Source organism: Zea mays, chromosome 1, assembly GCF_902167145.1.
Source record: "Zea mays cultivar B73 chromosome 1, Zm-B73-REFERENCE-NAM-5.0, whole genome shotgun sequence".
NCBI classification, from domain to species: domain Eukaryota; kingdom Viridiplantae; phylum Streptophyta; class Magnoliopsida; order Poales; family Poaceae; genus Zea; species Zea mays.
The window spans coordinates 151,378,012-151,450,100 of record NC_050096.1 but is presented as its reverse complement, the minus strand read 5'-3'; the positions used below and the strand labels follow the sequence as shown (position 1 = coordinate 151,450,100).

Genomic DNA, 72,089 nt, shown 5'->3' with positions numbered 1-72,089 from the left:
CTTCATCTCTACTTTGAGTAGTGTCGTCCAAATCAAAGTTATGGGGCACCAGTGCTAGAAACAACTTTCTTTGGCCATGGCCGCCGCCACGCGGGCGTTGTGCGTCGTCATGGTGCGCTGTCAGGGTGGCAAGATGTCCCATGGACCGTTGATCAGTGGTCTATCAGGCGTGGTTTGGTACCGGTTCGAATGAAATCTGTTTTATTCAGAGCTGTTAATTGTAGATCGAACAGATCCGAGCACCCGCAAGTATAACAACCAAGCCTTTTGCTAAAGAAACCCCAGAAAAGATGAGAACTAACCCGCCATCTTCTGTTTATTTAAAATAATTACAAAAAGGTCCCTAGTATTTGTAGATTGACCCCTAGAAGCTATTTTGCATTAAAATTTATAATAAAATAACTCAAACCTATTTATTTCATATCTTTTACATTTTAATTCCATTTTGATACATTCAAATTGCATTAGCTTCGTAATAAAATTGCCTATACAGTAACCACATTGTTTGTAACATATCACATACTTTTATAATTAGATATTTATTTAACCTATGTTTAGTAGATTAATCTTGCTAATCAAATTTAATCTGTCCATAATTATAAAATGACTAAGATATAATCTATAATCAAATTATAACTTAGATTGAAGTCGAATCAGTTATTTCTCTGGGTTATCTTTCTCACATGATTTATATTACTTAAGATCAACCTAGAACCTAGTTTTTCATAGTTAATTCCGTAGACTTCTAAAAGCTATATCTTTTTAACCATAACTCTGATTTTAGTGATTCTCGAACCTACGATCTCGTAGTGACGTGCAGAATATTAATGTGTGGTTTGTTTCAATCTTTTGCTGTAATGCTATTGTCTCCATTATTTGCTTATCTGTATGTATTGCTATGAGTAGAAGCGAGGTAACGATGAACCTGAAGCCCAACCTTGGGGAAACACCTGGAATCGCTAAATATAAGGCAAGTTGTGCCCTTGATCACATTCTTTGACCTAATAATGTTCTTGTTTCTGATAATCAATGTGACATGCTTAGGTTAACTTGATGGGACCTAATAGGCTACCTAGTTTTGTTTACCCTGCACCTTGTATATAAATAAATTATTAGGTAGTCTTGCTATTGCTCTACCTAGTTTTGAGATTAATACTATATATGGATTATGATCATGCTTTATTATTATCAATGAATTATTTATTGTTCATGATAAGATTACTCTGTAATTGGAACATGGAGCTTAACCTGAGAAAATAGTGCTACCACAAGAGATTACCTTACCCGAAGGGGCAAACGGGGAGGCATCGCTGCAGAGTATAGTGCTAGCTGTAATTATTGCGATGGGGTTACAGACCATGTTAAAAGGCCTATGCTTCCTTCGTCCTGGCACCATAGTGGGTTTTCTCGAACTAGTGGAACTTTGTAAAGGCCTCGTAGAGAGCCCTTGCCTACTTACCTCGGTAGTGTTTAAAGGTCTGTGCAAGCCAAGGCAAATAAGGGATCACAACTTGTGGGTAAAGGGTATAACTATGCAGAGTGTAAAACTAATATATCAGTCATGCTGACGACCATGAGCGGCTCCAGACTCTCGCATTATTAAATGAAGGAATTAAACTTAATCTTGACATGCATTGCATTACATTATGGGGTTTATTCAATATTGTGATCAATTATTTAATTGGGATGATATCTACTTATACTTATTAATTACTAATAAAATTTTGACCAACTAACTAAAAGCAATGCTCAACCTTAACCATTTTCCTTGGTAAGCTTTACACTACACATGAGCCACCACCGTAAGTGAGCTCATCCATATTATTTCCCACACTTGTTGAGTGATGACCATATGGGAGCTCATCCTTGCTATAATCACACCAGGTCAAGAACAAGTACCATCGGAGGAGGACTAATACGACGAGTTCGATGAGATCTAGGCGTCGTCTCTTAGTCAACTATGGTACCATGGAGATAGTTATCGTAGTTTGTGTTATTCTACTATCAGTAATTTTGTAATACATTCTTGTTATATAATAAAGTTGATGACATTCGTCTCTATACACTAGGACATTGTATGTGTGAATCTTTATTTGGCGCACATATGAGATGCATCTGAATTTGACCTTAAATCCGGGTGTGATAGTTTGCTTAAGTGATGTAGTCTCAAAGGTGGATTGAAAGGGAAAGGTGAATTTGGACAAAGAAGAAGGCTTCCACTGCATAATGACATCAATGTACTTTGTTCCAAATTGCCTTGGTTCTCATTGCCTTTTGTTCTTCGTTTGCTATTTTTGGTGAGGCAATGAAGTTAGGCCACTAGTTTCTCTGTTTTGGTGCTTAATGCCATATGGGGAGAAATAAGGCCAAAGCAACTTGATCAACCACCACTTGTGAATTTAAAAAAAATTGTGTTTTGAACTTGTCATTTTGATAAAAACCCTCTTGACAGCAAAGAGGAGTCCCTTGATTGCAAAAACTATTCTCTTATGGGGGAAATCTTTCTTATGGGAAAAGTGGGATTTTTGGTATTTGATCAAAACTAGTCTCTAAAATGGTTTGATTTGCAAAACTAAAGTATTCTGACTTAGAAGTTAGAAAAATGAACTTGTTTGCAAAAAACAAACCAAGTGATGGCAAAATGATCCAAATATGTCAAATCCCATGTATCTTCAATTAGTTTCTTAGTTTGACTTCAATTTGCAAAAGTTGGCGCATATTTGGTTAAGTTAGTAATTTTGAGTTGCTTTAGGTGTGTTGGCATAAATCAAAAAATGGGGAGATTGAAAGGGAAATGTGCCTTTAGGCCATTTCTAATTGTTTTGGTGATTTAGTACTCAACACATCACTTTGGACTAACACTATTGATATGAGCATGAGCACAGGTTTAGTGAAAGCAAATTGAAGACAAGAAGTCCAAATAAGTTGAATTAGAAGGCCAAAAGTGCAACTTAGGGTAAAGCTACAAAAAACATGAATTTTAAGTACTTGAACAAGTTGCACATACATTATATTATGTTTCTTGCACCTTTGTTTTGCTACTATCTCTTTTGTGCAAGAAAAGTGGGTTTTGGACTTAGTAGTGAGCATATTGCAAATCCTTGTGAAAAGGAATGAAAGAGGTATGATCCCAACTCTTAGTAAATTGTTTAAGTTGCTAACTATGTTTGTCTAACTGCTAGGGAACCTATCAAGAAGAGCCAAAACAAGTTAGAGAAGTTTGGGTCAAAAGAGCCAAACTTGGGCAAGTCTGGGACCCACCGGACTGTCTGATGAAGCGCACGGTCGAAGACGCGGTTCTCGTGAATTTTAATTATAAAATTCACCAGATAGTGAACAGTGCACTGTTTGGTGCACCGGACATCAACTCCAACGACTCTCTTCGCAGGCGGGCGCCAGCCGCCAACGACTAGCTGACGTGGCCGCTGTCCGGTGCCACGCCAGAAAATGAAATCGACTAATCAGATCGCCGGGCGATCGCCCAGTGAGCCCGTAGATAGGGAAGTTTTCCAGCTTCCTTGTGGAAAAGGCAACGACTCATAGGTCTCTTGGGCTATAAAAGGAGCCCCTATGCGCCCTCTCCTGGTAATCCGAGCATCACAAGTGCATACTACAACTCCAAGACTTTGCGACCACGTTGTTCAGCGACTAGAGAGATTTAAGCGTAGTTATGAGTTGAACTCTATCGTTTTGTTGTTGCGCTCTTGTCTTTGCTTTTGTGCATGTTGTTGCTCTGTTGTGTACTTGTGTGTGTTGTTACTCCCTCTCTTACTCTGATTTTGGATTGTGATCATCTTGTGTAAGGCGTGTGTCAGTGTTTGGACTCACGGTCCTAACCAATAGTGAAATAGCATTGCGTGCCTCAGACCCAGATGGTGAGGCGAGTTGACACAAGCGATTTATCCTAGTTTGGGCTATGAAGGGCCCTACTTCTAGCAGAGGGGGATGAGACTTATATTACTCGCACCTAAGTGATTGTAGTAGTGATTATAAGCAGAGCGGGAGAGGGGAGTATCCCAAGTCCCAGGAGATGATTGAGGCAAGTGTCAATACCGATTGGAGGAGAAGACTTGTGAAGTATTCGCCTGCCCCTTGTGGAGCCGTGGACTGTCCTATTTATAGGCCCAAGGAGTGCTACCTTATAGACGGGGCCAACTACCTGCTGTGAAGGGGTGACTTTGTACCTTGTAGATAGTATGGTCTTGTACTTTGTCGTTGACTTGTGCTCGCTTGGTTTCCGCTGAGAGCCAACACCGAGGTCGAGGGCTTAATCACGTACCCGAGCCTCCCTGGTATGGGGTTGCCCATAACGCAGTGGTTGACACAGTGTCCATCATGGGAAAAGCTTCTTACGGGAGGCATAAGCTCCATTGTTTATGACGATGCTCGGGTGAGGCGGAGGTCTGTCCGAGGTCGCAACCGAGCCTAGTCTTGAGATTTGATGACATGTGCCACAGTCGACGGAGTGGCTTTCCACAGGATCCGCGGGAGAGCAGGTAGCCGAGGCCGGGTTCGGGCGAGATGGATCTTGCACTCGAGGTCTTGATCGACGTCCTGTCATGTTATGTGTCCCGTCAGGGGCTGTCAGGCGGTGTGCGCATGCGTAATGATGTTGGTGGATCTTTGATAAGACCGTGGTCCTATTGAAAGATTCACCTACAGCCCGACGTGAGATAGGTGCGTGCATTGAATGCGGCTGTCTCCCAACAGCCCTCAGGCAAGCTTTGTCTCAGTCACCTAAGGTGAGCTCGGACGAGGCGGATATGATTGCCCTAGGGTGAGGGAGCCTCGGCCAGGATGGAGATTCTCCCGATCTTATGTCCTGTCTGAGACAGGCCTCGAGCGAGGCGGAGTATTGGGAAGACCCCTGAGGGGGACCACGGGCGAGGCAATGTTTTGGGAAGACCCGTGAGGGGGACCTCGGGCGCAGTGGAGTTTTGGGAAGACCCCTGAGGGGGACCTCGGGCAAGGCGTTGTTTTGGGAAGACCCTTGAAGGGGACCTCGGGCAAGGTGGTGTTTTGGGAAGACCCCAGATGGGGACCTCGGGCGAGGTAGTGTTTTGGGAAGACCTCTGAGGGGGAGCACGGGCGAGGCGGAGTTTTGGTTCCTTGTTATCGGAGGACGTACCTTGATGGAGCCCTTATGATTTTAAGCGCATTTTAGCAGTGTAATCTGGGTACCTCTAATTATCATACCCGATAGTAGCCCCAAGCCTTCCAAAGAAGTGTATTGACACTTGTTTGGAGGTTCTTCTGTTCTTTGTGCGGGTATGCTATCTTTTCCTAAGGAGTGGAAGATTTTGTTTCTGATGGGTGTGCGCGAGCGCACCCGTCGGGTGTTGCCCCTGAGGCCTCGAAGGAGTGGTTGACTCCTTCAGGATCTTAGTTTTTTACCTCTGTAAGCGTGGCAGACTTCGTTTGTCACCTTGCCGCAGCGTGGGTGCGAAGGGAGTCCCCGAGCGTTCTACGTCAGTTTGTCGGAGTTTCCAACAATTTTGCCGCAACATGGGGGTGCAAGGGAAGCCCCAAGACTTCGCTTGGGGCAAGAGGACGATCGATGGGCACCTTGACTTTTGTGATTGTACGCATCTTCATCGCCTCTTCGCGAGGAGGAAGAGGGGGCCCACGCCATACTACCCTCGATGGGTGACGAGCATGACGTCTCCAACGAGCTGCTAACGGGTGATCCAAGTGGAGGACCGAGCTCCATTTGATAGAAGTTGGCTAGTGGTCCAGAGACGTGCCCCAAAAGTACATGCAGGTGATTCACCTGGTCCCGGTCCCGTTCGATGGGGTCCGAGGGCTCGATTGTCTCCCTCGGATGGGATACCGTCACGAATCGGCTAGTGATCCCGAGCTTTGGCTATGTATGGACATACCCATAGTCATCCTTGACTCTATGTTCTGGGGCGGTTGTGATACCCTTCCGAGGGCCAACCTTCAAACCCCTGATCAGTAATGGTCCTGGAGCCCATTTGTTCTGGGGCGTTTTCCCGAGCCTTGCCAAGGGCTCAGCCTTCGAACCCCTGAGCATTAGGTAATGTCCCGAGGTGGTGGCTCTTACTTCTACTCCCCGCGAAGTAGTGGAAAAAAGGAGATAGAGGGAGAGAGCAGGAGAGAGAGAGGCACACCTTTTCAGGCATTATGTGAAGCGGCGCTAGCTGGCTGATGTCAGGAAGAGAGGGGATTTAAAGCAACGGGATGCTTCGGCTCGCAGGCCGACCGTTGCGGCGCGCGTGCGTGTGGAATTTGATGCGTCCCAGCCCACTCTCGGTTTTGTATCGGGGTGGCTCGTTCTAAGCCTAGGTGACTCTATATGCCCTTATAAATTTGCTCGAGATGGGCTCTTTGGTTCTTTACCTTCTGCTTTTGCCTTCCTGCCCTAGCCGACTTCTTCCTTAGCCGCAAAAAAGCTCTCATGCTCTCCTTTTGTCTTCTTCCCCTGCTCCGATGGCCGAGAAAGTAAATGTCCTTCCTCCCCGCGACTCATTGCCGATCTCCTCCGTCACCAACGACGATTTGCAGGCGTTGGTGGATGCTAGGCTGCTTCACCCCGTCTCCATGGGCCGCAGTCAGAGTGTATTGCGCCAGGCGACGAGCAGGAGCCGGCTTCGCATGTGGGCTATGTGGTGAGCTTCACCCCCTTCCATGAGAGGGGGTTCAGAGTGCCGGCGAGCCGCTGCATGCGAGCGCTTCCGCACTACTACGAGGTAGAGCTTCACAACTTCAACCCCAACTCCATCGCTCTAGTGGCCATCTTCACCTCCATTTGCGAGGGGTTCCTGGGGATCAAGCCCCATTGAACTTATGGCTTCACCTATTCCGGGCAGATCCGTTCTCCCTCTCTACTGACGTGAGGAAGGTGCACACGCGGTGCAGGCCAGCGACTGCACACTTCTGTTGTACTTAGATCGGGCGTAGTTGTACATCCGTGCCACCCTCACCTCATCAAACAAAGGGTGGCTGGGCCGGTGGTTCTACCTCCGCAACGATGATGGGTGGCTGGCAGCGTACATGCAGCGCTTTGTTTTTGCAGCGGCAGAACACTGGTGGTGGGGCACTCCATGGGAGCACCAGGCCTAGTTGTAGCCGCTGCTGGATGCCCTGCGGAGGCTTCGGGATCATGGACTTACCACGGCTGGAGTCACCGCCACCTTCCACCGGAGGAGGGTGCTGCCGCTGACCGAGCGTCAGTTTCGCCTAGATGAGATGACGCTCGAGGCTTCTATGGAAAGCTCCCGGACGACCTCGGCTGCTCTCTCCACTGACGAGCTCCTCCGGCGGGTGATGGGGATGGTGGGGAAGGTAGACTACACCGTCGTCGTCCCGATGCGCCCTGACCAAGGCTACATGTCCCTGGTGAGTTTTTGGTTTCTCCTTCTGCTTTTGTTCCTTCCCTTCTCATCTTACCCCTTTCATCCTTTTCGTAGGGGTTGTGGGCTATGGAACCACCTGACCCTCGGTTCCAGAGGACGTGGCTGGCTAGGAGGCGCGTTAGTTGGCCGCCGAGGAGAAGAAGAAGAAAGATGCAGACAAGAAGTGGGCCTGCAAGAAAATGCTGGCCCGAGACGCATTGGAGAAGCGCCGCAGGGCATAGGCAAGGGAGGGGTTGCCACTACAGTTCTCTCCTAGAATGGATGATGACGACAACAATGATGATGAGGGGATGGAGGTCCGACTAGGCTTCAGCCCTGAGGCTAGACTTTGGTTCGAGTAGGCCTCGGCGGGCCCATCTGGTGGCACGAACATACCCTCATAAGGGTTGACAGCGTCCCTGTTCGAGGTGCGGGTGTCAGCCAAGCCGGGCCTTGTCACTATGGTTGCCGAAGTGGCGGTGGAGGTGGAGGAGATCGCCACCAACTCGCCTAAGGTGCCCGATACTGGGCTCATGGAGGAGAGGGCCACCGTCCCGCTCCAGGTGCCTACCACGGGGCGTAAGGGATCAAGGAGCCGGAAGCCGAGGGTGGATGTGGACGTTGTAGCTCGGTCCGGGTAAGCTGCTAAACTATGAGCGTAGTTACTTTGTACTCGAGGTGTCTTTGTGACCTTCGTTTTTTTGTGTTTCAGCACTAAGCGCTGGACCCATGAGCCAACCTTTACCGCTACCAAGGCGATGAAGCGCGGCATTGGGGAATCGGCTAGGGCCACGTCTCGCCCACCACACGTGGCTCGACGCTACCCAGGAGGCCATCCAGCGGGGCGCGGAGGTGGCCCGGGTTGCCCTCGGTGGGCTAGCTAGGTAGGATGCTACCGTCATCGAGGTGGCTGCGGCGCCTCCGGTGCCATTGATCGAGGTCATCCCCATATCTTCCGAGGAGGAGGCGGGGGTGGCAGACGCAACGGTGGCTGTGGCGTCGCCCACCATCTCGGACCTCCTGCTCGCATCCCCGACACCCCTGATGCCACCCTGAGCCCTAAGGCAGTGAACATTGAGGAGGCTGGTCCCTTAAGACGACCCTGGGAATCGGTCGAGGAGCATATCATCCCGCCCCCATCGTCAGGGCGGGTGGTGTGTTCGCGTCGAACCGGACCTCTGGACATGGGGAGGGCCGACCCTGACGTAGGCCACTAAGGGCAACCCCTACTTCGTCCTTGATGATGCCGAGGAGAAGCAGTTGTGGTCAAAATTCTGGACAATGGCTCGGGTAAGGGAATCATTCCTTATAGCTAGAGATCCCTTCCTCCGAGTGGTGTAATGTTGTGGTTCTTCTCCTTTGTAGGCGCTTATGGCAAAGTCCATGCCCAAGTAAATTTTTATTCATCATGAGCGCAATATCTGGGTCGTGCTGCAGCGCCATCAGGCCATGACGTGTCATTCAAACGAACATCTGTCTCTGAAGAGTGCCGAGGCAGTAGACCTAGCGTCGCTGTGCGTGGAATTAAAGGATGAGGTTGTGGCCACGCATGGGAAGGTTGTGCCGCTGCAAGAGGAGGTGCGGCTGCTGAATGAGAGAGTGGTGCCACTGGAGGAGGCAGCACAATCATTGAGGGAGAGGGTAGCCCTGCTAGAGGAAGAGGTGCGGCGGCTGAAGGAAAACCTTTGGGCGATCATCGGCGAGCGAGATGAGTCTCGGCGCCAAGCCACCGAGGCCTTTCTCCACGCCGACTCCCTTTCAAGGGATCTTGGGGCCGAGCGATCTACGGTTCAAGGCCTAAGGCCCCAAATGGGAGGTAAGCGTTGTTGCCTCATTTTTTCTATTTGGGCTTTTCAGGCCATGTCTCAATGTTTCTATCCTCTTCTAGAGCTCGAGAAGGATTTGGACATCTCCATCCAGACCTCTCAGACGCTCTCCTAGGTCGTAGACCAAAAGATGCAGAGCTAAAGGAGCTATCTGACGTGGTGGCGGAGTTCGGTCGAGACCTTGGTGCCATGGACATCCCCTCGGGTGAGTCCTCGCGGAGCCGCATGCGAGCCCTAAGTGGCTATGTGTGGAGTGAACTCCGTGAGGCCGTCCACCTTAGGGTGAAGCGGGCATTGGCCGTAGTCGCCTCCCACTATGAGATCAATCTCGAGTGGGTGTGTCAAGGCTACGTCCTCCCGGACGAGCGCGACCTCACTGAGGCTGAGATGTAGAGGCTCACCGACGCTAGGTTCGGCATTGGTGTGCCACTTCAAGGATGAGGTGGTTCTGCCAGTGCCATCCCCTTCTGTCGGATCTTACTGCGCCTCGATGGCTCTTAAGGCGATTTGCCACCTCCCCCAGCTCGTAGACCCCTCTTTTGCCCTGCGGGGATTGTAAAGAATTTTTGATGTTGTCTGTATAAGTTGCGTTTTGGACTCTTTTGTTCTTTGAATCATGTTCATCCGTCGTGTTATTTTCCCGCTTGTTTTATGCTCGTTGTCCTTTTTCTGTGGAGTCATCATCAGAACACGAGTTACCTCTTAGGAGGATAGTGGTTGAGGAAACCATGTCCCTGAGGCATAGGTGTTCCCGTGGCTCGGATATCCTTCCTAATCGGGATGTCTCTTGCTCCTTAGAGTTTCGTTTTATGACTAGGGCAAGGGCACGAAACTTGGTTTTTAAAGAAAAATCAGAGAGAAAATGACACAGAGGGGGCTTCCCCCTTTCTAGCCCCTGAGGGAGGCTTAGTCTTGGAGACAGGGCCGAGCCTCACTTGAAGGCCAGGTTTTATTATTCATGAAAGATTTGAATACAAATAGGTCTGGAGCTCTCGTGGTAGAAGCGACGTAGCTGTTCAATGTTCCAGGCATTGTCGTAAACCTCTCCTTGCTCGTTGCAGAGTTTGTACGTTCTAGGCTTCAGCACCTTGGCAATGATGAAGGGCCCTTCCAAGGGGGAGTAAGCTTGTGGCGCCCTCGGTTGTCTTGTCATAACTGAAGCACCATGCCACCCTCCTGGAACCCCTGAGGTCAGATGTGTCTCGCATGGTAGCGCTGGAGTGATTGCTGGTACCTGGCCGAGTGGAGGAGTGCTACGTCCCGAGCTTCTTCCAGCTGGTCGAGCGAGTCTTCATGGTTGACCTAGTTGTTAGTCTCGCTAAATGCGCGCAACCTCGGGGAACCATGTTCTGAGTCTATGGGCAAGACAGCCTCGGCTCCATAGACTAGAAAAAATGGCATGAACCCCGTAGCCCGGCTCGGGGTTGTACTCAAACTCCAGATCACCGAGAAGATCTCGGTGGGCCATCTTCTGCCGAACTTATTTAGTTCGTTGAAGATTCTTGGTTTTAGGCCTTCTAGGATCATGCCGTTGGCACGCTCTACTTGCACATTTGTCCTCGGATGAGCTACGACTAACTAATCCACACGGATGTGGTGGTCGACATAGAAACTCAGGAACTTCTTCCCTGTGAACTATGTGACGTTGTCCTTGATGACGGAGTTGGGGACCCAAAGTGATGGATGATTTCTATGAAGAATGCTACCACCTGCTCAGATTTAATGCTGGCGAGGAGTCGAACCTCGACCCACTTGGAGAATTTATCGATGGTGGCCAGTAGGTGCGTAAAGCCCTGGGGCACCTTTTTTAAAGGGCCGAAAAGGTCTAAGACCCATATGGCAAAGGGCCATGTAATCGGGATCGTTTGTAGGGCTTGAGGTGGCATGTGTGTCTGCTTTGCGTAGAACTTGCATCCTCAACGGGATCGCACAATCCTAGTAGTGTTGGCAACCACAGTAGGCCAGTAAAACCCCTGCCTGAAGGCATTTCTGACGAGGGTCTGGGGTGCCGTGTGGTGCCCACAAGCCCCTGAGTGGATTTCGCCTAACAGTTCTCATCCTTGATCGATGGGTATGCACCGCTGTAGAATTTCTGACGGGCTACGTCGGTATAGCTCCTTTTCATCTCCAAGTAGCACGAACGTCTTCGCCCTTCGAGCCAGGTGTCTGGCCTCGGCCTTACCGAGATGGAGTTCTCCCCAAAGGAGAAACTCTAGGTACGATGTCCACCAGTCTGAAGCTAGGGTGGTCTCGCCTTGTTCCCCATCGATCTGCAGGGCTTCGAGTCCGCTGGCTGGGGGCGTGTCGTCGTTGGGGGTTGGTTTGGACGCCTCCTTGGGTACTATCGAGGGTTTGTAGATATCTTTGAGAAGACATTCAGGGGAACCATGGTTCGTCCCGAGGCTATCTTTGCCAGTTCGTCGACAACCTCGTTGTACCGTCGCACAATGTAATTAAGTTCTAAGCCAAAGGACTTGTCCTCTAGGCGCCAAACTTCTTCGCAATACGCTTCCATTCTATAACACCCAAAATCTTAACTTGTGGTTTAAGGAAATCCTTTAGATAATAATAATAATAATGATGATGATGATCAAAATAAGAACCCTTGATAAATAATTGAACTTTAGAATTCACCCTTTCTAAAGTAAATGTTCATAATAAAATAATATTAGCTAAATCATATCCTAATAAAGATTAGACATTGGAAAATGTTTTCTATCAAAACAAAGGAATATGATCTTTGGGATATGCCTTTAAATTGATTACACACCCAAAATAATATTTTATGTAATCAATGTGGTGTGTATTTCATTACCTAAATAAGATAATAATAATAAATAAATAATATTATTACATGCATCAGAAGTATTATTCATATTAGACTTTTGTTTGATGCTTGGAAATCTAAAGTTTAAAACAAGAATTTAAATTTAGTTTGAAATCAGAAATCAAGAGAAAGGAGAATAAACCGAAGATGTGGCAGAACCTCCCAAATTATTGGGCCCACATGCACATGCCCTCGTCTCAAAGACCTTAGACAGATATGCATGTGCACCCGATAACTTAACAGGATCCGTCCGAGTGTTCCAAGGACCCCGGATAAACCACTTATAACCAAGATCGCAAGATTAAGTAAACACAAATCACACACCAACATTTTGCAGCGGAATTTCTTTATTACAAAAAGTTACAAGTTACAACAAATTTGCATTATATTTATCGGAGTGATTACAAAAGTGATTCAAAGAAATAAACTTTGAAATGTTATAAATTATTTATAAGTTTGAAATATATGCTAGCTTAAGTGACCATCCTCAATAAGAAGTATAGAAGAGCTACTTAGACCTAAAAGAAGGTCGTGCCCACCGGCGCTTAGCACCATCCACAACAGCAAAAATCTAGTACCTGCAACAACATGGGTTCAATTGGCCCAATACTATTCATTATTTCTCTTTTTCTTTTTACTGGCAGATTAGGAAAGTTTGAGTGGCACATAAACCCTAGAACACTCAAAACCCTAATAAGGACCCTAGAAACCCTAATTAGTGCTCTATGAGATGAGATCAATTTCCATACACTTTTGGACCAAAGTGCATATATCAAAGTGGTAGAGTAACAAAAACTAAGCAACTTTTACATTTGGAGATTTCCAAGTTTTGTTCCCTAAGCAACTTTTACATTTGGAGATTTCCAAGTTTTGTGGAACAAATTAGAGTAATTTGCAAAAGTCCCAAGAGCACCCATATGGCTTAACTATGAAATTAGTGATATCAGGCCAAGTTTATGCCCTAATATCTCTTGATCTATGGGGATTTTGCTATAGGTCACTACAACAAATTTGTAGAGCTACTATAGTAGTACAAGTTTGATTAAGTGGTTAAGCCATAGAGCTATATAGAAATTGGAGAAAAATGGACTTGAAGTTGGTCTATCAGTCGGGTCAAACACTAAAACTCGACTGTTAGTGAGCTTTGATGAACTTTGGGGTCAAATTTCGTATGATCCAGTGAGTATTCGAGCAAGAACCTTATGACAAAGTTGAAGCTGGTACATAGGGCAACAACTTTGGTATAATCGAGTTGGTAGGTTGTTGTATAGAAATCATAGAATAATGCCCCTGAAGTCGCTCGGTCTGGCACACTGAACAAGATCGCGATGGTACAGTGATTGGAAATATCAGAGATGCGGAGCATCTCGCCGCTGGTGAAACCTACGCCACGATCCACGCCGGCGCTGTGATTCATGCCCAGTGGCGCGAGGATAACTGTGAGAGGTAAAAGATCGGAAGGGAGGAGGATTTGGTCCTGGATGTGAGCTTATCGGCCGCACTCGATTGCCTGGCGACGTGTCCGCGCGGCCGATGTCGACGGGGAACACCGACGATCTCAGTCGCGCCACGCTATAGGCCATTTTACCACGTCGTCGCGAGTCGTGGAGAGTAACTAGTGACTGCCATAAGACCTTGTCCCAGTACATGCCACAGTGAACTCGCTTTAGCAACAATATCATGTCACCGCCGTGATCCAAATCTCGTTCAAATTCGGAGCAACTGCGATCGACTTCTATAAATTAAGCGCCTTCCTTGCTTGGCCCCTATGTCACAAACCCAACGCAACCCTAACCACGTCCTGCCATACACCGTAGCCCGAGGAATTGAGATTTGCCCCAAATCGGTCATCTGCGCTGCCGCGGAGCATCTCTCCGTGGCCAGAGCCCTCTAAGGTAACCATGGTTGGACCTGTGAGTGTTTTGAGTTCTCTTGCATGTCACGATGCTCACAGATCTGCCCTATTGAACTATATCGCATCCGGAACCCTGGAACGCCGTGTCGCCACCGTGGAACACCGCCACAGACACTCCTTCCATTGACTCACCATTTTGTCCCTTCACCCGTCTGCCTAGCCATCGTTCTTGAGTCCTGGTAAGTTAGATCAGGTTAAGCTAGAGGAACATGATTGTTATACCTAGTGGTATATTAATATCTAGCGTTGTTTGAGTGTTGTAATGCATCGTCACTAAATATTTAATCCTCTTTGGTGTAGCAATAATTAGTCGTGTGCTATTCTTGTTTATATTCATTCATGTGCATTATGCATCTCATTAAGTGCGCTAGTTGAGCACGTGATGCGGAAGACGAGCCAAGTCAACCCCAAGATGCTGTAAAGCGTGAGCCACTTCGCAAGGTGTTGCTGATGGACGAACATGAGGATGGGCAGACGGAGCAAGTATCAGAACAAAAGTTGATCACCAAGTGGACGTCATCTAACAAACACTAACCTAGTGTTATTCCAGGAAAGCCCTGGTGCATTTACCCCTTTCCTTGTTGTTTTAAAATCTTATTAAATTCATAATTAATCCATTTTAACTACTTTTTGATCCCTTCCAGTTGCATTGATTTCATAACAATATTGTTTATCATCTCATAACCTTGTATTACTATGAGACCTAAGGTTAAAATCATGCACTTGATTTGTTCTACATTTAACACCTAAACTTTAGGGAATCATAACTTTATAATTGTAACTCCGAATTTAGTGGTTCTCGAACCTAGGATCTAGTTACGATGTGTAGAACATTATTATGCATTATGTTCTTCTGTTTTATGTGATTTTAATTTATGCTATACCATGATTGTTTGTATTGCTACGAGTAGCAGCGAGGTTACGAGTCACTTGAAGACCAAGTTGGTGAAGTACCTGAGAATCTCAAGTCTAAGGCAAGTTGTGCCCTTGATCACTTTTCTTTACCTAATAATGTTCATGTTAATCACTGTGACATGCTCATGTTAATTTGATGGGACCCAATAGGTTTCCCTAGCATTGTTTATCCCACACCTTCCAAATAAAAAAAACTATTGGGTAGATTTGCTTGCTCTACCTGGTTTTGGGAAATTAATGTTATATTATGATCATGTTCCAATTTTGGTATTGTTTTAATTATTGTTCATGATAAGATCATTATGTTAATTGGAACATGGAGCAACCACTCGGGAAAACAGTGCTACCACAAGGGTGGTATGGGGCGCCCTTGGCCAAGTAATTAAGAAAGCTAGGGAAAGATTACCTTATCTGAAAGGGGCAAGCGGGTAGGCGTTGCTGTAGAGTATAGGGTGGTTCTCGGGCCAAATTGTTGTGATGGCATTTCGGACGAGGGATCCCTATGCTTCCTTCTTCCTGAAACCGTAGTGGGTTTTCTCGAACTAGTGGAACTTTAGAAAGGCCTCGTAGTGCTACCCTGCCTCTCTTTATCGGTAGAGGTGTATGGGGTCCGTACAACCCCGTGGCAAATGGGTAACATGACTTGTGGGTAAAGATGTGCAACCTCTATAGAGTGTAAAACTAGTATATCAGTCGTGCTCACGGTCATGAGCAGCTCGGACCCTCACATGATTAATTTATGGAATTAAATTTAATTTGTCATTTTGATTGCATTGTGGGTGTTGTTATTAATGGTGATCTCTTATTTATTTGGGTTGGTATCTACTTATACTTAGTAACTGCTAATAAAATGTTGACCAATTCTAAAAGCAATGCTCAACTTTAACCATCCTATTTGGTAAGCCTTACACTTCACATGAGCCCCACTGTAAGTGAGCTCATGCACATTACTCCCCACAACTTGTTGAGTGATGGATGTATGTGAGCTCACCTTTGCTATACTCACATCCCCCCAGGTCAAGAACAAGTACCACAGGATGAGGCGCATGAAGGATGCTGTGATGAGTTCATGAGTGTTCTAGGTTGTCGTCTCCCAGTCAACTCTGGTTGCTAGATCGTTGTCTTTGTATGATGTAATTATTTATCTATTTTGTACAGAACTCCATTATATATTAATGATGTGACATTTGTTTCTGTACCATGAGTCATCATATGTGTGAGACTTGGTCCTAGCACACATTTGATTCGCGCCCGGGTTTGGCCCCCTAAATCCGGGTGTGACAGAAGTGGTATCATAGGAATGTTGACTGTAGGACATAACCTAGGTAGAACTGGACAACCCTTACCTACTTATCTTTTCCACTTTGATTCTTTCTAAACTTTTCATAATCTCTTCTCATCTATTGCTGCTTTACTCCGATTACTCTTACCTTTTCACTTCTAAAGATAAAAGTGGATTTCACACTTTGAAATCCTGTACCTAAAGTGACCTTTATGAATAGGAGACCTAATCCTAGGAACAAAAACAAACCTATTTTTTGTAGGTATCTATACGCTTGAATGTTTGTTCTTATGATACCTGTTTGATTTGGTTCTTTGATTGAAAGTGATGGGTTGTGGACCATAATTGCATTTGCATGTAGGCATAAAAATGTAATTATACAAGCTATATATCACCCATTAAAATGTATCTAGTATCACATATCTATCTTATCTTAGCAGATTCTATCCTATCCTTGGAGATTCATCTTATAAGCATAGTTATCCCAACATAGACACAAAACAACAGATAAATGCTCTGCCTAAGATCCTTCAGTTTATGACCAGCTACTAGGCTATCCACTCTGCCTACTAAATTATTCCCCTTACAAAAATATCTTACCAAATGTCTCTAACCCAGATAGTTAATACCAGGAGGGGAGGAGGTGTTGATATACATACACAAATTCATCTAAGAAGGGATGTAGCTAATCCGGAACCAGAAATGAATCCTCCTCCGAATCCCCCGCCTGCTAATGACGTGGCTGCTGCTCAAATATGACTACTACAATAAATCGCCAACATGATGAAAGAAATGCAAGCATAGATCCATCAAGAACGACAAGAAATGTGGCAAGAGCGTCAAGAAATGTGTTAATAACGGCAGGAACGACAACAACTACCACCTCCATCACCACCAGCTCCACCTAGAGATAAGCACCGGGAGTTTATGAGTCACAAGCCACCTACATTCTCTAACTCCTCAGACCCACTACAAGCTGACGACTGGTCAAAGTCCATGGAAAAGATGCTCAATATAGCTCAGTGCACCGATAGGGAGAAAGTGCTATATGCATCGGGTCGCCTTACTGGCCCGCTGCCGATTGGTGGGATGCATATTGGCAGCACATGCTGCTACTCACACCATTACCTGGGAAGAATTCTCCACTCACTTCAGGAATTATCATATTCCTGCTGGTATCATGAAAAAAAGGAGTTCCTATCCCTCAAACAGGGAGGCATGTCAGTAAGTGAATACAAAGACAAATTCATCTAGCTACCTCGATATGCTCCTGGAGAAGTTGATGATGATGATAAAAAGCAGGAACTATTTCTAGAGGGATTGATCGGGTCACTTCAATACCAACTGATGTCCCACACATTCTCGTCCTTCCAGAGACTGCTAGACAGGGCTATAGCTCTGGAACACAAGAGAGTTAAGCTAGGAGAAAAGAGAAAGGCTACTAACCAGGGATAGGCTGGAAGTAGTACCCGTCCCCGTTATGCTGCACCTCAAGGCACACCAGCTCATGGCAGTTCCGGGCAACAGACTCAATAGACCCAATCTGCTCCTCCTCAAGCAAATACCCCGGTAGGACCTGTTGCTCCTAATACATCAATGAACAGGTCATGCTTCAAATGTGGACAGGCTGGTCATTATGCTAACTACTGTCCCAGCAGAGCTGCTTGTACCACTCTAGCTCCGATAAGCAAGGTCAGGCCTTAGGAGGTAAGAGTCAAGCCTTATCCGTCAATCGGGGTTAGGTCAACAATGTGGAAGTAGAAACTGAACCTGAAGGACCCGAAAACCCGAAAGAGGTGCCGGTTGAAGGCGAAGAAGCCACTGAAGAAGGCAATGAGCAACAAGATTAAAGTATATATATTTATTAATAGTATTTGTAAGACCTAAATAATACCTTAGGTAGTAGCTAGTTCTTTATCAGCTTAGGAATAGTAATAAGGTCTATTTGAACCTATGTTTTAATAACAAGTTATGCATCATGCTGAGATTCTTGATTATGCATATGTTTTGAGACAAGATTGAGATACATCCCTTTCATTACTAATCTCGAGGACAAGATTATTTTTAAGAGGGTAGAATATGTAACACCCAAAATCTTAACTTGTGATTTAAGGAAATCCTTTAGAGAAAAACAACAACAATAATAATAATAATCAAAATAAAAACCCTTGATAAATAATTGAACTTTAGAATTCACCCTTTCTAAAGTAAATGATCATAATAGAATAATATTAGCTAAATCATATCCTAATAAAGATTAGACATTGGAAAATGTTTTCTATCATAACAAAGGAATATGATCTTTGGGATATGCCATTAAATTGATTACACACCCAAAATAATATTCTATGTAATCAACGTGGTGTGTATTTCATTACCTAAATAAGTTAATAATAATAAATAAATAATAATATTGCAGGTAGTAGAAGTATTATTCATATTAGACTTTTGTTTGATGCTTGGAAATCTGAAGTTTAAAACAAGAATTTAAATTTAGTTTGAAATCAGAAATCAAGAGAAAGGAGAATAGAAAATAAAAAGAAAAAGAAAAGGACGTCTAGACGGACCTGGGACTACACAATTGGCCCATTTGACTTCTCAGCTGCGTGGCCCACCCGAAGCTAGGCGTTGCTAGGTGGGGCCACTCCGTCAGTCGGCCCAGCCGCATGCTGCATTCCGCGCGCGCCCGGCACGGCTGACATCCTGTGCGGCTAGACACTGGGGCCCACGCGTCACCTCGCCCGTGTTCACTGACGCATGGGGCCGAATTGCCAGGGTGCCTTCGTCAGTTTGCGCCGATCGAACCTCACCGGGTTGTTGAGCTAATTCTGGCGCCAACGTACTAGGGGCGCTCAGGATAGGGATTTCGGAGGCAGTATAAACCGAAGACTTGCCCGCCCTAGACCGATCTCACCGGTGCTGTTGAGGTCCCTAAAGACCAACTCCAGCAGACTCCCTCTCCCTATCCCTATTTAGCACGGCCAACAGTTTCTCTCTCCTCTCCGTATCCGTCCCCGTTTCCAGCAGACTCCGTATTTGCACTCCGCATGCAGTCTATGACAGCTGGGGCCCGCGAGCAGCCGCGAGCGCATGCAGTCTTGTGCGGAGAGGAGAGAGAAACCGTGGAAAAGGGGAGTGCAGGTACACGGCGTGTGTTTTGCGGAGACGGATGCGGAGGCTGCTGGAGAGCGAAATAGTGACTTAGAGCGTGTAAAAAAGGGATACGGAGTGGGATAGCCAGTGCTGCTGGAGTTGGTAACAGGGAGAATAGCCCACCGTGGGGGAAACATAGCAGTGCACGATGGATTGAGGCAGGCCGCCATCGCTGTACACCATCTTTGGGGCGTTCGGGGACCGAGGGAAGTACTTCGGTTCTGCGCCTAGGCGTGTGGAGCGTGTGCGCGAAATAGCCAAGCTTCGGCATCGATCAGGGCGTGGGCAATTGCTCAACGCTGCTATACTATCGCTGTCATCCGACGCCCTTGCATTAGCACCCTTACTGAGAGCACCTAGAGGGGGGGGGTGAATAGGTGATCCTGTAAAAACTTAAACTTATAGCCACAAAAACTTGTTAAGTGTTAGTACAATGATTGCCAAGTGGCTAGAAAGGAGTCTCAGCAAAACACAATACCACAAGAGATCAAACACAGAGATGACACAGTGGTTTATCCCATGGTTCGGCCAAGACCAACGCTTGCCTACTCCACGTTGTGGCGTCCCAACGGACGAGGGTTGCAATCAACCCCTCTCAAGCGGTCCAAAGACCAACTTGAATACCATGGTGTTTTGCTTTGCCTTTCAATATCCCGTTTGCGAGGAATCTCCACAACTTGGAGCCTCTCGCCCTTACACTTAAGATTCACAAAGAAATACGGAGTAAGGGAGAAACTAGCAACGCACACAAGACTCAAAATCAGAGCAACAGCACGCACACAAGTCGCAACAAGAGCTCGCAACACAACTCAATGAGTCCACAACTCAACAAGAGCTCTAGATGCTATCACAATGAACCAAATGCGTGGAATCGATGTCTTGGTGCTTAGGAATGTTGTAGGAATGCTTGGTGTGCTCCTCCATGCGCCTAGGGGTCCCTTTTATAGCCCCAAGGCAGCTAGGAGCCGTTGAGAGCAATTCTGGAAGGCTGATCTTGCCTTCTGTCATCGGGCGCACCGGACAGTCCGGTGCACACCGGACACTGTCCGGTGCCCGATTTCTTTCCTTAAACGGCGCAACCGACCGTTGCGGATCTGGGAGCCGTTGGCGCACCGGACATTCCGGTGCCCCCTTCCGACCGTTCGCTCGGCCACGTGTCTCGCACGGAGTCCGCGGCCGACCGTTGGCCCGGCAGACCGTTGGCTCACCGGACAGTCCGGTGCACACCGGACAGTCCGGTGAATTTTAGCCGTACGCCGTCGGCGAATTCCCGAGAGCGACCACTTCGCTCGAGGCAGCCTGGCGCACCGGACACTGTCCGGTGCACCACCGGACACTGTCCGGTGCACCACCGGACAGTCCGGTGCTCCAGACCGAACAGCCTCTTGGCTGTACACAGCCAACTTTTCTTTGACTCGATTTCTCCTGTTTCAAGCACTTAGACACAATACATTAGTCTTCAAAACAATGTACTAAGGCTTAGAAACATACCTTTACTCTTGATTTGCACTTTGTCCATCCAAGGGTATAGATTCACATTTAAGCACCTGTGTTGGCACTCAATCACCAAAATACTTAGAAATGGCCCAAGGGCACATTTCCCTTTCAATCTCCCCCTTTTTGGTGATTTATGCCAACACAACATAAAGCAACTAGAACAAGTGCAATATCACTTCAAATAAAAACTCAAATTTATTTTGATTCAATTTGGCATATATGGATCATCCTTTGCCACCACTTGGTTTGTTTTTCAAATCAACCTCAAAATCCTATCTCTAAGTCAAATCCACTTGTAGAGACATCAAGAGAGGTTTTCCAAAGAAAATTGATTCAAGATTCCAAAAACTCCCCCTATTTCCCATAATCAATACTTCTCCCCACAAGAAGTCAACTTTTGACAAGAGAGACAACAAAAGAGATTTGACAAACCAAAAGCTCTATTCTACTGTTTTCAAAATCTCTCAAGTGGTAGCTGATCCATTTATCACTTTGGCCTTTATTTTCTCCCCCTTTGGCATCAAGCACCAAAACGGGATCAATCTTGGCCCATTAACCCCATTGCCTCACCAAAATCTTCAATTAAGAGCAAATAGGCAATAAGAGTTAAAGGATGAACTTGGAGAAATTACTCTTTTCATCGGAGTGCAGTGGAAGTCTTTCACGGTCCAAGTCCACCTTTCCCTTTCAAACCTTCTTTGAGACTAAAACAATCAAACTCAAACAAATGGTTAGTCTCAAAGGGTCAAGTTGCAACACGTCTCCCCCTAAACATGTGCATCACTTTGCAACGGACTTGTGAGGTCCAGGGAGTGTTTGTACAACTTGAGCACCAATATTAAGCAACAAAATGCATAAGGAATATGATCAAAAGGCATAAACACATGTATGCTACAAATCAATCCAAGTTCCGCGAATCTAAGACATTTAGCTCACTACGCAACCTGCAAAAGGTCTTCTCATCTAGAGGCTTGGTAAAGATATCGGCTAGCTGGTTCTCGGTGCTAACATGAAACACTTCGATATCTCCCTTTTGCTGGTGGTCTCTCAAAAAGTGATGCCGGATGTCTATGTGCTTTGTGCGGCTGTGTTCAACAGGATTTTCCGCCATGCGGATAGCACTCTCATTATCACATAGGAGTGGGACTTTGCTCAGATTGTAGCCAAAGTCCCGGAGGGTTTGCCTCATCCAAAGTAGTTGCGCGCAACACTGTCCTGCGGCAACATACTCGGCCTAAGCGGTGGATAGGGCAACGGAGGTTTGTTTCTTAGAGTTCCATGACACCAGCGACCTTCCTAAAAATTGGCACGTCCCTGATGTACTCTTCCTATCAACCTTACATCCAGCATAGTCGGAATCTGAGTATCCAACCAAGTCAAAGGTAGACCCCTTTGGATACCACAGCCCGAAGCAAGGCGTAGCAACCAAATATCTTAGAATTCGCTTCACCGCCACTAAGTGACACTCCTTAAGATCGGATTGAAATCTAGCACACATGCATACGCTAAGCATAATATCCGGTCTACTAGCACATAAATAAAGTAAAGACCCTATCATTGACCGGTATGCTTTTTGATCAACGGACTTACCTCCTTTGTTGAGGTCAGTGTGTCCGTCGGTCCCCATCGGAGTCTTTGCGGGCTTGGCGTCCTTCATCCCAAACCGCTTTAGCAGATCTTGCGTGTACTTCGTTTGGGAGATGAAGGTGCCGTCCTTGAGTTGCTTCACTTGGAACCCAAGGAAATAGTTCAACTCGCCCATCATCGACATCTCGAATTTCTGCGTCATCACCCTGCTAAACTCTTCACAAGACTTTTGGTTAGTAGAACCAAATATTATGTCATCGACATAAATTTGGCACACAAACAAATCACCATCACATGTCTTAGTAAAGAGAGTTGGATCGGCTTTCCCAACCTTGAAAGCATTAACAATTAGAAAGTCTCTAAGGCATTCATACCATGCTCTTGGGGCTTGCTTAAGTCCATAGAGCGCCTTAGAGAGTTTACACACGTGGTCGGGGTACCGTTCATCCTCGAAGCCAGGGGTTGCTCCACGTACACCTCCTCCTTGATCGGCCCGTTGAGGAAAGCGCTCTTCACATCCATTTGGTACAACCTGAAAGAATGGTGAGCGGCATATGCTAGCAAGATACGAATTGATTCTAGCCTAGCCACAGGAGCAAACGTCTCCTCAAAGTCCAAACCTGCGACTTGGGCATAACCTTTTGCCACAAGTCGAGCCTTGTTCCTTGTCACCACCCCGTGCTCGTCCTGTTTGTTGCGGAACACCCACTTGGTTCCCACAACATTTTGCTTGGGACGAGGCACCAGTGTCCAAACTTCATTGCGCTTGAAGTTGTTGAGTTCCTCCTGCATGGCCAATACCCAATCCGGATCTAGCAAGGCCTCCTCTACCCTGAAAGGCTCAATAGAAGAGACAAAAGAGTAATGCTCACAAAAATTAACTAATCGAGATCGAGTAGTTACTCCCTTGCTAATATCACCCAGAATTTGGTCGACGGGATGATCCCTTTGAATCATCGCTCGAACTTGGGTTGGAGGTGCCGGTTGCGCTTCTTCCTCCATCACGTGATCATCTTGTGCTCCCCCTTGATCACACGCCTCCTTTTGATGAACCTGTTCATCGTCTTGAGTTGGGGGATGCACCGTTGTTGAGGAAGAAGGTTGATCTCGTCCATCTTGTTCCTGTGGCCGCACTTCTCCAATCGCCATGGTTCGTATAGCGGCCGTTGGAACATCTTCTTCATCTACATCATCACAATCAACAACTTGCTCTCTTGGAGAGCCATTAGTCTCATCAAATACAACGTCGCTAGAGACTTCAACCAAACCCGATGATTTGTTGAAGACTCTATACGCCTTTGTATTTGAGTCATAACCTAACAAAAACCCTTCTACAGCTTTGGGAGCAAACTTAGAATTTCTACCATTCTTTACTAGAATGTAGCACTTGCTCCCAAATACACGAAAGTAAGATACATTGGGTTTGTTACTGGTTAGTAGCTCATACGAAGTCCTCTTGAGGAGGCGATGAAGGTAGACCCTGTTGATGGCGTGGCAAGCTGTGTTCACGGCTTCCGACCAGAAACACTCGGGGGTCTTGAATTCTCCAAGCATTGTCCTCGCCATATCGATTAGCGTTCTGTTCTTCCTCTCTACCACACCATTTTGCTGTGGTGTGTAGGGAGCGGAGAACTCGTGCTTGATCCCTTCCTCCTCAAGGAACTCCTCCACTTGAAGGTTCTTGAACTCGGACCCGTTGTCGCTCCTTATCTTCTTCACCTTGAGCTCAAACTCATTTTGAGCTCTCCTGAGGAAGCGCTTGAGGGTCCCTTGGGTTTCAGACTTATCCTGCAAAAAGAACACCCAAGTGAAGCGGGAAAAGTCATCAACAATAACTAGACCATACTTACTTCCTCCTATGCTCAGATAGGCGACGGGTCCGAAGAGGTCCATATGCAGCAGCTCCAGGGGTCTTGAAGTGGTCATCACATTCTTGCTGTGATGCGCTCCTCCCACTTGTTTACCTGCTTGACAAGCTGCACAAGGTCTATCTTTTTCGAATTGCACGTTAGTTAAACCTATCACGTGTTCTCCCTTTAGAAGCTTGTGAAGGTTCTTCATCCCCACATGTGCTAAGCGGCGATGCCACAGCCAGCCCATGCTAGTCTTAGCTATTAAGCATGCATCTAGACCGGCCTCTTCTTTTGCAAAATCAACTAAATAAAGTTTGCCGTCTAATACACCCTTAAAAGCTAGTGAACCATCACTTCTTCTAAAGACAGACACATCTACATTTGTAAATAGACAGTTATATCCCATATGACATAATTGACTAACAGATAGCAAATTATATCCAAGACTCTCCACTAAAAACACATTAGAGATAGAATGCTCATTGGAGATTGCAATTTTACCTAGCCCTTTTACCTTGCCTTGATTCCCATCACCGAATATAATTGAATCTTGGGAATCCTTATTCTTGACGTAGGAGGTGAACATCTTCTTCTCCCCCGTCATATGGTTTGTGCATCCGCTATCAATAATCCAGCTTGAACCCCCGGATGCATAAACCTGCAAGGCAAATTTAGGCTTGGGACTTAGGTACCCAACTCTTGTTGGGTCCTACAAGGTTAGTCACAATTTCCTTAGGGATCCAAATGCAAGTTTTATCACCCTTGCATTTTGCCCCTAACTTCCTAGCAATCACCTTTCTATCCTTTCTACAAATTGCAAAAGAAGTATTCAAAGCATGATATATTGTAGAAGGTTCATTGACTTTTCTAGGAACATTAACAACCTCTCTCCTAGGCATATTATGAACAACATTCCTTCTACCACCATTTCTATCATGCACATATGAAGAACTAGAAGCAAACATAGCATGAGAAAAATCATTGTAAGCATTATAACTCCTATAGGCATTTCTAGTTTGTCTCCTATCATGATACAAAAAGGCATGGTTCTTTTTAGCACTAGTAGCCATAGGGGCCTTCCCTTTCTCCTTAGCGGGAATGGGAGCCTTATGGCTTGTTAAGTTCTTGGCTTCCCTCTTGAAGCCAAGTCCATCCTTAATTGAGGGGTGTCTACCGATCGTGTAGGCATCCCTTGCAAATTTTAGTTTATCAAATTCATTCTTGCTAGTCTTAAGTTGGGCATTAAGACTAGCCAATTCCTCAGTTAATTTGGAAATTGAAACTAAATGATCGCTACAAGCATCAACATCGAAATCTTTACACCTAGTGCAAATCTCAACATGTTCTACACAAGAATTAGATTTACTAGCTACTTCTAGTTTAGCATTTAAGTCATCATTAACATTCTTTAAAGTAGCAATGGTTTCATGACAAGAAGATAGTTCACTAGAAAGCACTTCATTTCTTTTAACTTCTAAAGCATAAGATTTTTGTGCCTCTACAAATTTGTCATGCTCTTCATACAAAAGGTCCTCTTGTTTTTCTAAGAGTCTATCTTTTTCATTCAAGGCATCAATCAATTCATTAATTTTATCTATTTTAGTTCTATCCAATCCTTTGAACAAACTAGAGTAATCTATTTCATCATCACTAGACTCATCATCACTGGAGGAATCATAAGTGACATTGTTTTGATTACATACCTTCTTCTCCCTTGCCATAAGGCATGTGTGACGCTCGTTGGGGAAGAGAGATGACTTGTTGAAGGCAGTGGCGGCGAGTCCTTCATTGTCGGAGTCGGAGGAGGAGCAATCCGAATCCCACTCCTTTCCGATATGTGCCTCGCCCTTGGCCTTCTTGTAATGCTTCTTCTTTTCCCTCTTGCTCCCGTGTTCCTGGTCACTATCATTGTCGGGACAGTTAGCAATAAAATGACCAAGCTTACCGCATTTGAAGCATGATCGCTTTCCCTTGGTCTTAGTCTTGCTTGGCTGTCCCTTGCGACCCTTTAGCGCCGTCTTGAATCTTTTGATGATGAGGGCCATCTCTTCATCATTAAGACCGGCCGCCTCAATTTGCGCCACCTTGCTGGGTAGCGCCTCCTTGCTCCTTGTTGCTTTGAGAGCAATGGGTTTAGGCTCATGGATTGGGCCATTCAACGCGTCGTCCACGTACCTTGCCTCTTTGATCATCATTCGCCCGCTTACAAATTTTCCAAGAATTTCTTCGGGCGACATCTTGATGTACCTAGGATTTTCACGAATATTGTTTACCAAGTGAGGATCAAGAACGGTAAATGACCTTAGCATTAGGCGGACGACGTCGTGATCCGTCCATCTCGTGCTTCTGTAGCTCCTTATTTTGTTGATAAGGATCTTGAGCCGGTTGTATGTTTGTGTCGGCTCCTCGCCCCTTATCATCGCGAATCGTCCGAGCTCGCCTTCCACCAACTCCATCTTGGTGAGTAAGGTGACATCATTCCCCTCATGAGAGATCTTGAGGGTGTCCCAAATCTGCTTGGCATTGTCCAAGCCGCTCACCTTGTGATACTCGTCCCTGCACAAAGAGGCTAGCAACACAGTAGTAGCTTGTGCATTTTTATGGATCTGTTCATTAATAAACGAAGGGCTATCTGAGCTATCAAATTTCATTCCACTTTCCACAATCTCCCAAATGCTTGGATGGAGAGAAAATAGGTGAGTACGCATTTTGTGACTCCAAAATCCGTAGTCCTCTCCATCAAAGTGAGGAGGCTTGCCAAGTGGAATGGGGAGCAAATGAGCATTTGAGCTATGCGGAATGCGCGAATAATCAAAAGAAAAGTTTGAGTTAACCGTCTTTTGTTTATCATAGTCGTTGTCGTCGTTGTCCTTTTGGGAAGAGGAAGATTCGTCGCTGTCGTCGTAGTAGACGATCTCCTTGATGCGCCTTGTCTTCTTCTTCTTCCCTTCCTTTCATCTATGGCCCGAGCCGGTGTCGGTAGGCTTGTCATCTTTGGGCTCGTTGACGAAGGACTCCTTCTCCTTGTCGTTGATCACGATTCCCTTCCCCTTAGGATCCATCTCTTCAGGCGATCAGTCCCTTCTTGAAGAGAACGGCTCTGATACCAATTGAGAGCACCTAGAGGGGGGGGTGAATAGGTGATCCTGTAAAAACTTAAACTTATAGCCACAAAAACTTGTTAAGTGTTAGTACAATGATTGCCAAGTGGCTAGAAAGGAGTCTCAGCAAAACACAATACCACAAGAGATCAAACACAGAGATGACACAGTGGTTTATCCCGTGGTTCGGCCAAGACCAACGCTTGCCTACTCCACGTTGTGGCGTCCCAACGGACGAGGGTTGCAATCAACCCCTCTCAAGCGGTCCAAAGACCAACTTGAATACCACGGTGTTTTGCTTGGCCTTTCAATATCCCGTTTGCGAGGAATCTCCACAACTTGGAGCCTCTCGCCCTTACACTTAAGATTCACAAAGAAATACGGAGTAAGGGAGAAACTAGCAACGCACACAAGACTCAAAATCAGAGCAACAGCACGCACACAAGTCGCAACAAGAGCTCGCAACACAACTCAATGAGTCCACAACTCAACAAGAGCTCTAGATGCTATCACAATGAACCAAATGCGTGGAATCGATGTCTTGGTGCTTAGGAATGTTGTAGGAATGCTTGGTGTGCTCCTCCATGCGCCTAGGGGTCCCTTTTATAGCCCCAAGGCAGCTAGGAGCCGTTGAGAGCAATTCTGGAAGGCTGATCTTGCCTTCTGTCATCGGGCGCACCGGACAGTCCGGTGCACACCGGACACTGTCCGGTGCCCGATTTCTTTCCTTAAACGGCGCAGCCGACCGTTGCGGATCTGGGAGCCGTTGGCGCACCGGACAGTCCGGTGCACACCGGACAGTCCGGTGCCCCCTTTCGACCGTTGGCTCGGCCACGTGTCTCGCACGGATTCCGCGGCCGACCGTTGGCCCGGCAGACCGTTGGCTCACCGGACAGTCCGGTGCACACCGGACAGTCCGGTGAATTTTAGCCGTACGCCGTCGGCGAATTCCCGAGAGCGACCACTTCGCTCGAGGCAGCGTGGCGCACCGGACACTGTCCGGTGCACCACCGGACAGTCCGGTGCTCCAGACCGAACAGCCTCTTGGCTGTACACAGCCAACTTTTCTTTGACTCGTTTTCTCCTGTTTCAAGCACTTAGACACAATACATTAGTCTTCAAAACAATGTACTAAGGCTTAGAAACATACCTTTACTCTTGATTTGCACTTTGTCCATCCAAGGGTATAGATTCACATTTAAGCACCTGTGTTGGCACTCAATCACCAAAATACTTAGAAATGGCCCAAGGGCACATTTCCCTTTCACTTACTGCCACTCCAATCCAAGGTAGGTGACTGCCCCTATTGTTGGTAATACGCTTCGCTGCGTGTAGCGCCTTCTGGAATCATGGTTGGGCATTAGGGTAGTGGGTCTGCGTCGGGCCAACCATGGCGCCGCCGTGCCTACGCTTGCGCCGTCGTCCCATGTTGGGGAGGAAGGTGTTGGGGGCCTTCGGCTTCCGAAGGTCCTCAAAAACAAGATTTAACAGTATTTCTGGAGTATAATGTGTGAACAGGTATCTTCGGACCCGAATCGGTACTACAGTGGGAAAAGCCCAAAGAATACGAAGGTCGACACAGCACCGAAGCTCTGAGCAGGAAAGCTTCGGCGTAATAGCAGAAAAAGAAACCGACTTAAAGATGAAAAGGCTATTCAGGCCTCGGTGGATTACTATAGAATTACTACCAAATGTAAAGGGCATGAATGTAATTTTATATGAGCTGTGTCCCGTGCCTATAAATAGGTGAACAGTACCCCCGTACTGTTCACGCTGATTTGGCATTTGCTTTTGCGTCACGCTGGTACTTTCGCCTTCTTTCGAGCCGAAGGTACATTTGTAATCTGATATTATTTCTACTTTTCTATAATAATAATACAGAAATGAGTTGTTAATAATACATAATGGTCTATGCTATCTTTTGTGTCTCATATGATTCCTTCTCCATTATTATATGTTAAATTTATGAAGGTATGTCCTTCATAACCTTCGTCCGAAAATCATTATGTCCTAAGGGAAATAATGCTTCGAAGGAAGAAGGGCTTTAACGTTTAACATTTCTTGTGTTGCCTTGTTCTTAATTCCGAAGCATTTGAGAACAAGTCTCCAACATTGGCGTCCACCTCCGGTGAACTCACTTCCACTCTTTGAGTTTTGAACACCTTCGGCGATCATAAACCTTCGCTATGGCGCCGAAGAAAGCTTCAGCAACTGGGGCTGCAGCTCTGCAACCGCTGGTCCACAATCAGGAGATTGTCTCCCTTCTGGAGGCCCGAAGCCAGAAAAGGAAGGCTGTTAGCCCGACACCGCCAGAGGATGAGATAGACCAAGAAATCAGAGACATGGAATTGCTTCATCAACAGGTGCAGAGGAAGAAGGAAAAGATGGTCAGGCTAGCTGAACTGCAAAAGCAGATAGACGAAGCCTCTAAAGAGGTTCGTCATCTTACTCAGGATGAGCAACACCGAAGGCCTCAGCACCAAGACCTTCATCAGGAGGGTTTCCTCAACGAAGATGACTGGTATGACAATTTCCATCATGGGAATTTTGTTTTTGATGATGCTTCTCCTCTGTCCGCTGAGCTGCAGGCTACACCTTGGCCTCCGTCATACAAGCCGCCTCAGCTTCCCATATTCGATGGCCACTCAGACCCGAAGCAGTTTTTGATGAGTTACGAAGCAACAGTATCTTCGTATGGTGGCAATGCTGCAGTCATGGCCAAATCTTTTGTTATGGCTGTCAGGAGTGTTGCTCAAACCTGGTATTCCTCCCTTCGACCAGGAACGATCACTTCATGGCAAAAGCTGAAGGATCTGTTGTTAACCAGTTTTCAAGGGTTTCAGACGAAGCCGGTCACTGCTCAAGCTCTATTCCAGTGCACCCAGGATCACGAAGAATACCTTCAGGCGTACGTCCGGAGGTTCTTGCGTTTGAGGGCACAGGCACCAACAGTGCCCAACGAAATTGTCATTGAGGCCATGATCAAGGGGCTTCGGCCAGGACCTTCAGCTCAGTACTTTGCTAGGAAGCCTCCTCAAACTTTGGAGAAGCTGCTCCAGAAGATGGACGAGTATATTCGGGCCGATAATGATTTTCGTCAAAGAAGGGAGGAAGCTTTCAGGTTTTCTGAAATGACCAGGGGCTTCGGAGGGAGGTTCTATCCGAGGCACGTTAGGTCAATTCACAACTCTACTCAAAATGATGATAAGGGGAGCCAGCAGCAAAGGCCATAGTGCTCCTCACAGGCTTCGGGGCAACAGCAAGGCTCTTTCCGACCACCAGCTCCGAGAGGCAGAGGCGCCAGGGGCTTCGGCGGAAGATTTGGAGACCAACCAAGAAGAATTTTTTGCTTGTTCTGTGGTGAGAACAAAGGCCATACCACCAGGATGTGCCATGTTACTATCTAGAAGCAAAAGGAAATAGCCGAAGCTGCAGCACAACAGGCTCAGCCGAAGCAGGTCATGCACACTGCTTCGTATCATTCGCCTTACATCCCAGAATATGTAGGCAAGCACCCTGCAGTTTCTGTTGCTTCGGCGAGTCAACCTCAAGCTTCCTGGCAACAGCCTCCGCCTCCACCACCGCTGCAACAAGGCCAACAGCCAGAAGGGAGCCAATATGTTCCACACCAAAGGGACTTCAGAGAACAGTCCGAAGCTCGCACAGTCAACAGCACTGTGCCAGAGTCAAAGCACATCTATTGACAAATATCCTACCTTGATAGCAGTCTTTTTCATTCAGTTTTATTTTCTGTGTAATAAAGGACATTTTTTAGATTTCATGTAATAGTTTCATTGTTTGCCACAAGGAAAATATACTTTCTCCACAGGCTTAAGTTGTTAAAGCTTAAAGATTTGCGATAACAAGGAGGACCTTCGAATTATCAAAAATTCTTCGAAGCAACAAAAAGTCGTTCTAAGGAACGCAGAGTAAGTTTGCTGAAGTCATAAAAAGCCGCTCCAAAGGGAGCGCAGTGTAAGTTTTCTGCTCCAAAGTCGTTCCAAAGGGAATGCAGAGCTTACAGCGAAAAGTCAACGCTGATACCGCCTAAAGTAAAAGGCGAAGCGCGAAAAGTCAACGCGAATACCGCTGAAAGTAAAAGGCGAAGAAGCTCCTAAGGGAGGCTTACAGCGAAAAATAAACGCTGATTCCGCTGAAGTAAAAGGCGAAGAAGCTCCTAAGGGAGGCTTATAGCAAAAAGTCAACGCTGATTCAAAAAGATTATGTGCTTTATCGCAGGGATGTGCTTGTGTCTTCGGAATAAATACCATCTTACATAGCATAACATCATTACATCATTTCGCATAGCATAAGCATCATACATCATGCTGCATATGGCACAAGAAGGGGACACAATATTGATCTTCAGAAGAATGTTTTGAAAAAGGAGAAAATCATGCTAACTCGTAAGGAGATACACTATTGATCTTCGGAAGTGTAGCTTCGGAAAATATCTTCAAAAAGCTTGGATATTATTCATCAGAACACTACGGATATTGTTGTGATAAATAAAAATTCTTCTTCACGAAGCATGAAAAGAAGGGAAGGTGTTTTTTCGTCAAAGACTCAAAAACGGTACGTATAATTTCATGCATCGTAAAGAATTGAACAATAAAAACAGGTATATTATATTCAGGGCTACAAGATGTTATACATGTTACATTTCAGAAGTTTTTACAATAGTACTTAATCTTCTCTCAGAACAACTTCCGCAGCTTCGTTCAGAAGCCGATCAACAACTTCATCCATGATAGCTTCAGCCATCTTTTTAATTTCGTCATCTCCTTTCGGGTGAGGGCCCGGAGACGCTTTAGTAGGATCTGAAGGAGGACAGGATACGGCTACATTGCTATTACAAATTGCGAACGAAGTTTAAAACCAAAAATTACAACACAATAAAAACCATTAGTTAATACCTATTTGCCCTTCAGGCTCTGCGCTTTTTTCAGCAGCCTCAGCTACTTCTCTAGCATCGTGAATGCCCTTTTCACTTTTTTGGATAATCTCTCGGGCCATTTCTCGGCCACCATTATCCCAGACATCGGTGAAAAATTTTCCACCAACCATGCTAGCTTCGGCTGAAGGATCTCTTGCATCTTCGAAGGACAAGGTAGCTTCGGATTGCGCTAAAATCTTTACATGCTCGCAGCCCTTTTTCTCCAAAATGGTGGCGTCTCCGCGGCTATTTAAAATTTCCTCGAAAGCCTCAGCTTCGTGAGTAATCCATTCGATGGGACCTTCGGGGTTGCCTCTTGTAAAGTTCTCTTCGCTCGAGAACGCGCCGACACTGGCGAAGCTAGCTTTCAACTTTTTGACACACTCCATAGATTTGTTATAGCATCTTTTCTTGGACGAACGAAGCTCTTCAACAGTTCCCTCTAAATGATTTGCCCATTGGTCGCTAAGTTCTCGCTTCGTTTCTTCAAGTATGTGTTCCTCTTTGGCTCTGGCCAGCTGTTTTTGAAGATCTTCAATTTCACGCTTCTGAGCCTCAGCTTGACCTTTAAAAGTAGCTTCGTCTTCTTTTATTCTAGTTATCAATGAATGTAATATTTTATCTTTTTCGAGACCTTCGTTCCTCAGTTCAATTACTTCGGAACGAAGGTTGCTCAGGGCTATAGCGCACCCTTCGTCTTCGGCATCTTTTTGGGCCCTGAGGGCATTGCTAAGTATAAGGCCCTGCAAAGAAAAATGTGTGTGCATCAATAGATTTAAGCAAACGAAAAATTTTGGTCTCAAGAAAAAATACAAAGATCTCATTTCTTGCACCTTTAAGCTATTGTATGCCAGGCTGTCAGCCAGTTCGTTTTTCGACAGCACCGAGAGCCCGTCTTCTAGTGTTGGGAATCCGAAGCTCTTGCTCATCTCCCGACAGACAGAAATTTCCTTGCTGTCAGGGAGACAATACAAAAAGTCTTCTTCTCCACTGCCGTTGAATATTAGCGCCCCCTTTGGATACTTCAGTTTTTGGGTGTAAAGCTGGGCCTCTTGCTTTTCTTTTTCTGATAATTTTTTCCCCGAAGCATGACGAACAATATAATCAAGGACTTTGGGGGATGCTTCGGGGGCAATAGCACTGATTTCTTCAACAAGAATTGGCTCCGTTATTTTTTCTTCCTCGGTATCCAAGGATTTTACTTTCGTGGGCTCTGAGGGCCCAGCTTCAGCTTCAGTTTCTTGCTCTGGAGCCTTAGTATAAAAAATTTCAGTTTTCGCTTCGGAAGTTGCAACAGTCTTCTTCGGAGTTGTGCTTGAAGACTTAATTGTTTCTAGAACGTCTAACACATTGACCATTCTCTTTCTTTTCGGAGTCACCGCTGGCCCCTTTTAGATTTTTGTTGTCTCAACATTTGCTGAAGGACTTAAAACTTCTGATATTTTTGATCCTTCAGCTGATCCTTTTGCTTCTTCCATTTTTTCTGACGATGGCGCTTCGGCCATCTCTTTGGTTTCTGATAACAAAATCTTTGGTTCTTCCAATTCTGTTTTTGTTGGCGCTTCGGCCATTTCTGCGACTTCTGGCAGCAAGGTTGGCTTGAATGGCTTTTCAGCTTCGGTGGCCGAAGAGGTCTCTCCGGCGAACTCAGGCACCGAGGCTGGTTCAATATAGCGTGGCCGATGTGTGAGGACCTTTATCCTTTTTCTTTTCGGTGCTGGCTCACTAGGAGCAGTTGCACCTTCTTCTTTCGCAGAGGTTGTGTTTTTTCTTTTCTGCCCTCGAATGGGATAACGATAGTCAGGGTAGACGAACCCAATTGCGTCAAACACCCGGTTCAGTCTTTTCTTTTTTCGGCCTCCGAAGGCTGCTGACAATGCAGTATCTTCGGCCTTCGAGTAAGCCCCAAGCAGTTCATCACTTAAATTTTTAATGCTTTTTAGCCAGTCATCATCTGGCTCAACGAATTTATCTCCGAACTTGAAAGTATACTTCAGCCTGATAAGTCCACCTTCGTCAGTCTCCTTTATGGTTTCTTGCGGCATTTCCCATTTTTCCGCGAGCGGCCATACTCTAAAGGCAATATGCTCTTGTACCAAATCTCTCGTTCCAATAAAAGAACAAATAACACCGAATGCTCTCTGGCATTCTTCGGCAGCTTCATTCATTTCAACCTTCGGCCTCCGCAGGCCGAAACTCTGCCAAATAGGGCGCATAATTATACCTTTGATATCTTCCCGTACTTTCAGGTCATTCTTCACATAAAATCATTCTGTCATCCAGTTGTCGGGCCATCTCTTCCGAAAGGTTGGCACGGGACAGCTTGACCCAGACCGAGAAACGAAGCTGTAGCAGCCAAAATTATTGTGATACTGTTCCTTACCCCAAGGTTTTGTCTCGTATGATAATTCGTGTATATTGCAGAAACTTTTCGCATCAGGTTCCAGACCTTGGCTTCTCACGACCCACACGAAGATATTCAGCCTTATGATTGCTTCGGGGGTAAGTTGGTGAAGATAGACTTCGAATATTTTAAGCACCTCTACGACAAAGTTGCTCAGGGGAAATCGTAGTCCAGCTTTCAAAAAGCTTCGGTACACTACGACTTCATTTTCTTCAGGGTTCGGACAAGTCTTTTCTCCTTCATCGGCCCTCACAACGGACAAGTCCTGGAAATACCTTCCTCTCATATTGACAAGATGATTTTCTTTGATACTTGATTTGCCGAAAACCGCATGGCTTGGTCGCCAAGGGCGATCTTCGGAGTCTTCGCCACCACTATCCACATCATAATTGTCGCTGTCATCAGTATCTTCAGACAAACCTTCTAAAATCTCTTTGGTGATTTTTTCTGTATTGGTCTTCGACATTGCTATAAGAAATCCCAGATTCTTCTCTTCAGAGAGACTCAGCTTCATCTCGGCAGCAGCCTTCTTATCTTCAGACATCTTCGGAAACACTAAAAAACTATTTTCAATGCCGAAGCTTCAAAACTTAAAAGCTAAGCAAATCTTGGTGCGCAAGAGCTAAAAATTGAGTGAGCGAGAGCAGATGGCAAGAGAGCGTGCCAAATGAGCTTGCGGTATGATCTTATTTATACGCCCAGTGCGTTAAAAATTGAAAGACCCCACTTGTCAGTGAATGTTGCTATTCTAGCAAAGGGAAGGTGTTTTTTCGGACCTTCGGCTTAAGGCCTTCGTCCGTGTCGCAATTTAAATTTATTATTTTAACAAATTAACATTGCGAGGGGCTACTGTTGGGGGCCTTCGGCTTCCGAAGGTCCTCAAAAACAAGATTTAACAGTATTTCTGGAGTATAATGTGTGAACAGGTATCTTCGGACCCGAATCGGTACCATAGTGGGAAAAGCCCAAAGAATACGAAGGTCGACACAGCACCGAAGCTCTGAGCAGGAAAGCTTCGGCGTAATAGCAGAAAAAGAAACCGACTTAAAGATGAAAAGGCTATTCAGGCCTCGGTAGATTACTATAGAATTACTACCAAATGTAAAGGGCATGAATGTAATTTTATATGAGCTGTGTCCCGTGCCTATAAATAGGTGAACAGTACCCCCGTACTGTTCACGCTGATTTGGCATTTGCTTTTGCGTCACGCTGGTACTTTCGCCTTCTTTCGAGCCGAAGGTACATTTGTAATCTGATATTATTTCTACTTTTCTATAATAATAATACAGAAATGAGTTGTTAATAATACATAATGGTCTATGCTATCTTTTGTGTCTCATATGATTCCTTCTCCATTATTATATGTTAAATTTATGAAGGTATGTCCTTCATAACCTTCGTCCGAAAATCATTATGTCCTAAGGGAAATAATGCTTCGAAGGAAGAAGGGCTTTAACGTTTAACATTTCTTGTGTTGCCTTGTTCTTAATTCTGAAGCATTTGAGAACAAGTCTCCAACATAGATCGGGCCTAGACCATTGATCCTCGAGCCAACGCCTCGGTTTGGATCATGTGCAACGGTTCGGGTTAGGGGATCTGGGCTGTTGGATGTTAATCGTGTGGAGTTGGGCAGGTTTCAGATCTCATACGCTTAGCACTGTCCGATCGGGATCTAAAGGCCGAATTAGGAGTAGGCGCGGGCCACTGTGTGCCATTGATCTTTGATCCAGCGGGTCAGGGCACAGACCGATTTGATCTCAGGGAAAACTAATCGTGGCTGTGAAATTTTAATCTGACAACCTGAGTCGCCGCGTACCCCTTCGCACAACAGAATTTCTAAAAGAGCCATTGAGTTTCTAGGGATTCAACCTGCCATCCACAGCAGTTAGAAAATATTTAAAACTGAGCCCTGAAATTTACGAATTTAATCCCAAGCTCTCTGGAATTTATACCCACAGCCCAGGACTTAAATAAATCAAGTAATTAATATAGGAAAATGGTTTCTATTATAGAAATAATTCCATAACCTTATTAAATTCATAATTAATCCATTTTAACTCCTTTTTATCTCTTCCAGTTGCATTGATCTCATAATAATATTGTTTATCATCTGTAAAAGGATCACGATACCCAAGAGAGGGTGAATTGGGCTTCTCTAAAATTCCAACAAAATTTAAACCCTAAGTGTTGGTCACTTGTTCTCAAATGTTGTGAATCAAGAACAAGGCAACATAATTGTTAAAGATTAGGGACCTTCGTCCTCTGAAGCATTATCTCCTTCCGGATATAATGATGTTCAGACGAAAGTCATGAAGGACATACCTTTATCATTTAATGAGAATAGAAATTTATGGGGATAATATATGTCATTCATTCATACATTCATATATTTATTTCATAACATATGTACATGAACATTAACATAACTGATATTACATTGATACCTTCGGCTTGATCGAAGGTGTTGACGTGAGAGCAATTACAATCCATCGTGAACAGTATGGGGGTACTGTTCACCTATTTATAGGCGCAAGACGCAACCCAAGTAAAAATACATTTATGACCTTAACATGTGTTCATAATTGTAACATAAATCATTAGGGACTAGCTAGTCTTTTCTTCTTCGGCTCAGCATCATGCTTGATCTTTGTCGCCATTTTAAGCCGAAGTTGTTGCTCTTTGGCTATAGCTTCGGTATTCATCGTTGTTGTTTTCAGGCAATGTCTTCGTCTTAAGGACCTTCGGCAGAGAAGAAGACTCCCATCACGAACCTTTACTTTTGACGAAGCTCCTGTAATATTCAATATTATGCTAGAAACAAATGGTTAGTTGTGTTTTTGAGGACCTTCGAAAGAGGAAGGCCCCCAATAGTAGCCCCTCGCAGTATTAGTTTGTTTCTTTGTAACAAATTCAGACTGCAACATGAACGAAGGCCTTTAGTCGAAGGTCTGAAACAACACCTTCCCTTCGCTAGAATAACGAATCATTCTGTATCATGGGCCCCACCGCTCAGTGGTGCTTTGTGTATATATACAGGGGCTTGCACTGAGAATATTTGTCGTGCTATCTAGCTTTTGTGCTGTGATTGTCGTTTTAGCTTTCTTCTTTTGTGAGCACAATTGTTTTTTGAGATTCAAATCTTTGCTGTGATCATCACCGAAATGGCCAAAGATAAGAAAAGCGTAGACCCCACACTCGCTAGTTTCTACGAAGCCATGGAAAGGACCAACGTTGAGAAAATAACTGATGAAATGCTAGCTGGACTATCTGGGGATTCCAGCGACAACGAGAGCTTTGATATTGAAAGTGAAAACGAAGATGCCAAAGATCGGCCGTGGAGGACAAGTCATGTTGTTTTTGGGAAATCAACTGTTAAGCAAGGGCAAATTGAAGCGATGAAGGGCAAATATTTCCATGATATATCCATAGTGAGGGCTGGAAGAGAAAGCATTGTTCCTCTTCCTGAAGCAGATGAAGTGGTAGTGTTTAAAAGTTTTATGAAGGCTAGACTTCATTTTCCTTTGCACAAGATGCTAGTTGAAGTGCTAAAAACATTTGAGATATACCTTCATCGGCTTACTCCCGAAGCTTTAATTAAAGTTGGAGTTTTTATTTAGGCCATGAGGAGCCAAGGGCTGGAGCCAGATGCCAAGTGCTTCTGCAACATTCATGAATTATCCTACCAGACATAGGCAATTGGGAAGGAGCAGTATCATAACAACTTCGGGTGCTACAACTTTGTGCACCGTTCTGATGTGAGGCCTATGCCAATGTTCCGAAAGAAGTGGCCAGGCTCTTGGATGAAACAATGGTTTTATGTCAAGAATGATTTGAGTAAGAGGGAAGATGTGAGGGGTATAATCCAGCGCCCCATACGGTCACGTTTCGGCATCAGGAGACCATCGATCGCAAGTGGGAACAAAGTGCAAGCATGTTTGATGGCCTTCAACACGGTGTGTACTTACATTGGCACAGGGATTTGGTTCAAGAGCACATTGCTTATAAGGTGTGGCCACTTGTTAGTGACTGGGAGATGCCGAAGGAGACTACTGCTGGCTCCAGCGAAGGTGGGCTGGTTTATCTAAGATACACCTATCACTATACAAGTCAATTTGACGAGTCGAATGATGACTTGCTTGAGGCTGTTGAAGCTACCAGTGATGAGCTGTTGGGAGCTTATACAAAGGCAGAGGACGAAGCCATGACCACTGCCTTCGGCCCTCGTGGCAAGAGGAGACTGAATAGAGTTTTTGATGTGATGAGTTTTTTTATCCTGATTACTATTTTCCTGCCCGAAAACAAGGGTTAAAAAGGAAAATGGCAACTTCATCTTCTTCCATCGCGCCTAAGCCGAAGAGAGCTAAGGTTTTGACTCGTAGGCTGAAGCCACATTCTTTAGAAAGGACAGTTGCAGTGCTTGATGCAGAGAAGATGGAGATTGCTGAACATGCCGAAGCCATCCCCATGGTTTCGGAGACATTTCCTGCTATGACAGTCGTAGTATCGGTCCGGTAGAAGAGACAAAAACAAAGAGCTCAAAGGCAGAAGAGCATCCAAAACTGCTGAGTCCCCCAACCATGACGGGGTTGCCAAAGCTAACAACTGCTACAACAATGACTCCTAGGAAAAGGAGAATGGCCAGTGTTTTGGATGCCATTTTGAAATCTACAAAGATGACAATGCCTGCTTCTACCGAAGCTCCCGAGGACAAAACTGAAGATCTAAGAGAAGTAGCCGCTGCAAGTGCTTCTCCTATCCATGTTGATGTTGGACCTTTGGGAACTAAGCAAGTAGAGCTGGCGAAGGAGAGTCTTCCGGAAAAGCCAACATCACATATACCTGAAGCATCCTCTCAAGGTAATTTAGAATATATTGTTCGACATGCTTCGGGGAAACAACTATCAAAAGAGCAAATTGCCGAAGTACAACATTATGCAAAGGACCTGAAATACCCCCGAGGGTCCTTGGTATATGGAGGAAACAACGAAGATGACTTCCTTTACTGTCTACCAGACAACAAAGAGATAAATGTCTGTCAGGAGATGATGGATAACATGGGATATCAGAAGCTTGAGCTTGGCCTATCTGCAATGACGAAGGACCAACTTGCAGACAGCCTTGCTTATAACAGTTTGAAGGTTTGTATATTTTTATTTCTGCATTTACTGATTTTTGTTAGGCGAGTTTTCGGCAAGCGATTTGTGGTAATACTTATTAATATTTGTATATTTTTTGTTTGTCAGGGTCTTATCCTCATCAAAGCTTTGAAAGTCCAGAAGGAAGAAGAAGATGAAAAGCACTCAGATAGCTTTTGGGAACTTGCGTCGGAAGTTATAACGCTTAGGAATGAAGCTCTTGAGAAGGATAAAATCCTGCTCTCCTTGGTTGAGAGGTTAAAATCTAGCGAAGCTAGACTATCTAACCTTTCCGAAGCAGATCAGAAAATCAAAGAGTTTGAAAAGAAGCAAGAGAAAGATGCGAAGAGTATTTCATATTTAGAATATACATTATCTATTTAGGTGGGATTGCACAGATCCAAAGTGCAAGGATTGGAGAAGAAGCTCGATGAACTGACTGAAAATTTTAATGTCGAACAAACAATACACGAAATATCTAATACTGAACGGTTAAGGGTTCAAAAAAAATGTCGAGGAGCTTTGTGAAGCGAAAGAGGAATGCTACAATGTCACTATGCACTATTGTAATAAGTAGAAAAATAGTTTTGCCAAAGTTGGCGCATTCTCTACGAAGTAGAATTTTATTCGTGGTGATCCTGACAGGGGTTATCCTGTGCATTAGTGGCGAAGACGAAGCTTTTGATGAGATTCTTAGTGATAGAGGAGATTTTTATGCCTTCGCCGGTGCCCGAGGAGTCGTCTCACTCTTTGAGAAAGCTGGCTGCGAGCACGCAAAGGCTGTTATTCAGCCAGACTTCTCGGTCTCAGCTAATGACATTAAGAACCCTTCAGCCGAAGCTGCTGCGTTGAGCGGAAAATTCTATTCTGAAGTCTGGTTGGGAGGTTGTGGCAGAACCTCCCAAGTTATTGGACCCACATGCACCTGTCCTCGTCTCAAATACCTCAGACGACTATGCATGTGCACCGGATAACTTAACAGGATCCGTCCAAGTGTCCCAAGGACCCCGGATAAAACCACTTATAACCAGGATCACAAGATTAAGTAAACACAAATCACATACCCACATTTGTAGCAGAAATTCTTTATTACAACATGTTACAAGTTACAACAAGTTTACATTATATTTATCGGAGTGATTACAAAAGTGATTCAAATAAATATACTTTGAAATGTTATAAATTATTTGTAAGTTTGAAATATATGCTAGCTCAATGACAATCCTCAATAAGAAGTATAGAAGAGCTACTTTAACCTATAAGAAGGCCGAGCCCACCAGCACTTAGCACCATCAATAGCAGCACAAATCTAGTACCTGCAACAACATGGGTTCGAAAACCCTGAGTACGAAGTGTACTTTTGCAAGTCTTACCCGACTAAGGAAAAAGACTCTAAAGATATGCTGGTTAAATAGGAATCAAGGAAAGGCTTGAGCAAGAATCAACTTAGATACTTTTGCAGAAATAGCTTACTAAAGTGAGTCCTTACTTTCAATATTTTCTAGGAAGTGGTTGGTGGCTATAAATACAACCCCAACCACCTCCATTCAAATCATTCAGGCATTCCATTCACTCACATTCAATACAAGACCAAGCACTCCATCCCAAGACACATTCAAAGCTTCCAAGTCTCTCCAAGTGCCATAATTGTGACTAGTGATCATTAGTGTTTAGTGCCTTGGAAAGTCTAGAGAGAGTGTGTGATCTGGTGTTTCTTTTGTTGCTCTGGTTGCTTGGTTTTCTTAATCGTGCTTTATTCATCTCCTTCTAAACTCTCAAGTGACTTGTAAAGCTAATAGGAGACACCTAAGTGTGTGGTGATCCTTACGGGGTCTACGTGACCCTCGAGATTAAGAAGAAGCGCTCAACCGGTCTAAGTGGTCGTTTGAAATAGGGAAGGGGTTGAAAGAGACCCGGCCTACGTGGCCTCCTCAACGGGGAGTAGGTTCTTTGGAACCGAACCTCGGGAAACAAATCATTGTGTTCATTTTTGTTGATCATTACCTTACGATTTGATTCTCCCTCTCCCCTCTCTCTAGGTTCTCTTGCTTACAATCTTTTTGAGTTAGCTTCCAAAGTTATCCGCATTAATTGAGCAACTCATAGCAAGAAGAACTCTCTTTCATACTCCGATTTTGTTATTACTCATTTCTAATCCTAACCCTGGGTAAAGTTTGTGTTCAAAGTTTATAATTTTCAGGTTTCGCTTATTCACCCCCTAGGTGACTTTCAGTCCTGTTGAAAGATTCACCTGCAGCCCGACGTGAGGTAGGTGCACGCATTGAATGCGACTGCCTCCCAACATCCCTCGGGCAAGCTTTGTCTCAGTCACCTGAGGCGGGCTCGAACGAGGCGGATATGGTTGCCCTAGGGTGAGGGAGCCTCGGTCGGGACGGAGATTCTCCCGAGCTTACGTCCTGTCCGAGACAGGCCTCGGGCGAGGCGGAGTTTTGGGAAGACCCCTGAGGGGGACCTCGGGCGAGGCGGAGTTTTGGGAAAACTCCTGAGGAGACCTCGGGCGAGGCGGTGTTTTGGGAAGACCCCTGAGGGGGACCTCGGGTGAGGCGGTGTTTTGGGAAGACCCCTAAGGGGGAGCCCGGGCGAGGCAGAGTTTTGGTTCCTTGTTCTCAGAGGACGTACCTTGACAGAGTACTTAGGATTTTAAGCGTGTTTTAGGGGCGTAACTGGGTATCCCTAATTATCGTACCCTACAGCGTGAGAGACTCTAAATTGTGGAAATTTCTCACAAATGGGGTAAGATATTAGGAAGAATATTGTGACACTCAAGTTTGATCTTTGAATCACTTGAGAGGGTTTGAGTGCAACCTTTGACCGAAGCAGGTCATCACAATGTGGATTAGGCTTTAACCTAACCACGGGAAAAATTGTTGTGTGCCTTGTCCACTTTATTTTACTGCGATTTATATGTTCCTTAGTGCTTATATTTCACTTACATATTGCTCCTAGTTTAATACACATATCAAGAGAGCAATCAAGTGAAGAGTCTAATTTTCTCTCTTCTTCTCATCCGAACTTGGTTTTAATTTACACTGACACTTTTTATAGACCAAGATTATATTATTTGAATTAAGTTTTATAGAATCATCTATTCACCCTCAAATTTATACTTACCCTCCGTTCCAAAATATAGTTTTTTATAACCTTTTTTTTTGTGTCTATATTCGAACGAATAATAATAAATACCATACATACTATATTCATAGATTTATTAATAAAGGTATATTTAGTCTGAAACGAATTATTTTTTTGGATTGGGACAGAGGAAGTATATGCAAAATATTTTGGATCACAAAAATAAGTAAACGGGTTATATTTGTAAACATAAGTAGCACTCATAGGCTACGATCATCCCTACCCTCAAATAATCCAATACAAACATTAACTTTTTTTTTCTTTAGAAAGGTACATAAATAAACTAGCAAAAAGGCCATTTGCAGATCGCAATTGCAAGCCCAACCGATTGCACACCTGGACCACGGTTCCCTTCTCTTTTTCTCTGGCTTGGATCGTCACGCAGAAGGTGATACTATTTCTTTCACCGTGCCCTCGAGAAAGATGCCATTTCAATGACTTCATATCCAAAACCGGTGGAGGAGAGCACAGCTTCGAGAATTCCAGCACCAATTTGACCCATTTGCATGGCTGACAATCCAAGTCCAATTATGCAGGACGAACCACAGCTGCAGATCTGATTCAGCAGAGAACACATCGCACCGCTCCTCACCTCTCTTTTCCACCCTTCACAGCCTTTGAGCTGTTCCTGCCACACAAAAGGGCCACAAACCACAAGCTGCTGATGAATGACAAGACGCTCTCTCCATCTTCGGCAGAGCTGGCATCTCCTCAAAGCAGCAAAGGCATCACGAGCCAAAAAGGGAGAAAGCAGTAATGGCCAGGTGTAGCTTTCATCAAACAAACCGAAAGAGGAGCACGAGGGCTTTGCAGTTAAGGAAGCGAGGCACGGGTCTGAGGTTTCCAGCCGTGGAGCTCCTTTCGTGAAGAAATAGAAATTGCACTCGTTTTGCCTTGATGGAAGGAGTTGTAAGGCAGGCTGACAATTTTACAACATTTTTACATTCATGGCTAAACCGGACTAAAACACTGGGATTCAACAAGCGAGCTATTCCCTCAGCCTATGGTACTCTACAATCTTCTCAATGAAGATGAATATAAAAAAAAACAGAGCGAAGCTTGTGACAGAACTGAACCAACCCTACCAGGGACAAGGAGATGAGATCAAGGGGCTATAACTGCAACGCCTGTAACCTCGGTACCAGATTGGACGCGTTTGCATGTTGCGTTCGCTCGTTGCGGAGGAGGAGGATGTTAATGGTGCCGGACTCTCTCAGCCAGGCAGACACCAAGGCACTGGGTGACACAAACCTCCCGATGTTGAAGCGCTCGGCCTGAAACGGCGCTCCAATTGAAAGGAGCAGCGCTTCAATGACTCGACGGAGGGTGCTTGATCCAGCTACCTTGCTATGCTTTCCCCAGCCTGTCAGAATGCTGCAGAGACAGAGAAAAGAAAACACGGTGTCAGTTCAGGCAAAGCCAAGAAATCCTTCCTACAGTTCCATATTTGCTCAGTCAAGGATCAAGTACCTTAAAAACTCAGGCATAGCTCGACCTTCAAAAACAATAGAGCGCACGTTCAGGAGCCATGCATGCACCATTGCTTGAGCTGCACCACATGACATGAGGTGCAGGTCCAAGCAGAAGTCACCCCATGTGTTCTCCCAAACACGGCGGTTTACCCCTTCAAGCACAACTTGCTGAGCTCCTTGCCTCTGAAAATGGCCACGGACATAGATTTAATTACTTGTGTGGACAAAGTTTACATAACTGATGCGACAAAAGGGTGGAGGACTGAAATATGACAAATAATTGAAGTTGTCAAAAATGAAATAGAATAGTCTTCTTTCTAAAAAATTATCAGTGTAAAATAGGATTATGACAAAAAAAATACTGAACTCATAATCCTAATATACAATAACTGCACTTGGATCCATGTGTACGCTAAGGAGTAAACCTACCTGGCCGAAATGCCATAGCACATCGGTAAGAGCATTGTAAAAGGCAGAAGATGTTGGAGAATCCATGCGGCCCAGCTGATTAAAGAGGGACCGTGCTTGAGACCAAGCTTCTCGATGGCCCATCAAAAGCCCATACGCAACCCCATAGACAGAGTTATCAAATAAGCGAAGCTGTTCCAGTAAAAGGGCTGCATCTTCAAAACTATTACAGCGACTACAAGAACAACAAAGCAAATAGTTAGAACCACACAGAACTTAAAGAGGCACACTTATGTAAACGTGATTTTCTATACGAATTTGCAGTGTCGTCTTTCACTTATGTGCTTTTTCTTTTGAATAAGGCAAGGACACATTTAGGACACCTTTTTCTAGTATTAATTTTCTTTTGAATAAGGCAAGGACACATTTAGGACACCCTTTTCTAGTATTAAAAAAATACAGGTTGTAGAATATAGAGTAATCTTGTGCATTAATGAAATACATGAAAGCTGAAGTTTAGTCAGTGCAAACATAATTCCAAAATCGAAGTTACCTAGTTTAAGCTGCTAAAATACAGTTTAATGTCCAGGTTAACACATTGGCAATTGTTGCATTTACGACTGACACAGTGTATTTTTATAGAAACACTGGCACGATACAAAGAGCTACAACAGCAGTGGCATCTGAAGTCTCCAATGAAATGATGAAGAGTACCTGCAAGCATTCAGGATCGCAGAAAATGTTACAACATTTGGCCGTACACCCTGCTGGACCATCTTCTGAAACAATTCCAGAATGAAAAATAGTTCCTGTGACCTCCTCATCCTAACATCAGTGGCAGAGCGCCCTCCTCTTATCACTGGATTAGTGACCCTTACAACCTGGCCACCATAAACCCCAACAATTCCCATGTCACCAATATCAGAATCCTCCTCAGTAAAAATCTTCGACTTGCCAAATGCATCAATGATTGTGTTGTAGGTTACAACATTTGGCTTGATACCCATCTTCATCATCTCATCAAGCAAAGACAAAGCACACTCAACCAAGCCATTCTTGGCCAAAGTATCAATAAAAGAGCTGAACAGAACAACATCTGCCTTTAGACCAGACTCCTTAAAATCCAAATAGACATTAAATGCATCTCCATGCATTCCTGCCTTCGAATAGATATCTATCAAAGTTGAGTATGTCAGCACACTAGGAGCTACGCCTTGCGCCCGCATATCTTGAACAAGGAAAGCGACCATGTCCAAGCGTCCTTGCTTTCCATATCCATTAATCAAGGAATTGTAAGTAACAGTGTCCTTCTCAATGCCCAATTTCTCCATTTCTTCACATACAGTAGCAATTTCATCATATTTCCCTGTCTTCACATATATGGCCAGTAAGGTGTTGTAGCAAACTCGGTCCAGTTGTATTCTCAAAGACTTCATCTTTTCACGCAACTTGAGTGCCTCATCATATTTCTCCAGTTTGGAGAATCCATCCATAAGCGTACTATATGTAACGACATTTGGCTTGGCATTGTTTGCTTCCATATCCAATACAACTTGCAGAGCCAGCCCCATGTTGCCACACTTGCAAATAGCATCGACGAATGTGTTGTAAGTGTAAATGTCACGCCCACTACCAAGATGGATCATTTCATCAAAGACAGTGCGAGCATCTTCCAAATGCCCAGCCCGGCTACATGCAGCAAGAAGTGAGTTAAATGTTTTACGGTCCGGACAGAGCCCATCCTGCAGCATCTGACGGAAATATCCAAGTGTGAACCTAAGGTCAACACCCCCTTTTCCACATGCATCAATCACTGCATTGTATGATACCGTGGTAGGCCGCAATCCTGCACCTTTCATCGACTCAAGCACCCCCATGGCCTCAGTTGCAAGCCCACTCCTGGCATAAGCTGAGATAAGCGCAGAGTGCGCAAACACCGTATTGCCATAGCTCCCTGCAATGCCAGTATCAAAAGCCCTCCTCGCGAGGTCTGGCCGGCCCATCTTGCCAAGTGCACCAATGGCGGCAGTCAGAAGTTTTCCCTTGTCAACAGCACCACCCCCAACTAAGGGTAGTGCGGCATAGAACACCTCGAATGCACGAAGTGCAGATTTATCCCTGTCGCCGAGCCCCCGGAGGATCTGGCAGTAGTCCTCAGGACCAAGTAGCTCGCCCCGAAACGACGAGAGGGCCGAACCAAGCCCTCGCCTATCTTCAGGCGCGACGCGGAGCAGCTTCTCGACACAGCGACCCGCGGCGGCTGAGGACACGCGCCCGCGGTCCTGTGCGCCCCCTCCGCCGCCGCCGCCACGGGTGCGCTTGGAGATGGTCTTGGTGGTGCGCGCGCGCCGAAACTCCGGACCGAGCGCGGCGGCCGCCGCCGCGGTGCGCTGGGGCTGCTGCGCCCACGGCGCGCCGTGGCCAACGAAGATAGGCCTGTGGGCGGGCTGGCACGCCGCGGAGGAGGAGGCGGCCGGGGAAGCCGCCGCGAGGAGGTGTGGCGGGCACAGCGCCGCGGCCGCGGCCGACGCCGAGGCCGGCGGCGCGGACGGGTGCAGTCGCGCGGTGGCCGTGGCCGTGACCGCCGCCGCGGCGGCCGCCGAGTGGTGGTGCGCCGCGTGGTGCGACGCCGCGTGCGCCTGCGACGGCGTGAAGTGCGTCGCCATACCGGCGGTGGCCGCAGCAGACTCCCAGCAAAGCACGCAACCACGCGAGAATCACCTCCTCCCGAACGGCGCGCTCTTTGCCCAAACCCGGTCAAAATCCTCCCACGAAATTCTTCCTCCACGAGACACCAGCTGCACAACCCTGCCCACTAAATCCTAACCCAAACCAAGCAGCCTAGAGATACACCGGACCGGAATCGAATCTCCGGGTCCTCGCGCGGCGGCACGACACTAGCCAAACAGAGCACCAGAAAGGCGGGATCTTGAGGACTAAACTAAACCAGGGCCATTTTGCTGCGGTGCAGCAGCAGAGGCTATGATGAGGGAGCCATCAGATCATGCCCGTTGGCGATCGATTTGATGATAAGATAAGGGGATTTGGCGTCTGATTTCGCGAGGCGGGGATTGGGTGGCTGCCAAGAACACACGCGTGGCGTGGGTAGGAAGCGAAGCGAGGCAGAGAAGGGAAGAGATAAGACGCCAAGAAAAAAAGTGAACAAAGAATTGGACTTTTATGCGTGGGCCCCTCATTCACCTCGAAGCATTTCCTCCTCTAGCTACCGCGTTTCGTACAGATTTTTTTCGTGGGTTGAGTTACTGACATGCTGGACCCAGTGGCCCCACCTGCATGCAGTCGTGGAGGTCTGGAGGACGAGGAGGCGCTTTGCTTCGGCGACGTTGGCGAAACATGAGCGTGACACAGCTGAGCTGGCGTGTTTCGTGGCGGATGCTTGGGTTATGTGGCCAGGTGGCTGCTTAAACTGCTTTCAACGCCCGCCGACCTCCCCTCTCCTACCCCTGTAGCAATTTAGGGTGATGCGTGAGCTATAACGGCACGCGCTAAACGGCCCCCTACCTGGTACAGTGCAAGGGGGCAACCTTCTTTCTCCACAGATCTGGGCGCTAAACGGCCCCCTACCTGGTACAGTGCAAGGGGGCAACCTTCTTTCTCCACAGATCTGGGGCAGCCGCCGGCTTCCTCTTGCACTATTCGTCGTTGTTTTGTGTGCACTTGAGTGTTTCTTAGTTGGTAAAAAATAAGAATAGATAATGAATAGACATGAAAAATAATATTTTATGATTATAGTGAGGTATAGGGAAGATATAGGGGGAACCGCTGTAGAGCGTGGAGATATAGGGGGAAGAGAACGCTGACGTGACACGTGAGTGGGATTTAGGGGGAACCGCTGAACACAATCTTAGATGGTGAATCGCTGTAGCCACTCCCACTCGCGGAGAGTAGTGATGGCAACGGATCGGATTCGGATCGGATATTGCAAATATCCATTCGCAACCACATCCGCGATTGCAACCAATATTCGCCCGCGACATACCCGCGGGTAGAAATTTATATCCATGCACGTGTCCATTGGATTTTGGACTGGTTTCGGATATCCATCGGATATAATAGACACAATCATTTATTCAACAATTCAATAGCATAATTAGTCAAATTTCTTCCCAGTTCACCATCATACACAATTAGAACTTAATAAAAGAATTATTATGGGCCTGCGGGCCTCGGTTAGGGGCACTAGAGCTTGTAACAGCCAACCGTCAGCGGCGGTCTATGAGACTTGGAAAAGGGCCACGGGGCACAACGCAGGAAGCCAACAAGGCTATAAGGGGTGGCCAACAGTGGGAAATTGGGAGCGTTAGGCGTGGGGTTCATTGTGTTAGAGTTTGTTCTTTACTATGTAACATGGGCTAGGCCAAAAAATACACTATGGGTTGATTTCGGATATCCACCGGATAACCCGTGGATAGAATGTAATATCCTAATCCCTGCCCACCCGACTTCGGGTCGGATTCGGGTCTGACCCACGGGTCAAAACATGTATCCATATCAGGCTCCGTCGGGTCGGATATCCGGTGGATATCCAAATCCACGGGTCAAATTGCCATCCCTAGCGGAGAGGTCGACCAAGTCTCTGTCAACCCTACAAGGTGGAAGTCCCAATCTAGCGCTATTGGGCCAGGACGGTAACGACACGATGCATCATCATCAATGTATGAAAAATGGACCCGGGCCATTTGGCTCAAGGTTTTGGTGTTTGATTATCAACATAATCTGTGGACTAATGTGTTTGCTAGTGTTTATGTTCATAGTTCACAGGATGCGAAGAGGATTGGACTAAGGCACTGAGGATGCAACACCTCAAAATAAGACACAAAAAGAGCTTAAAAGTTCAAGACTCAAGAACAAAAGAAGTCCAAGAAAACAGCAAAGAAATCCATGAAGTGGGCAGTCAGCTAGCGCACTGGTGGCGCACCAGACAGTGTACAGTGCTTGTCCGGTGTGCACCGGACAGTCCGGTGTTGCACAGAGGGACACGCAGCAAGGCACCATCGGACTGTAACACCGAACTGTCCAGTGTGCACCGGACAGTCTGGGTAACGGTCGACTGCTACAGACCCCAACGGTCAGCTGACGTGGCAGGGCACCGGACAGTGAACAGTGCTTGTCCGGTGGGCACCGGACTGTCCGATGCGCCTGTCGACAGAAAGTTGTTGCTTCTGTCCAACGACTATAATTGTGGGGGAGACTATAAATACCCCCAACCGGACATTTTAATGTGTGGGAGCCCAAGTAACATAACAAAGGCATAGTGTAGACATTTCCAAGTGCTCATACACTCAAGTGCTTAATAGAATCACTCGGTGATTAGCGTAAGTGCTTTGTGAAGTGCTTAGGTTAGTTAGACCACATTAGCGCTTGCTCTACGTGAACCCTAGCTAGTTGAGTGAGTTTAGAAAAACCACACGACCCCTCGGCTCTTGCGCTAGCCGTTGTAATTGTACTGAGTGGGACGAGAGCCTTGCGAGACCGTGACAACCGAGTTTGTATCACAGCCGCCACCGTGTACCGGAGGGAACGAGGCCCACGACGTTTCGGCCGGAAGCTCGATAGTGGAGACGCGGGGAGCGACCGAGAGGAGCCGGAAGCTGAGCACCACTTGCGCGTGGAGAAGGCCCGTGACTCTCTACGGAGTTACTCGACTGTGGTGCTTGGCCCTCGCGTGGGCTTACCTTTCCGTAGGGGCACCAATGAGGATTAGTCGGAACCTTGCGTGGTTCCGGATACCTCGGTAAAAATACTGACGTCTTCCATAAGAGTTTGCATCTCTACCTTGCTCTTTAACTTCCGCATTTATATTAAGTATTTAAGTTTCAATCTTGTCTTTCTAGTTAGATTATTTAGATAAAACCTATGCGGTAAAGATAACAACACTTAAACAAAACCTAGTTTACACATTCTATATTGTTTATTTGTATAGGTTTTGCTTTAGGGATTTATTTGTGGTCTAGTTTAGAGAAAGTAAGTCCTAATTCACCCCCTCTTAGGCATTACCATTTCCTACAATTGGTATTAGAGCTTGGTTTGGCTCATTTGAAACGCTTTAGCTTCACCGCTAAAAGAGCCAACATTTTTAGAGGAAGGGGATGGATACCCATAGGCCACCATACTTCGATGGCACTAACTTCCCATATTATAGTGCTAGAATGGCTTGTTACCTAGAGGTTGTTGATCTAGGTGTTTGGAGAGTCACTCGTGACAGGATGAAACCACCCAAGAATCCTGAAACCCACCACGAGTGAGGAAAAAGAAATTCATTTAAATGCTAGAGCCAAAAATTGCTTGTATGAATCTCTTAGCATGGATATTTTAAATCAAGTTTTTATATTAAAAACTGCTAATGAGATTTGGCTAAAATTGCATGAGCTCCATGACGGCACATCCAATGTCCGTGAGCAAAAACATTGCCTAGTCTTACAATGAGTATAATTCTTTTGCTATGAAGGATAATGAGCCTGTTAGAGATATGTATTCTCGTTTGAATCTAATCATCAATGAGCTCAATTCTATTGACATTAATAAGCTAGGTGATGCGGACATTGTGAGGAAGATTATCTCCCTACTACCACAACAAAGATATGGGAGCATCATTACTATTCTTCACACATGGAGGACCTGAGTATAATGACTCCGACCATTGTGATCGGAAAAATTGCGGCATTTGAGATGTCGAGAAAAATGGGTCGACAAGACGAGTCAACTTCTTCAAGACCATATGCTTTTGCATGTGATGAAAGAAAAGGCAAGAAGAAGGCTCCCACTTCATGTTCCTCAAGCGAAGATGAGGAAGAAGAAGAAAGTGATCACGATGAAGATAATCAACCATCAACATCATCCTCCGAGGACGAAGAAACAATCCAACGCATCGGAAAGGTAATGAGGACGATCCACAAGATTAATCTAATTGGTGTGCCTCTACAAGTCAAGAATCTTCTCTTTAACATTGACAGGAAAACATAAAGAGAGGATGCTTCGCATGCGGGGAGAAGGGCCACTTCAGGGACAGCTATCCAAATATGGCCGAACTCACAAAGGGGAGGAATAAAGGCAAGTCGCTTACAAGTGTCAAAACATGGGTTGACTCTTCAAGCGAAGATGAACCCCCAAGGACGTGCAGCCACCGATCCTCATCATGCTCATCACAGTCATCACGCAAGTGCCTTATGGCAAGAGGTAAAATGAGTATTCCATCTTCTAGTGATGATAACAGTAGTTATGATAAAGGTGAGGGAAAGCCCTCCGTAGATGAGCTTGCGGAAGCCGTAATTGTTTTCATGATGTATGCACTAAACAAAAGGCTCAACTTAAAACCTTGAAAAATAAGTTGATTAGCTCTCAAAATGATTATAAATGTTTTCTAGAAAAATTTGAAACATTTGTAAATTTGAATTGTGAGCTATCAACTAAAATTAAGCAATTAGAATCTAGTGCTCCATCCTTAGCTACCGATGATAGCCTCATTAAAAACAATGAAAAACTTAAGGCTAAATTAGCTAGCTCTCAAGAAGCCATTAAAAACCTGCTAGGGAAAATGGAAATTCTTTGTCGGGGGTAATAATTAGGGATACCCGAATTATCCCCCTAACAGACGCACTTAGAGAGATAAGGACGAAACTCCCGAGGGGTGACAGCCGAGCTACCCACAAAAACCGAGACATCTCCTCGAGAGTCTCCTACCTCGGGTAGGACTCCGCCTCGCCCGAGGTCGTAGTCACACCGCCCGTCTCACTCGAGCTAGCCTCAGGCAGATAGGACAGGGGCACCCGAAAACAGGAAGGGAACATGCACATTTAATGTGTGTGCCAACCCACGATGTGGCAGTAGAACACATTGATTGACAAGATGGCAATCACGTCTGGCGCAACAGCATGATTACATCTACACTACAATGTGCGCACGCCACCTGCCACCCTCCGATGGGACGCCTAATACGACAAGCCGAGCAGACTGGCCTTCAAGCGTAATCTCTCTGCCTCGCTCAAAGCAGGATTCGGCCCGCGGGTGCAACCTCTCCGCCTCGCCCGACCCTGGGTCTAGCCTTCGGGTGAATTATCCACCTCGCCTGACGTCAGGTTCGTCCCTCGGGCAACTTCTCCACCTCGCCCGACCCTAGGTCCAGCCTTGTAATACCCACTTTGTAAGAAAAGTCTAAAAAGAGAAATTATATTACTTTATAGCCATATGTGTTATCTATGTTTATCGTTTCATGTGAACCCAATTAAACAAATAAATAAGAGACAAAAGACATCCAAAAAATACATGCATCATGCTGGATATTACTTTTGTGTGTGCATACTATGAAAAATAAAATAAAATAAAATAAAAATGTGACAAGAAATATATTAAAAGTCCAAAGTGGAGTTTAAAGGAAAATTCAAGAATGTAGAAAAAGAGAAAAAGAGAAATTACTAGGTGAATAAAAATGAGTATATATATATTATTATTATACAAATTTGAGTTTGTACATTTGACTCAAAAGTGAAACTCATAAAAGGTTTCAAATTCAAATTTGGAATTCAAAATCAAAGGAAGATAAAATAGAAAAAAAGAAATGAATGAAAATGTAAAAGAAAAGAGGATCTGTGCGTAGTTGGGCCCTAAACCCCCTTTTCGGCCCACCTAGACTTACCCTGCGCGGCTCAGTTCCTTTTTGCGCCTACACGGGGGCCCCACTGGCCAGTCGCCCACCCGCGTTCGCTTCCTTTCGTTCGCTGGCGCGTGGGCCACGTTGTCAGCCTCCCGGTCGCGTGGTGCTCGCCAATGACTGGTGGGGCCAGTCTGGCAGAACCCCCTTCTTCCTCGCGGTCTCGGCATGCCGAACCAGACGCCGCGGATTCCGCGCGTGGGCCAAGTCCGTGGCTTGCCGAACTCCGTACTGAACCTCGGGGTATAAATACCGAACGCTATTACTCCTCGCTCGTCTTATCTGCTCCCAATATCGGTGTCGCGGCTGGCATCTCTGAGAACACCGCCGCCTTCGTCTCCCTCGCCGCGACCGCGAACTGCCATCTATAGCGCGATTTGGGATCCAATCGGGACACCAGACGATCGTACGGGTCGCGAAGTAGCCGTTCGAGGGCGCAATCGGATCGCGGTGATCGGGGACAGCGAGAATTCTTCACCGGAGATCCGGCCATCCTCTGCGCCGCCTCGGACCATAGCGCGTGTCTGCTCCACTGGGAATAGAGGTAACGAAACCTTTCATGTAGTTCGCAAGCACCTCCAATGTACTTAGAGCCGAGGAACCGGGGTTGTGGGTGACTGCTTGGCTAGTTCGCCTAGCTCCGACGAGGGGCGCCGCCGTGCGGGTACTGCGCCGCCGCGCTGTCGGCTTTGGCGATGGGGTAGGTTGGCAGCCGTTGGATCCTAGTTCAACGTGCGAGATTAGTTCCAACGTAACGATTCAGTGAGAGAGGGTGAGGGATAACGCCGTTGCCGTCGATTACCGGATCGATGGCCTAAATTTACTCTAGCGTATTCCCTTCGTCGATGAGTCCTGAGCCGTAGATCTTGGAGTAGGTGGCTAGGATTAGTCCACCCGTACCGGTTCGGCTGAACCAATCTGGTTCGTCCGATCTAGATCTGGCGCTTGTGATCGATGTAGGTAACATTAAACCCAGGCCCTCGAGATCTAATCTGATGGCTATCCCTGGGTATCGTTTCACGGAGCTTTGATCTAATCCAGATCATCGATTGTGGATCGGACGGTTTGGAATAACATATACCCCTTCGGCCCTGGCCTTCTTTGTAAAGAGTCCCTGGAAATCTGCGAAATGAACCCGCCATCCAACCTAGTTATAAAGTAATTACTAAAAGGTCCTAATTTTTACAGAATTGACCCTGCACTTCTCAGAAATAGTGCGAGCAGGCCAGAACTTGAAGGAATTGAATAAATGAATATAGAAAATACTTTTCTAGTATAAAACTAAATCTAAAACTTGTTTAATTCTTGGAAAATTCATTTTAGCTCCTTTTTAGTCCATTCAAGTTCCTATAATTTTGTATTAATATTGTCTATCAACCAGTAACACTGTTTAGCCATGAAACTTGAATTAAAATTGTTCATTTGATTAATCTATTCTAAGCACTAAATGATTTCGGAAATTCATAACTTAATAACCGTAGCTCCGAATTTAGTGGTTCTTGATCCCACGATCTCGTAGCTTCGCGTAGATCATTATTATTCAGTTTGTTTTTATGTTTGGTGTGATGTTAATTTTGCCTATACATGTTTGTCTGTATTGCTACGTTTAGCAGTGAGGTCACGAGTCACCGAAGAGCAAATTGGTACCTGGAATCTCAAGTCCCAGGCAAGTTGTGCCCTTGACCACTTTCTACCCAATAATGTTCTTTAATGTCACTTATTCATGCATAGGTTTAATTTTGATGGGACCCAATAGGTCATCCTAGATTGTTTATCTCTTTACCTTGTTATCCCTGAATCACTTGGGTAGTTTTGCTATTGCTTTACATGGTTTTGGGATAATATTTTGTTATACCCATGTTCCAGTTATCTTGTTATTTTATTTATGTTCATGTCAAGATCATTAAATTTTAATTGAACATGGAGCTTAACTTGAGAAACACGTGCCACCACAAGGGTTTAATGGGACGCCCTTGGCCAACTAACTAGGAAAGCTAGTGGAAGACTACCTTACCCGAAAGGGGCAAGGGCAGTAGGGGATTGCATGCAAGGAGGTTCTCGGGTTGATTTTGCTGCGATGGCGGTCAGGCGGGGGATTATTGCAAGTGCTCTTCCCATAAACTGTAGCGAGTTTTCGGAAGCTAGTGGAACTTTGTAAAGGCCTCGTAGTGGATCCCTAGCCATTCACCTCGGTAGTGTCTAAGGTCTAGCTAACCCTGGCGACATGGGATACACGACTTGTGGGTAAAGGGTACAACCTCTGCAGAGTGTAAAACTGGTATACTAGCCGAGCTCACGGTCATGGGCAGCTCAGGACTCTCTGATGATTAATTTATGGAACTAAATTCAATTTGTCATATGCATTGCATCGCAGGTGATGTTGTTACTTTTGTTCTATTACTTAATTGGGTTGGTATTTACTTATACTTAGTAATTGATAATAAAATTTTGACCAACTTTAAAAGCAATGCTCAGCTCTAACCATCCTCTTTGGTAAGCCTTACACTTCACGTGAGCTCCCACCTTTGGCGAGTTCATGCACATTATTCCCCACAACTTGTTGAGCGATGAACGTATGTGAGCTCACTCTTGCTGTCTCACACCCCCCACAGGTCAAGAACAGGTACCGCAGGATGAGGCGCTTGGAGGATGCTGTGATGAGTTCGTGAGAGGTCTAGGCCGTCGTCTCCCAGTCAACTTTGGGTTGCCGGACCGTTGTCTCCATATAATGTAATTATTTATTTATTTTGTATAAAACTCCGATTATATAGTAAAGATGTGACATTCGATCCTGTGCCATGATTCATCATATGTGTGAGACTTGGTCTCAGCACACCTGGTGATTATGTTCGCGCCCGGGTCTTGGTGCCCCCGAAACCCGGGTGTGACAGAAGTGGTATCAGAGGAATGTTGACTGTAGGACGAAACCTAGATAGAACTAGACAACCAATATTTACTTACCTCTGCTACTCTGATTCTTTCTAAACTTTTCTTAATCTTTTCTCATCTATTTCCGCTTTACTCTGATTATTCTTACCTTTTCACTTCTAAAGGCAAACTTGGAGTTCACACTTTGAAATCCTATGCCTAAAGTGACCTTTAGGAATAGGATACCTAATCTTAGGAACAAATATAAAACTATTTTCTTATATAAGTATCTATGAACTTGAATGTTTGTTCTTATGATATTTGTCTAATTTGGATCTTTGATTGAGTGTGATGGGTTGTGGAGTAATGTCCACATTTACATCTGCATATACATATAAAAAATTGTATATAAGATAAACTAGACCAACTAAGAATACCCCCACTAGAATATATCAAGCCTAATAGATCCATCTTATTTTAAAAGATTCTATCTTATCTTTATGGATTCATCTTGCCCTAATTAACATATTTATCCCACTCTAGAATAAAAACCATGATCTAATCCAAATTAATGTGATATAAACTATTCTAATCTAATCATATCCAATCTGATCTAGATCTGAGCTAATCTAATATGATCTAATCTAGTGTGAGTTACTTAATGCTGATACAAAGGATAAAACCATACTCCTAATTCACTTAAGCCTAAGTTAGTGCCATAGATCAACTCATCCATACACTCCCAATAGGTTACATAATCCACCTATGTGAACCTATTGAAAAAAATGTCCTACCCATAGGCCCCAGCTATCTTAACTATATCCCCCCTGCTCAGATGGAGACACCGAGATTGGAGACTGAAGATGATCAAACTCATCAAGAAAGGATAAGCACCAACTCAAGTCTTCAAAGATCAAGTTGAATCACCAGCAGAATCAAGATCCACAGTTCTGGATGAAGTCTTTCCTTATTATATTCTACCTTGCCACAACCTATACTTGCCATAACCGTACCTCATCTGACATAATAAATGGCTAGACATACATATCCATATAAAAAAAACTTTAAACAAAACTTTGATTCCCAAAACCAAATGAGAAACTAAAATTCTAGACCAAACTTATTGTATCCCTTTTCTTACAAATCTCGAGGACGAGATTATTTTTAAGGGAGGTAGGATTTGTAATACCCACTTTGTAAGAAAAGTCTAAAAAGAGAAATTATATTACTTTATAGCCATATGTGTTATCTATGTTTATCGTTTCATGTGAACCCAATTAAACAAATAAATAAGAGACAAAAGACACCCAAAAATAATACATGCATCATGCTGGATATTACTTTTGTGTGTGCATACTATGAAAAATAAAATAAAATAAAAATGTGACAAGAAATATATTAAAAGTCCAAAGTGGAGTTTAAAGGAAAATTCAAGAATGTAGAAAAAGAGAAATTACTAGGTGAATAAAAATGAGTATATATATATTATTCTTATACAAATTTGAGTTTGTACATTTGACTCAAAAGTGAAACTCATAAAAGGTTTCAAATTCAAATTTGGAATTCAAAATCAAAGGAAGATAAAATAGAAAAAAAAGAAATGAATGAAAATATAAAAGAAAAGAGGATCTGTGCGCAGTTGGGTCCTAAACCCCCTTTTCGGCCCACCTAGACTTACCCTGCGCGGCTCAGTTCCTTTTGGCGTCGACACGGGGGCCCCACTGGCCAGTCGCCCACCCGCGTTCGCTTCCTTTCGTTCGCTGGCGCGTGGGCCACGTTGTCAGCCTCCCGGTCGCGTGGTGCTCGCCAATGACTGGTGGGGCCAGTCTGGCAGAACCCCCTTCTTCCTCGCGGTCTCGGCATGCCGAACCAGACGCCGTGGATTCCGCGCGTGGGCCAAGTCCGTGGCTTGCCGAACTCCATACTGAACCTCGGGGTATAAATACCAGACGCTATTACTCCTCGCTCGTCTTATCTGCTCCCAATATCGGTGTCGCGGCTGGCATCTCTGAGAACACCGCCGCCTTCGTCTCCCTCGCCGCGACCGCGAACTGCCATCTATAGCGCGATTTGGGATCCAATCGGGACACCAGATGATCGTACGGGTCGCGAAGTAGCCGTTCGAGGGCACAATCGGATCGCGGTGATCGGGGACAGCGAGAATTCTTCACCGGAGATCCGGCCATCCTCTGCGCCGCCTCGGACCATAGCGCGGGTCTGCTCCACTGGGAATAGAGGTAAGGAAACCTTTCATCTAGTTCGCAAGCACCTCCAATGTACTTAGAGCCGAGGAACCGGGGTTGTGGGTGACTGCTTGGCTAGTTCGCCTAGCTCCGACGAGGGGCGCCGCCGTGCGGGTACTGCGCCGTCGCGCTATCGCCTTTGGCGATGGGGTAGGTTGGCAGCCGTTGGATCCTAGTTCACCGTGCGAGATTAGTTCCAACGTAACGATTCGGTGAGAGAGGGAGAGGGATAACGCCGTTGCCGTCGATTACCGGATCGGTGGCCTAAATTTACTCTAGCGTATTCCCTTTGCCAATGAGTCCTGAGCCGTAGATCTTGGAGTAGGTGGCTAGGATTAGTCCACCCGTACCGGTTCGGCTGAACCAATCTGATTTGTCCGATCTAGATCTGGCGCTTGTGATCGATGTAGGTAACATTAAACCCAGGCTGTCAAGATCTAATCTGATGGCTATCCCTGGGTACCGTTTCACGGAGCTTTGATCTAATCCGGATCATCGATTGTGGATCGGACGGTTAGGAATAACATATACCCCTTCGGCCCTGGCCTTCTTTCTAAAGAGTCCCTGGAAATCTGCGAAATGAACCCGCCATCCAACCTAGTTATAAAGTAATTACTGAAAGGTCCTAATTTTTACAGAATTGACCCTGCACTTCTCAGAAATAGTGCGAGCAGGCTAGAACTTGAAGGAATTGAATAAATGAATATAGAAAATACTTTTCTAGTATAAAATTAAATCTAAAACTTGTTTAATTCCTAGAAAATTCATTTTAGCTCCTTTTTAGTCCATTCCAGTTCCTATAATTTTGTATTAATATTGTCTATCAACCAGTAGCACTGTTTAGCCATGAAACTTGAATTAAAATTGTTCATTTGATTAATCTATTCTAAGCACTAAATGATTTCGGAAATTCATAACTTAATAACACTAGCTCCGAATTTAGTGGTTCTTGATCCCACGATCTCGTAGCTTCGCGTAGATCATTATTATTTAGTTTGTTCTTATGTTTGGTGTGATGTTAATTTTGCCTATACATGTTTGTCTGTATTGCTACGTTTAGCAGTGAGGTCACGAGTCACCGAAGAGCAAATTGGTACCTGGAATCTCAAGTCCCAGGCAAGTTGTGCCCTTGACCACTTTCTACCCAATAATGTTCTTTAATGTCACTTATTCATGCATAGGTTTAATTTTGATGGGACCCAATAGGTCATCCTAGATTGTTTATCTCTTTACCTTGTTATCCCTGAATCACTTGGGTAGTTTTGCTATTGCTTTACATGGTTTTGGGATAATATTTTGTTATATCCATGTTCCAGTTATCTTGTTATTTTATTTATGTTCATGTCAAGATCATTAAATTTTAATTGGAACATGGAGCTTAACTTGAGAAACACGTGCCACCACAAGGGTTTAATGGGACGCCCTTGGCCAACTAACTAGGAAAGCTAGTGGAAGACTACCTTACCCGAAAGGGGCAAGGGCAGTAGGGGATTGCATGCAAGGAGGTTCTCGGGTTGATTTTGCTGCGATGGCGGTCAGACGGGGGATTCTTGCAAGTGCTCTTCCCATAAACTGTAGCGGGTTTTCGGAAGCTAGTGGAACTTTGTAAAGGCCTCGTAGTGGATCCCTAGCCATTCACCTCGGTAGTGTCTAAGGTCTAGCTAACCCTGGCGACATGGGATACACGACTTGTGGGTAAAGGGTACAACCTCTGCAGAGTGTAAAACTGGTATACTAGCCGAGCTCACGATCATGAGCAGCTCAGGACTCTCTGATGATTAATTTATGGAACTAAATTCAATTTGTCATATGCATTGCATCGTAGGTGATGTTGTTACTTTTGTTCTACTACTTAATTGGGTTGGTATTTACTTATACTTAGTAATTGCTAATAAAATTTTGACTAACTTTAAAAGCAATGCTCAGCTCTAACCATCCTCTTTGGTAAGCCTTACACTTCACGTGAGCTCCCACCTTTGGCGAGTTCATGCACATTATTCCCCACAACTTGTTGAGCGATGAACGTATGTGAGCTCACTCTTGTTGTCTCACACCCCCCACAGGTCAAGAACAGGTACCGCAGGATGAGGCGCTTGGAGGATGCTGTGACGAGTTCGTGAGAGGTCTAGGTCGTCGTCTCCCAGTCAACTTTGGGTTGCTGGACCGTTGTCTCCATATAATGTAATTATTTATTTATTTTGTACAAAACTCCGATTATATAGTAAAGATGTGACATTCGATCCTGTACCATGATTCATCATATGTGTGAGACTTGGTCCCAGCACACCTGGTGATTATGTTCGCGCCCGGGTCTTGGTGCCCCCGAAACCCGGGTGTGACAAGCCTTCGGGTGAATTCTCTGCCTCGCCCGACGTAAGGTTTAGAGCCCTCAGGCAAATTCTCCGCCTTGCCTTAGCTCAGCCTCGGCCACATACTACGCCGTGAATCCCGCAGACGACCACTCTGCTCGACTGTGGCGCACGTCAAGGGACGGCTCGGCTAATGCCTCGGGAATACTTCCGCCTCGACCAAGCAAGGGCTCTAATCTCGATAAGCATAGCAGGGAATCTCGATGTCATCCCATGCCAGGATGCTGACGCACCCATAAGCAGCCTTTTGGCCCATGCCCCGGCGCTATCACAACAACTATGGCATGGGCAACCTCTCCCTCGGGGGGCTCGAGCGTATGGACAATACCTCGGCTCAATACGGGAAATCAGCAGATGCAAGTGAGCAACACAGTTCACCGTTACATCGGCTTGCAGACGCCAGGGCATCTCTCCGTCGGATACAACATCCAACTTCACTGCGAACACTCCCCTTTGCGTATAAATAGGGCAGTGGTCCCTCCAGAGAGAGGGGACACGCAGACGAATGTCCACTCCTCCACTTTGTATTAGATATTAGCACTTGCCTCAATCATCTCTAGGGACTTGGGGACTTCCCCTCTCCCGCCGTGCTTGTAAACCCCTACTACAGGCACCATGGTGCGAGTAATATATGCCTCATCCCCCCTCTGCTGGAAGTAGGGCATTGTGTTGCCCAAACCAAGATAATTGCTTGTGTCTTCTCGCACACCATCTAGAGTCTGGCCACGCGACACAATTTACTAGTTGGTCAAGAACCCACGGTCCTAACACCGACAGTTGGCGCGCCAGGTAGGGGCTTGTCGCGTGAAACACATTTTGTTCTCGCCAAGACTCTAGATGGTAGGTTTCCACCATCCACTCAGGCTTGGGACGGTGATCAGGTTCGGGAGTCTCGAGTTCATGTCTCTCAACATCGAGTATGACATGATTCTCCTCCCGCCTATCCCCCTCGAGCGTCCAAGCTCCCATCGTTGCCCTTCTCGATGCAGGAGGCAGAGATGGAACAATCATGATCACGCCACTCATGAAACCCCGTGCACTGAGGAGCCTCCGGGATGGCTGATGGCCTAGACTCCCTCTCGAGGGACTTAGCCAGTGTCAACATTACACCCGAAGCGCCACCTGCCGCATTTGTACCGACTCATCTGGCGCCACCGCTTCTGGTGTGGAAAACACCAGTCCCCCACGTCATTGAGCAAGTGATACCAGCTGCACCGGTCCTCCCACCCACGGGTTGGGAGGAATTGGTCGCCCCTTGGAGAGACATGACGAGGGCTGGGGGGAGAACCGTCCATGTTCAACCCCATCCCCTTCGTGCCGAGCTTTGACACCAGCTCCATGACAAAGACGTATGCCAGACTTCCTTTTCCCTCGGGGTGTCTGGACTCCGAGGAACAGGACGGTCCAAGCTTCGCCCTAGACTTCTCTGGGCTGAGAGATCCCGAGTCCATGCTGCAGTTTCTGTATGTATGTGACAAGATGCTCTCCAAAAGCTCGGAGGGTTATAGCTCCGGCGAAGAAGGCTACGGTCCAACTCGAGAATGCCTCTACCTTGACTCAGAGATCCCTAATGAGGGAGATTGCCTAGGCATGCACGGGAAGGTGATGGCACCAAGAGCTATAACCACGGTCCCCCTGGACGTTTTTGCCAGGGACATCTTCAAGCCCCAGGGAGGCGTCCGAGCTCGCACCCCACGAAGAAACGCCCCCAGGCGACGAGCCCGAGGCTATGCAAATTGACGGTGACGGTGACCGAGCCGCCCCAGCCTCGAACTAGAGAGCGCCTTACCTAGAGTATCTCTTTCGAGGAGAGCTCCCTCTAGGGAAGACCGAGGCCCAGTGCCTCACCCGCCGAGTAAAGACCTTTGTGCTGATAGGAGAAGAAAAGGAGTTGTACCGATGCAGCCCATCGGGAATACTTCAAAGGTGTATACCAATCAGCCAAGGGCAGGAGTTGCTAGGAGAAATACATTCGGGGGCTTGCAGGCACCACACGACGCCCTGAACCCTCGTCAGCAACGCCTTCAAGCAAGGGTTCTACGTGCCGACTCCAATAGCGAACACTATCACGATCGTGCGGTCCTGCCGAGGCTGCCAGTTCTACGCGAAGCAAACACATATGCCAGCTTAGGCCCTTCAGATGATCCCAATAACATGACCATTCACGGTATGGGGATTGTATCTCGTCGGTTGTAACGCACTAAATTTGGGGGTATAAATTTTTGTCTCCAATATTCACAAATTTAGGCGTTACTCTCTTTTCTCTTGCTGTTTCGCTCCTTCCTCCTATTTTCAAAGCAATATAGACACTGGTGTCCGTATCACGTGTAACCAAAACCTAAGTTGATATTGTTGTTGCATCATGTTGGAGCATATTTATTTTGTCTGATGTTGTGCCTAGGCGTGCGTTCGTCTAGTTTTGGTTTTCGTTTCGCAGACTAATCTTGATTAGAAGCAGTGAAAGGGAAATAGGGTTTAACCTTTTCCTATAAATAATTTTGGTGGTTGAATGCCCAACAGAAATAATTGGACTAACTAGTTTGCTCTAGATTATATTCCACAGGTGCATAAAGGTTCAACACAAACCAATAAAAAGATTAAAGAAAGGGTTCAAAAAGAAAGGAGCAAAGAAACCCAAGTGTGCCCTGGTCTGGCGCACCGGACTGTTCGATGTGCCACCGGACAGTGGCCGGTGCACCAGGACCGTACAACTCTGAACTAGCCAACTTCGGGTTTCTCCAGCGCCACTCCGCTATAATTCACCGGACTGTCCGGTGTGCCACCAGACTGTTCAGTGCACCAGCGGAGCAACGACTACAAGCGCAACGGTCGACTGCAACGGACACCTGGGAATGCTACAGTGCGCGCAGAAGTCAGAGCAGCCGTCAGAGGCGCACCGGACAGTGAACAGTGGTTGTCCGGTGTGGCACCGGACTGTCCGGTGACACTAGAAGACAAAGCTCCAACGGTCGAAACCGTCAGAACCCTAACGATTGGGTGATGTGGCTGGCGCACCGGACTGTCCGATGCGCCCATCGACAGCAGCCACCCCAACAGTTGTTTTGGTGGTTGAGGGCTATAAATACCCCCAACCACCTCCACTCCAACCATCCAAGCATTCAACACTCTCCATTCAATACAAGAGCAAAGTGCAACACTCCAAGACACAAATCAAAGCCACTGATTCGATCAAAGTCCCTAATTCAATTCTAGTGTATTAGGACTTGTGAGAGGATCACTTGTGTTTCTTGTTGCTCTTGTTTGCTTGGCTTGGCTTTCTTTTCTTTCTCACTTCTTACTCTCAAGCTTTGTAAGCGAGGCAAGAGACACCAATTGTGTGGTGATCCTTGCGGGGTCTAAGTGACCCGTGAGATTAAGGTAGAAGCCTCACTCGGTCTAAGTGACCGTTTGAGAGAGGGAAAGGGTTGAAAGAGACCCGGTCTTTGTGACCACCTCAACGGGGACTAGGTTCTTTGGAACCGAACCTCAGTAAAACAAATCATCGTGTCATCCGCTTTATTTTCTTGGTTGATTTGTTTTCCCCTCTCTTCCGGACTCGGATTTTATTCTAACGCTAACCCTGGCTTGTAGTGTGCTTAAAGTTGTAAATTTCAGTTTCCGCCTGTCCACCCCCCTCTAGGTGACTTTCAATTGGTATCGGAGCCCAGTACTTCAATAGAGTCTAACCACTCGAAGTGATGTCAGGAGGATCCGCCAAGAGGGAGATGGAAACGGGCACAAGCCACGGGAAGGCTCCATCAAGAGAGTCCGGCGCCAAAGGAAGGGAGGAATCACCTCCCCGCGTCAAGTCGCACCGGAGTGACGACAAGAAGAAAAATATGAAGAAAGTGGTCTACTACGAGACCGACTCTTCGTTGCCCTCCACCTCCGGCTCCGACGCCGCATCCGTCACTTCTAAGCGCCATGAGCGCAAGAAGTTTAGTAAGATCCCCTTACTCTATCCTCATATTTCAAAGCGCGCTCCTTTACTTTCCGTCCCATTAGGCAAACCACCGGTTTTTGATGGTGAGGACTATTGTATGTGGAGTGATAAAATGAGGCATCACCTAACCTCACTCCATGCAAGTATATGGGATATTGTTGAGTTTGGAGCGCAGGTACCATCCATGGGAGACGAAGGCTACGACTCGGACGAGGTCGCCCAAATCCGGCACTTCAACTCCCAAGACACTACTATACTCCTCGCCTCTCTATGTCGAGAGGACTATAACAAAGTGCAAGGGTTGAAGAGCGCCAAGGAGATTTGGGACGTGCTCAAAACCGCACACGAAGGGGATGAGGTGACCAAGATCACCAAGCGGGAGACGATCGAGGGGGAGCCCGGTCGATTCGTCCTCAACCAAGGAGAGGAGCCACAAGCAATGTACAACCGGCTCAAGACCTTAGTCAACCAAGTGCGCAACCTCGGGAGCACCAAATGGGATGACCATGAAATGGTCAAGGTTATTCTAAGATCACTCGTTTTTCGCAATCCTACGCAAGTTCAATTAATACGTGGTGATCCTAGATATAAGCTAATGTCTTCTGAGGAGGTTATAGGAAAGTTTGTGAGCTTTGAATTGATGATCAAAGGCTCCAAACAAATCGTCAACTTGGAGCAAGGCGGCACCTCCACACTCGAGGTGCAACCCGTCGCATTCAAAGTGACGGAGGAGAAGAAAGAAGAGTCTACATCAAGTAGGCTCCCCATCGATGCCTCCAAGCTCGACAACGAGGAGATGACACTCATCATCAAGAGCTTCTGCCAAATCCTCAAGCAAAGGTGGGGGAAGGACTACAAACCCCGCTCCAAGAGGATGTGCTACAAATGTGGTAAGCCCGATCATTTCATTGCTAAATGTCCTATGTCTAGTGATAGTGACAGGGGCGACAGCAAGAAGGGAAAGAGGAAGGAGAAGAAGAAATACTACAAGAAGAAGGACGACGATGCCCACGTGTGTCGGGAATGGGACTCCGACATGAGCTCCATCGACTCCTCCTCCTACGAGGATGCCGCCATCATCGCCGTCAACAAGGGACTCCTCTTCCCCAACGTCGGCCACAAGTGCCTCATGGCAAAGGACGGCAAAAGGAAGAAGGTAAAATCTAGAGCCTCCACTAAATATACAACATCTAGTGATGAGGGTAGCTCTAGTGAAGATGAGGAAAATTTGCTTACCCTTTTTGCAAACCTTAACATGCAACAAAAAGAAAAATTGAATGAATTAATAGGTGCTATTCATGAGAAGGATGAACTCTTGGATAGCCAAGAGGAATTCCTTATTAAGGAAAACAAAACGCATGTTAAAGTTAAAAATGCTTATGCTCAGGAGATAGAAAAATGTAAAAACTTGACTAAAGAGCTTAGCATTTGCCATGACACTATTTCCAACCTTAGAACTGAGAATGTTAGTTTAATTGCTAAGATTGAAAAATCAAATGTTTGCCATGATTCAATTGCCAACCTTAGAAATGAAAATGCTAGTTTAATTGCTAAGATTGATAAATTGAATGAATCAATTTCTAGCCTTAAAAATGAAAATGATAGTTTAATTTCAAAGGCTAAAGATTTGAATGTTTGCAATGAATCTATTTCCTATCTTAGAGATGAAAATGCCATGCTAAAATATAAGATAGATGAATTAAATACTTGCAAACCCTCTACATCTACTGTTGATCATGTCACTATTTGTACTAGATGTAGAGATATTAATGTTGATGCTATTCATGATCACCTTGCTTTAATTAAACAACAAAATGATCATATAGCTCAATTAACTACTAAAATCAATGAGCATGAAATTGAAAATGAAAAATTTAAATTTGCTAGAAGCATGCTCTATAATGGGAGACGCCCTGGCATCAAGGATGTCATTAGTTTCCAACAGGGAAGCAATGTCAAACTTAATGCCCCTAAAAGATTATCTAATTTTGTTAATGGCAAGGCTCCCATGGTTCAGGATAACGAGGGATATATTTTATATCCTGTTGGTTATCCCGAACACAAAATTAGGAGAATTCATGCTAAGAAGTCTCATTCTGTTTCTCACCATGCTTTTATGTATAAGAATGAGGCCTCTAGCTCTAGGCAATCAACCCATGCTAAATTGCCTAAAAAGAAAACTCCTATTTCATCGAATGATCATAATGTTTCATTCAAGACTTTTGATGCTTTTTATGTGCTTACTAACAAATTAGGCAAAATAGTTGCCAAATATGTTGGGGGGCAAACACAAGGGCTCCAAGACTTGTGTTTGGGTACCCAAGGTGCTTGTTTCTAATGTGAAAGGACCTAAGACCATTTGGATACCTAAGAACAAGGCCTAAATTGTTTTGCAGGTTTATGCATCCGGGGGCTCAAGTTGGATTATTGATAGCGGATGCACAAACCACATGACAAGGGAGAAAAGGATGTTCTCCTCCTACAAGAAAAACGAAGATCCCCAAAGAGCTATCACATTCAGGGATGGAAATCAAGGTTTGGTCAAAGGACTTGGTAAAATTGCTATATCACCTGACCATTCCATTTCTAATGTTTTTCTTGTAGATTCTTTAGATTATAATTAGCTTTCTGTATCTCAATTATGCAAAATGGGTTACAACTGTCTTTTTACGGATAAAGGTGTTACTGTCTTTAGAAGAAGTGATGATTTAGTAGCATTTAAGGGAGTATTAGAGGGTCAGCTATACTTAGTTGATTTTAATAGAGTTGAACTCGATACCTGCTTAATTGCTAAGACTAATATGGGTTGGCTCTTGCATCGCCGACTAGTCCATGTTGGGATGAAGAATCTACACAAGCTTCTAAAGGGAGAACACATTTTGGGACTAACAAATGTTCATTTTGAGAAAGACAGGGTTTGTAGCGCATGTCAAGCAGGAAAGCAAGTTGGCTCCCATCATCCACACAAGAACATCATGACGACCGACAGGCCGCTTGAGCTACTCCACATTGATTTATTCGGCCCGATCGCTTACATAAGCATCGACAGGAGTAAGTATTGTCTTGTAATTGTGGATGATTATTCTCGCTTCACTTGGGTGTTCTTTTTGCAGGAAACATCACAAACCTAAGAGACTTTAAAGGGATGCTTGAGACGGGCTCAAAATGAGTTCGGATTAAGAATCAAGAAGATAAGAAGCGACAACGGGACGGAGTTCAAGAACTCTCAAATTGAAGGCTTTCTTGAGGAGGAGGGCATCAAGCATGAGTTATCTTCTCCCTACACACCTCAACAAAATGGTGTAGTGGAGAGGAAGAATAGAACTCTACTGGACATGGCGAGGACCATGCTTGATGAGTACAAGACTCCGGACCAGTTTTGGGCTAAGGCGATTAACACCGCCTGCTACTCCATCAATCGGCTCTACCTTCACTGAATCATCAAGAAGACATCTTATGAACTCCTCACCGGTAAAAAGCCCAATGTTTCATATTTTAGAGTCTTTAGTAGCAAATGTTTTATTCTTGTTAAAAGAGGTAGAAAATCTAAATTTTCTCCTAAGGCTGTAGAAGGCTTTTTACTTGGTTATGACTCAAACACAAGGGCATATAGAGTCTTCAACAAATCCACTGGATTAGTTGAGGTTTCTTATGACATTGTGTTTGATGAGACTAATGGCTCTCAAGTAGAGCAAGTTAATCTTGATGAGCTAGATGATGAAGAGGCTCCGTGCGTTGCGCTAAGGAACATGTCCATTGGGGATGTGTGTCCTAAGGAATCCGAAGAGCCCAATCATGCACAAGATCAACCATCATCTTCCAATCAAGCATCTCCACCAACTCAAGATGAGGATCAGGCTCAAGATGATGAAAATGAAGATCAAGAGGATGAGCCACCTCAAGAGGAGGACAATGATCAAGGGGGAGATCAAGTCAACAAGGACAAGGAAGATGAGCAAGAAATTCATGGTCAAAGACCGCCACACCCAAGAGTCCACCAAGCGATTCATAGAGATCACCCCGTGAACTCCATCCTCGGCGATATTCATAAGGGGGTAACCACTCGATCTCGAGTCGCTCATTTTTGTGAACATTACTCTTTTGTGTCCTCTATTGGGCCATACAGGGTGGATGATGCACTAAGAGACTCGGATTGGGTGTTGGCAATGCAAGAGGAGCTCAACAACTTCACAAGGAATGAGGTATGGCATTTAGTTCCACATCCTAATCAAAATGTTGTAGGTACCAAATGGGTATTCCGCAACAAGCAAGATGAGCATGGTGTGGTGATAAGGAACAAAGCCCAACTTGTGGCCAAGGGTTATTCACAAGTCGAAGGTTTGGACTTTGGTGAAACTTATGCACCCATAGCTAGGCTTGAGTCAATTCGTATATTACTTGCCTATGCTACTTACTATGGCTTTAAGCTTTATCAAATGGACATGAAAAGTGCCTTCCTGAATGGACCAATCAAGGAAGAGGTCTATGTTGAGCAACCTCCCGGCTTTGAAGATAGTGAGTACCCTAACCATGTTTATAAACTCTCAAAGGCACTTTATGGGCTCAAGCAAGCCCCAAGAGCATGGTATGAATGCCTGCGAGATTTTCTTATCACTAATGGCTTCAAAGTTGGTAAAGCCGATCCTACTCTCTTTACTAAAACCATTGCAAAATATTTGTTTGTATGCCAAATTTATGTTGATGATATCATATTTGGGTCTACTAACAAATCTACATGTGAAGAGTTTAGTAGGATCATGATTCAAAAATTCGAGATGTCTATGATGGGGGAGTTGAAGTATTTTCTAGGATTTCAAGTCAAGCAACTCCAAGAAGGCACCTTCATCAGCCAAACAAAGTACATTCAAGACATACTTACCAAGTTTGGAATGAAGGATGCCAAACCCATCAAGATACCCATGAGAACAAATGGTCATCTCGACCTCGACACGGGAGGTAAGTCCGTAGATCAAAAGGTATACCAGTCGATGATAGGATCTTTACTCTATTTATGTGCTTCTTGACCAGATATTATGCTTTCCGTATGCATGTGTGCAAAGTTCCAAGCCGATCCTAAGGAAGTTCACCTTAGGGCCGTGAAAAGAATCATGAGATATTTAGTTTACACTCCTAAGTTTGGTCTTTGGTACCCCAAGGGATCCACTTTTGATTTAATAAGTTATTCAGATGCCGATTGGGTAGGGTGTCAAATTGATAGGAAGAGCACATCAGGGACTTGTCAATTTCTGGGAAGATCCCTGGTGTCTTGGGATTCAAAGAAACAAAACTCAGTAGCTCTTTCTACCGCCGAAGCCGAGTACATTGCCGCAGGTCATTGTTGTGCGCAATTACTTTGGATGAGGCAAACCCTCATGGACAATGGCTACAAATTGAGCAAAGTCCCTCTCCTATGTGACAATGAGAGTGCAATTCGCATGGCGGATAATCCCGTTGAACATAGCCACACTAAGCACATAAACATTCAGTATCACTTTCTGAGGGATCACCAACAAAGGGGGATATCGAGATTGCTTATGTTAGCACCAAAGAACAATTAGCCGATATCTTTACCAAGCCATTAGATGAGAAAACTTTTAGCAAACTTAGGAATGAGCTAAACATACTTGATTCTCGGAATTTTGATTGAAATATTGCACACATAGCTCATTTATATACCTTTGATCATATCTCTTTTATGTCTACGACTAATGTGCTTTCAAGTATATTTCTATACTAAGTCGTAGATTGAAAAGGAAATGGAGTCTTCGGTGAAAACAAGGCTTCCACTCCACTCTATCGGTATCTTTTACCCTTCGCCATCACTCCACATCACCCTCAAATTGGTACAATCTTTCACTTATATTTACTTGTACCAATGGGGGTGAAAGTAAAAAGGGCTCACAAAGTCTCTGTTTTTGGCGATTAATGCCAAAGGGGGAGAGAATATTAGCCCAAAGCAAAAGAACCGCACCACCACCTTTCGAAAAATTTTTAGTTGATATTTTTCAAATTGGCATGATGATTTTCAATTGGTATATTTTCAAAACTAGCATCTCAATATATTTCCAATTGATATCTATTAAAACCCTCTTGAAAGCTAAGAGGAGAATTTCATTCAGGGAGAGTTTTGTTTAGTCAAAGGAAAAGCATTTGAAACAGGGGGAGAAAATTTTAAATCTTGAAAATGCTTCTTGCAAACCTATTCATATACCTTTGACTATTTGCAAAAGACTTTGAAAAAGAATTTCCAAAAAGATTTGCAAAAATAAAACAAGTAGTGCAAGCGTGGTCCAAAATGTTAAATAAAAGGAAGCCAACCATGCATATATAATAAAAAGTATAAATTGGTTTAATTCCAAGCAACCTATGCACTTACCTTATGCAAACTAGTTCAATTCTACACTTATATATTTGCTTTGGTTTGTGTTGGCATCAATCACCAAAAAGGGAGAGATTGAAAGGGAAATAGGGTTTAACCTTTTTCTATAAATAATTTTGGTGGTTGAATGCCCAACAGAAATAATTGGACTAACTAGTTTGCTCTAGATTATATTCCACAGGTGCATAAAGGTTCAACACAAACCAATAAAAAGATTAAAGAAAGGGTTCAAAAAGAAAGGAGCAAAGAAACCCAAGTGTGCCCTGGTCTGGCGCACCGGACTGTCCGGTGTGCCACCGAACAGTGTCCGGTGCACCAGGATCGTACAACTCTGAACTAGCCACCTTCAGGTTTCTCCAGCGCCACTCCGCTATAATTCACCGGACTGTCCGGTGTGCCACCGGACTGTCCGGTGCACTAGCGGAGCAACGGCTACAAACGCAACGGTCGACTGCAACGGACACCTGCGAATGCTACAGTGCACGCAGAAGTCAGAGCAGCCGTCAGAGGCGCACCGGATAGTGAACAGTGGCTGTCCGGTGCCACTAGAAGACAAAGCTCCAACGGTCGAAACCGCCAGAACCCTAACGATTGGGTGATGTGGCTGGCGCACCGGACAGTGTCCGGTGGCGTATCGGACTGTCTGGTGCGCCCATCGACAGCAGCCACCCCCAACGGTTGTTTTGGTGGTTGAGGGCTATAAATACCCCCCAACCACCTCCACTCCAACCATCCAAGCATTCAACACTCTCCATTCAATACAAGAGTGAAGTGCAACACTCCAAGACACAAATCAAAGC

The 72,089-nt window shown here is 45.4% G+C and overlaps 1 protein-coding gene across 1 annotated transcript; it reads right to left on the bottom strand.

The window, feature by feature from the left end:
* Nucleotides 1-43,752: 43,752 nt before the first annotated feature.
* Nucleotides 43,753-47,988, bottom strand: LOC103639469 (pentatricopeptide repeat-containing protein, chloroplastic-like). The gene is made up of 4 exons (XM_008662223.4): nucleotides 45,534-47,988; nucleotides 44,841-45,054; nucleotides 44,410-44,594; nucleotides 43,753-44,313 (listed from the first exon to the last, which is right to left on the bottom strand). The coding sequence occupies exons 1-4, from the start codon at nucleotides 47,483-47,485 to the stop codon at nucleotides 44,052-44,054; spliced, it is 2,613 nt and encodes an 870-aa protein (XP_008660445.1). The 5' UTR covers nucleotides 47,486-47,988; the 3' UTR covers nucleotides 43,753-44,051.
* Nucleotides 47,989-72,089: the final 24,101 nt, after the last annotated feature.

Bases quoted from the DNA above. Each gene is read 5' to 3' on its own strand.
- LOC103639469 (XM_008662223.4), bottom strand. From the start codon at position 47,485: ATGGCGACGCACTTCACGCCGTCGCAGGCGCACGCGGCGTCGCACCAC. The intron at 44,595-44,840 runs GTAGGTTTACTC...GGCCATTTTCAG, and splicing joins TGCTATGGCATTTCGGCCAG to AGGCAAGGAGCTCAGCAAGT. The intron at 44,314-44,409 runs GTACTTGATCCT...CTGTCTCTGCAG, and splicing joins GCTATGCCTGAGTTTTTAAG to CATTCTGACAGGCTGGGGAA.